At 36.9% G+C, this 72089-nt stretch overlaps 2 protein-coding genes across 5 annotated transcripts; one reads left to right on the forward strand and one right to left on the reverse strand.

The window, feature by feature from the left end:
• The first annotated feature begins 31456 nt into the window (after positions 1-31456).
• Positions 31457-36077, forward strand: LOC133528095 (uncharacterized). Of its 2 annotated transcripts, XM_061865315.1 has the most exons (3): positions 31457-32312; positions 33136-33497; positions 34156-36077. In XM_061865315.1, exons 2-3 carry the CDS (start codon positions 33153-33155, stop codon positions 35125-35127), a joined length of 1317 nt encoding a protein of 438 aa, XP_061721299.1. In that variant the 5' UTR covers positions 31457-32312; positions 33136-33152; the 3' UTR covers positions 35128-36077. The 2 variants fall into 2 exon arrangements, with proteins under 2 accessions (XP_061721299.1, XP_061721298.1); XM_061865314.1 differs by lacking the exon at positions 31457-32312 and having other exon boundaries at positions 32651-33497.
• LOC133528094 (uncharacterized) lies at positions 36069-39590 on the reverse strand. 3 transcript variants are annotated; one of them, XM_061865311.1, is made up of 3 exons: positions 37840-39590; positions 37550-37735; positions 36069-37308 (listed from the first exon to the last, which is right to left on the reverse strand). In XM_061865311.1, exons 1-3 carry the CDS (start codon positions 38477-38479, stop codon positions 36110-36112), a joined length of 2025 nt encoding a protein of 674 aa, XP_061721295.1. In that variant the 5' UTR covers positions 38480-39590; the 3' UTR covers positions 36069-36109. The 3 variants fall into 3 exon arrangements, with proteins under 3 accessions (XP_061721295.1, XP_061721296.1, XP_061721297.1); XM_061865312.1 differs by having other exon boundaries at positions 37550-39590; XM_061865313.1 differs by lacking the exon at positions 36069-37308 and having other exon boundaries at positions 37315-37735.
• Positions 39591-72089: the final 32499 nt, after the last annotated feature.

The following is a 72089-nucleotide window of genomic DNA, read 5'->3' on the forward strand; positions in this document are numbered from 1 at the left end:
GAATGTTAAGACCTAATAATCGTGTGTACAAATATAATTTGTAATTAAAATGGAAGCAATGCATCAGAGCTGGAGTTTTTTTGGAGATTATTTCACGCTGTGCGTGCAGTTCCGGACCCATTATGGGTTGAAAAAGAAATGGGAGAAAAAATTTATTGAATAAAAAGCTAAAATTAAACGCGCGGTTGAGTGCGCTTGTCAGTTTAATACGTAGGTAGTTTTTATTTTGTTCTTTTTGCCTACAAATATAATCTATCCATTATGTTTCACTTAAGAGTCAGCAGAAAGCTCGGCCGAATATCACCTTCCCTCACAAACTGAAGCTACATAAACTGATTACAGTCATAGATATGTATACACTATCCTACTGTAAGTACAAAGTCTCAGAGCAATCTAGCTAGTCGTTTTAAAATGAGAGCGTATATAATATATATCATTCGACACGAAAAGGTACACACTTCTGTCACTTAAGAGGCTGTCGACACCCAATGTCCTTGAAATTGATGTTACTTAAACAGTTTTTTAAGAAAGACTATTTGTTTTAGTCTAGTAAGAAAAATATATGTTCATATTAATTATATTTCAAAGACCGTGGTTGTACTCGATACATGATTGAACGAAATCGGCTCGATAGAAAATAATTGCAAAGATTGGTCTTAAAATCACAATTAAACGGTTTTATGTCTTTACTGTTTTGACTTATGGGTCTGCAATTAAAATCACAATTTTAAAACATTTATATCTAAACCGCTATTGAGTAAAATATTACACTAATAATCCACTTTTTTTTATTTCAATATTTTTCTTATTGCCCTTGCCCAGGCCCAGTAACATGCGACAGTGCTATCTCATTTACTCCGATACAAATAGACAGTGTGCGCGCTTTAGGTATTGACAGCCTCTTAAAGTGCCGGAGGTCTTTGAAGAATCGTACCGCCGTTGCCAATAAAATAATTTGCACTCTTGAGGATCCAGTGATATCGATTCGAATCCTGATTTTATGACTATGAATTTTGTAACGATTTATCCACAAAGGCTAAATGTATTTTTTTGAGGCAACTCAGTGATTAGGTAGATATATTCTTTTTTTTTTAACTTACAACACATAAAAATTTAAAAACATTATATCCGCGGTCCTGAGCAGGCACATCCATTTCGCTCACGAATTCACGATTACGCTCAGTGAGAATGAGAGAAGAATACGAAGCTTAAACCGTTTTTAAACGGAACAGTATTATATTGTCGACACTGATGACTGACCTTTCTTAAACCTTGTTGCGAGAGAATAAGGTGTATTATTGGTCAATGTGGCTATTTTTATTGTTTGAACAAGTCCTAAAAGTCTTATGTCAATATAAGTTACAAGTGACTTAAGCCTTTTTGGAATTGGAAGAGTGCTTCTTTGTGTTAGTCCTTGTCTAACGGTCGACGTTACGGCGAAATGTCTTTGAAGTTTTTAACAGTGTCTGTTTAAATAAAAGGCTAAGTATTTTCGTAAAATGTTATTTTTATTGGTTTGCGACTTTTGGCTTTCTGTAGCAAAATTATTAGCTTAGTACATTTGCATAGGTACAGTATACATATTTGTGTGGTAAGTTGATCGTTTTCTTTATAATGAATTTACAAGAGTTATGATTGTTATGAATATCGTATAAATAAATTAAATAAATATTATAGGACATTATTACACAAATTGACTAAGTCCCACAGTAAGCTCAATAAGGCTTGTGTTGAGGGTACTTAGACAACGATATATATAATATATAAATATTTATAAATACTTAAATACATAGAAAACACCCATGACTCAGGAACAAATATCCATGCTCATCACACGAATAAATGCCCTTACCAAGATTTGAACCCGGGGACCATCAGCGTCGTATGCAGGGTCACTACCCACTAGGCCAGATCGGTCGTCATAGAAGTTCAACTTCCTTAATGTTAGTACCTATACATATGTTCTGGGGGCACGGCAGTGCCCCCGCCAATACGAGTCAAGCGAAGCACAGGGGCACTACCTGCCTACTTTTGTTTGAAGAGCTTCGTCGTTTTTATGAACGTTCATAACTTGGGTTTGGATTAATACCAGATACCTAAATAAAATTATCGGGATATGATGTCAATAGTGGACTTTTTTTACACATAACTCACAAACTCTACATGTCAGTCAAAATATGTGGCTTGGCCGTTTCGCTACCGTCACATGGCCGTAAAATGAAAAATTTATCGACTATTCATTACTTTTTTGCTATAGGTTCCTACAATAGTTCATGTAACGAAACAGCCAAGTCATATATTTTTACTAAGGTGTAGAGTTTCTTTAGTTAGGGCTTGTAGAGTTAGAATCTTAGCTCTACAAGAGATCTGATAACTTTTTGACAGAGCGTGCCTAATGGTTTCGTCTTGGCAACATTTTACATAAAAATGTTTTTGGTGGGATATAATTATATGAATTTGTTATTTAAACCTACAATATCATGCACACGCAATGCAAAATATAAACTAGCCTATTCGATAGCATGAAGGTTACTTTTTCAGCACGGGTCAAAACATTTAAGGTCATTTTTAGGGTAAGAGAAATAGTATAAGGATTCCCTACAAGTGAATCTCTTATCCCATCCTAACCTTATAAGATTAATAAGTATTTATGGATTCTTGACGCTCAAAGGGTTAAAGAACGAACCGTACTTTGAACTAACTTTCAGCTATTTCAGCCCTTTCACGATATTTTGAATAGAATAATAAGAATAAGAATAAGAAACCATTTATTGCCACACAAAATACAATGTTTCACTTAAAAATAATAATAATAGGCATGCGCGGCAAAAGGAACGGACTCAGCGTACGCTGCGTCAGCCATTTTATTACAAATTGATTGCGCAGCGCTGATTTTCAGTCCGTCCCCTTCACTGAACCACATTGATATGACATGCGGGTTAATGGATTTTTTGTTTTGAATAGTACCATCCGAATAAGTATTTAGATTTAAGTGACGGCCCGATTCGAAGAATGAGATACGATAACGATAAGTTCTGGTTTAGATAAGTTCTCATTTAGATATCCTTTGTATGTCGTATAATTGACAGAAGCAGCTCGATTCAGGCAACGAATGTCACTTTGACGTTAGAAATATCGTAGATAGATCTTATTGGGTTATAGCGGAATCGAAATGTACGTAAATTTTGACATGTCATTTAGTTATCGATCTTTTAAAGATCTTTCCAAGATCTTAAACGTGTCTTAATCATTATTCGAATCGTGCCGTGAGTGTGATTTTACGCTTTTAGAAATGGCTCAGCCGTATACATATCCAACCATCTTCATACTTACATTACTTACTTTAAAGAACTTATGCTTATACAGTTGGCTACGTAGTTCTGACGATCTTAAACCTTATTGCGACACACATAATATCTGATAATGGTCAAAAGATTTCGAATGCACAAAGCAATGTAAAAAGGCCCCTATTGCCAAGAAATTAGGCCCACTGGCAGTCAATATTGTTACATTTCGAATGCACACCGGTACAAAAAGGCCCTTATTGCCAATAAATAAGGCCCACCAGCAGTCAATCTCGTTACATTCTGAATGCAGACCGATGTAAAAAGGCTTTGTAAGCAATTAGCAACAGTAGATCGAGCGGGTCGCTTTGAAGTCGAGCTGGGTGTTCACTACGCTAAACGTTTGCAAAGAATCTTGGCCTCGCGATAACCAGTGTATTTATTCTTCATTCTTATGCCAAAGGATTTAGATTTAGACTAAACTAAGTATCAAAATTGGAGTGGTTTAGCTAAAAATATAATTTAGGCCTTATTTTGGGTTTTTTGACCTAATTTTAAAACTGAGGTTTTAGGTTGTTTGAGACCTGCTCTTTAACATATACACGCATCAGCTCCAAGAGCTGCTAGTGTATCAAATAAAATAATAATAAATAATAATAATAAATAAATATTATTAGATTAATTGGTTAGTACGTTTATAATTTACATTACACTGGGAACCAGTACTTTAACTATCACAGCCTGATGCAACGCAAAAAGTTACCTACTATGTCTAATCTTTTTAAAATCAATGTTGTAGCCAAGTCTGTTGTTTCGATTCATATGATATTTCCGTAAGTTTATAAAAATCGATTATATATAACGACAATACAATAAAATACGACGTGAAAAAGGTTAACTAATAATTAAAACGAAACAATATAAACAAATAATACAAACATGCAGAAATTGGCTGTAAAATCGATTCGAACTACTGAATTCGTTTATAATCGCTAGATTTGACAAACGATACTTCTTAGCCTCATCACTACTAACTTTAGACAACTGAAAAATGAAAATGTATGAACTTAATTTTTTTTTTTTAATATTGTTTATACCATACAATTTATTTGCAATAACAATATGCATAATGGATATATACAGAATATTTACAAATACAAATGACATTAAGTTATCTTATAATTATTATAGACATAGATTTATAACTAGCCTAGATGCCTAGTCTGTACATCCCTAGTGAAGCCATTTCGAGTACGACATTATGTCGCCCTCGTGTCATCGTATCCGAACGGCCCTCGCAGTACTCAAGGTCGAGTTGGTTTGTGTACACCTCCCAGTTATAAATTAAAAAATACAAGAAAGATGGTTGTTTGTGCGGTGAATTGGTGTCACAACACATCAGTGAATAAAAACAAACCGCCTGATATAACATTTCACGCGTAAGTATCCAGTTTAATGTGATATTTTTACGTAATTGTAAATACAAAAATCCAAATTTTCGTCAGCCGCCATTACTTATAAATGTTGCCAGGTGATATGAATCTTTTTTCCTCCAAATGAGGCATGACGATTACATTGATAAAATTAATATGCTTACTTTAAGTTCCTTGTATGACTAGAAAATATTCTTTTTTAGTTTTTCATTCTTTTATTTCAAATTATGTTTTGTCTTTTATAAAATTACAGTTTAAATTCATATTTTTATTTTGTGTGATATTCGTTTTAGATTTCCGACTGATCCGCTTCTGTCTGCGAGATGGACGGAAAAAATTAGATTGAATAGGAACGATGCAATATGGAAACCGACTAAACATAGTCGAGTATGCTCTCGCCATTTTGATGAGCAAGTAAAGTAAATTTGATTTGTGGAACACAGGTGTTACAGTTAAGGTCTGTAAAAACGAAACGCAACTGTCACTGTCGCACTTATATGGAAGACTGATAGAGAGACACAAAGCGTTTCGTTGTTCGAAGCAATAGCGATTGCCACCTTGGCTAGGCCTGCAGGTACAATTACTAGTACTGACGATAAATAGTTATTTGTTTTACAAGTGGAAAAGTTGTTGTTTAACCGCTCGTGCTAATATTGCTACTCGAGCTAAATAAATATCCAAAATGTCGAAAAATGGAATCTTGAGCGTTGCGAGGGTTTCAAGTTACGAGAGTTAAACAAATTTTGCCCCAAGTGAAACAAAACTTTTCACCACACCAACCCGAAGAAAATATTAGTCAAATTAATGTTAATTGTTAGGATATCTTAAGAAAACATGAGTGAAATAGTGATAAAGACGGATTACATACGTAAGTTGTATTAGTCAAATAAAATCAAACCAAATCAAATCCAAATGATCGTCATTAAATATTTATCATTTAAAATCATTATTCCAAAGTCAATTCTACCAGCTATTATCTGTGCACATTTGTAAAATAAAAAAATAAACGTTTTTTTTATTTAAACATTATTTCACAAAGTACAGAAATGCAAAGTCCTTAAAAGAAACCTTGAAAGCTTTTGCTACAAATTTAATATCTACATACACACTCCCAAATAATTGATAGCCAAGTATAAGGATGTGGTTAAAAATGTTAAAATCCATCTACTTTAAGGGGAATAAATGAACTCTGGCAACCCATTTTTGTATATATGTGTGTGTCGCTGAGCGTAAGACACGAGCGTCGCACGCACACATCGATCGAGTTTCGGCTTCACTTTTGGCAGATTAGCCTTATGAGGACAAACTGTCTATGTGTGATAGGTCAGTGATTATAGATATAAAGTTATACAAACACACAAATCTTAACCTAAACTGAACTAAATCCTAAATCTAACCGACACACAAAAACTATCCGCACAACTCGCCCCACGCCCCTCCAGATACAAAGGAGCCCATCACGCTCGCTGCGTTGCCACGTTGAACGGCGATGGACAACCTAATTGTCACAGGGTCTGCTGCCTTTTCGCCGAAGTTTTTTTTACTGAATTTTACTTGCCAGCCAACTTTTCGCAAGTTTATAATTTTCGGCAATGATTTAGAGAACCATCTCACAGACTATGGTCATTCTAAACCGTTTCATGAGGAGCAAGAGTCAAGTAAGGTAGAAGTACTAGTGCTCGACGCTGTACTAGTACTCGACATGGGCACTTTATGTCAAAGTGACAAGGATTCTGTACCCCTAGTGTAAATATTTTCGACAGCGAAACGTGACGTACGCGTTTGCGTTAAGTGTCATTTTGTATGAGATTTTTGACTTTCCAAAACGTCCCGCTTGGCGCGCTGTTCAAAAACCCATAAAAAATGAGACTTAACGCAAACGCGTACGTCACGTTTCGCTATCGACTAAATTTACACTAGGGGTACTGTTTGAATACAGAAAAATCTTCGTTGTTCAAATTTAGCCTATATTTCCATGAAATAAAGTGCCCATGTCGGTGACTAGTGCAGCGTCGAACACTAGTACTTCTACCTTATAGCAGTTTAGAGTGCCGAGCACAGACCTCCTGACTTTTTCTATACTTTGTTGTTGTTGAAATTGTTGTGTGGTCGTTCTGATCTTCCTAAAGTAGTTTTAATGGCTCTGCTTGAAAGTGGAATAGGATCTAAGCACAAATGGCCGCTGGAGGGGGCCGGTTACACACGGTTTGAAGCTTATCGGAGGGTTCCGCCATTGTCACGAGACGCTATTAGGGCTGCACCGGATAGGGCTAGATTACATGTCAGCCTGGGGGCCGATTCGATATTATTTCTCTAAAACTATGAATTTTTACTGAGCATGCTGAGGGGTAAAACTATCATTGGTTTTCTTTGAACTATATTAAATTTCTTTTATCAAATTATTGATCACACAGCTCGATCATTTTCGCCATGAAGTTTGCCATTTGTAATTTTTTTTTTATTGTGCAATAATAGTAGATTGTTAAACAAGGGATGCAAATGAAGGATAGAGAGAAGGGGGGGGGGGGGGGGGTGAGGGATTTTTCATCCGAGTTAAACACTCTACTTTTAATTTCGAATACGAGGAAAGTAAAATACATGTGTGTTAAAACGAAATTACTAAGTAAGTATAAACTTTTATAGTATTTCTTGAGGATACTTTCAGTTAAAATTTTAGGTAAAAGTATCGTGATTTAGGGAATGGGAAGTTAAATATCAGAATGGACATTGTACAGTCAGCATCAATAGTATCGTATGAAACAACGCGCCAAAAGTATCTGATATTCCGGATAACTTTTCCAAATATTAATAAATCTCTAAAATTTATATTCAAAAGTATATCTTTTACCGTCTTAATTGTTCTACATATAGAACCATCACATTTTGATAAGCTGTTACAGAATGGTAGATACTTTTGAAACCTTGTTTGATCCGCTACTTTTGATGCTGACTGTACTACACATCCATTTCATATCAAATTTTTAATATAAAAGAACAAAAAAGTACTGGGTACGTAAAATGCTGTAGTGCAGAAATGTATCATTTTCTGCACACTTTTCAGAAGCACAAGGACCCACTTTCAGAGCATGAGAAACGAAAATAAATAATATACTTTCCTTAAACGTGTCGTTTTTCGAAGTAAGCAGGAGAATTTTGGGAAATGTCAATAAAGTGTATTCTATCTATTAGATGGATCTATCTATGGGTGCTAGGCGACGATATATACACGCATGTAGATAAATACATACTTATATACATAGAAAACACCCATGGCTCAAAAACAAATATCTGTGTTCAACACACAAATAAATGTCCTTACCGGAATTCGAACCCGGGACCATCGGCTTCATAGGCAGCGTCACTGGATATCCACTAGGCTAGACTGGTCGTCATGACAGACAATATTTAATATTTATAGATCTGCGCTGTAAATGTAAACTTATCACGGTCGGACTACTTAGTTTCCTTTCAAACAAAGGTTGCAAACAATTAATTATCAATTAACACAAATCAATTAATCAGCGATTCAACGTTATTTCGACATTACAAGGAAACGTACTGCGCTGCGAATTTTACTGCTTCGATTGCCCCAGTAAGCAAATAAGACCTGTACCCCTAGTGTACATTTATTCGACAGCGAAACGTGACGTACGCGTTTGCGTTAAGTCTCATTTTGTATAGGGTTTTGAGTTTCCAAAACGTCCCTCTAGGCGCGCTGTTTCTAAATCCCATTCAAAATGAGACTTAACACAAACGCGTACGTCACGTTTCGCTATCGAATAAATTTAAACTAGGGGCTCTGGTTAACAAGTAGGCTAATGCCTAATACGCGTGCATCAAGTCTTCCGACTGTATCTAGTTAGTGTTTCTGTACCCCTAGTGTAAATTTAGTCGATAGCGAAACGTGACGTACGCGTTTGCGTTAAGTCTCATTTTGTATGGGTTTTTGAACAGCGCGCCAAGCGGGACGTTTTGGAAAGTCAAAAATCTCATACAAAATGACACTTAACGCAAACGCGTACGTCACGTTTCGCTGTCGAAAATATTTACACTAGGGGTACTGGACATTTTCCGCACATCGACAACCATTGTGCCTATTTTGCGTGAAACGAGGTAGCGCTACTCTAACCACCCCAGCTCCTCCACGAAGCCTAGCAAAGCTTTCAGGTTGCTAACTGCCTCTCTTAGTGTGCATGGAGTCCCTAGATATTTGTTCCTGTATACTTCAACCTGTTTGCAGTCTAGGAGAATGTGTTCTGTTGTTTCCTCTTCGAAATACGACTGCTGGAATACATTTACGAGTTCATACTCAAAAAACTCAAAATAAAACTCGTAAAAGTTGACGGTTATCGGATTAAGTTAAAAGGTATTACTTATAAGCTCGCCTTATCTTATCGGCCACGCCAAAAATGAGTACAATCAGATTTTATGGCCACCAAAATAAATAGTAGCGTTCATAATATTTAGTCTGTGAACTTCAAACCCATACTTGTTATATACGTACGAATATTTTCTAAATGTGTGGAACTAACACATGATACCTAAGCTACCTTTTTTTGAAAACCATAAAATGGGGCATTACACAAAAAGGTTGGGACATGACGCGTATGGCTGTTACTGTATTTTACCGTTTTTAGGGTTCCGTAGGCTTTGCTCCGTCGTCGTAAGTGCTAGAAAGCTGAAATTCGGCATGGATATATAAATCAATAAAGCCGACAAAGTCGTACAATAAAATCTAAAAAATTTTTTTTTTTGAGGGTACCTCCCCTACACGTAAACTGGGGGTGCATTTTTTTTGTGCTTCAACCCTACAGTGTGGGGTATCGTTGGAAAGTTCTTTCAAAACTAATAGGGGTCTTCAACAAACATTTTTTGATAAAGTGAATATATTCGGAGATAATCGCTCCGAAAGAAAAAAAATTGTGTCCCCCCCCCCCCCCCGCCCCTCTAACTTTTGAACCATAGGTCCAAAAAATATGAAAAAAATCGTGGAAGTAGAACTTAAGAAACTCATTAAATGAAAACTATAGCGAACATGATCAGTTTAGCTGTTTTTGAGTTATCCCAAAAAGTTTCCCCTTCATAGTAAAAAGACTTACTTTAATTAGGTACTGATTATGCAAATTTGCTTATTTGTTTAACCCGCGTTATTATACTAAGCTCCAGTTTAGCTTATTGTGACGGAAGAGTAACTACGGAACCCTACACTGAGCGTGGCCCGACATGCTCTTGGCCGGTTTTTATTATAATATATACCGTTGAATTTAAAGCTTAGTTGTCAAACGTTATCATGCCAAATAGCTTCTTGGCTTTATAAGAAGAGTTAAAAAAATTGTTACCAGAAGTGTTAACAAAATAGCCTCACGTACCCGACACTACAGGAATGTACACTACACTAAGTTGGGTAAAAGGAACAGTCTATCTTTATTTTGCTCGAGGCAAGAGAATTCGTATGAGAATTTCCTACGAGTGTTTTTGTTGCGCCAATATGTCTCTTACCCTGTAGGTATCTCATATCATACTCCATTATCAATCAAATTTGGGTAATTGTTATAAGACACGTTTTTTTTAATACCACGACGGTGGCAAACAAGCATACGGCCCGCCTGATGGTAAGCAGTCACCGTTGCCTATGGACGCCTGCAACACTAGAGGCATTACATGCGCGTTGCCGACCCTTTAAAAAACTGTACACTCCTTTTGAAGAACCCCATACTGTAGCCCCTCGGGAAAACCTCGGCAGGAAGCTCATTCCATAGCCGAAGCGTTCGCGGGAGGAAATTCCTCTTAATCCGCACAGTACGCGACCATTTAGGTACTAGGGTGTGAGGATGAACACCCTGCCGACGGCGAGCGGTGCGGTGATAGAAAGCGGCCGTTGGCATCATGTCAAAAAATTCCTCAGAGCACAGCCCATTGTCAAGCGGTAGAACACACACACACAAGGAGGCAAAGTCTCTCCTTAGACTTAAAGGTTCAATACCGCTTGTGAGTTTGGGATCGTCGACGATTCGTACAGCGCGCCTTTGGACTGAGTCGAATGGTCCAAGCTGGCATGCAGGTACGTTATAGCCAAAATGATTTTAAAGTCAGACCAAGATAAGTTGGCAACGATTTTGATAGCTCAGACAGCCAAGTGTTATTTTAAACGTCAAACATTTATGAAATTATGACGTTTACTTAACACTTGAACAGGACTATGAAAATCGTTGCCAACTTATCTTTGTCTGACTCATAGCATTCTAAACTTTGCAAAGTCTATATTTTTTGTTAAAATTTATCCGTGTTTAACTTCGTAGAAATGTGTGCGAAAGCCACAGAAATAAAGTAACCAAACACAATAGTTTTGACAACAATAGTTTATTTTACTCCTGCAGCCGTCACTCAACCTAATCCTTTCCCTTAAACTTCTGATTAGATCCTAACATTTGGGGGTGACGATAAAACCCCAAAAACAGGCAAGCACAAGCTGAATTAATATACAAAATTAATGCCAGTAGGATAAAGAAAGATTAAATAAAAAAGCGGCTGATAAAAAGGGACCCTTTATCGCTGGTTACTTTACATACCAAATGCTGCAAATAAAAACGTGGCTTGAAATAATATTTTCTTTTCTACTTTCGTTTATTGCGATGATAAAATGAGGGTTTTGTAAGCTGAACTAGTCAAGAGTAAAAGTACTCGGTGTATAATTATATCTATTCAAATTGTGCCCGTTTTTAATACTCTTGGGTGTGTTTTAAATGTATGTAGGTATTTAAACGGGTATTGTGTTAAGAATAAGAGCGTTTTTATTTTCACAGTGCCCGATCTGATATCAGATGATTATTCCAGTAAAGTTCACTTACATGGGTGAGGGCTAATTAATAATAATAATATAATAGTGGAAGTGAAACATGCATAAGACGCGAGTTGTCACAGTGGCTGTTATCAGCGACTGGGTGGAAACCGGCGTACACCTCTCGACACCCCTGAGCCGCTCACACCGGTGTTGCTCCTGGTCGTCTTCACGACGGCAGTTTCAGGGGTCCAATCTAGTGGGCGGCAAGTCACCGCCTGCCTCGATAACTAGTAAAAACATTGTTATGGCAGGTGTCAGGACGTCTTTTAAATAACCCAGTATCATAGTTAGCACACCCAAACTTCAATCCATAGACCGGTATACTGTTCACTTTTTTCTACAATGGTCCCAATGCCTGCTGCGAACAGTTCATGGGTGGTTCATGGTTCCAGAAGGCGTTCTACATGACATTAAAGCTCTCCAAGGGGCCTCTACGTGTTGGATCTATATCCCCACGCAAGCCTATCAAAACCGGGATTTACGAGTATTGGCCGTGAAAAGCCTTTTACAAATAGCGAATGTGTACTAGGTATTTTAGTTGCTGATTAGCTCAATTGTGTTTTTCCAGCGAAAAGAATCATTAGTTATATCTGGAGATAAAACATTACTTTCGTTAGGGCGGGTCGTGTGCTTTTTTGCCACCACAAAACCCTCGATATTAGGTCACTAGACCACCCACGCCCCACGCTCCCTCGCGATATCTTATCGATATCGCAACTCCAGATTACTCGCAATAAAACTTTACGACACCTTTTATTTCATTTGTTTGCTTTACGGCCTTTCTCTTGCAGACCCTCCTTAAGTACGACCAGAACAGCTTGAGCTGTAGATTGTATCCAACTCAGAATTATGGTGGGGTCATGCTAAAGTGGATGTGGTGTAAAGTCAACTTTATGAGGGAAAAATCTATTATTTTACGTTGCAAAGGTTATTTCTGAGTCTGTCGGTAGAAGTAAATGAAACTTAATAGTAACTTCATATACCTGACCCAACCCCATGCCTACCTAAATTTTGGGGACGCTACCTAACCATCTTATTAAACAACAGTTGTGGTACTTTCTTTCTAATACGTATTTAAACGTAAGCAGGTACTAAAGAGCGGGTAAACATAATAATTTATTTGAACATTTTTGCATCATAACTGTAAAATGTAACTAGACTTGATAAAATGCGTAATGAATCAGAAGAAGTTTCAAAATAGCGCCTATCACTGAGAAACTCACCCAACAGAGGCTGAGGTGGTATGGACATATTATGAGATGCGACAATGACCATATCGTGAAAAAGGCGCTGGCTCTCCAGGAGACCAAAAGAGGACAAGGGCGCCGGCCTTCTACCTGGTGGTCCACCGTGTCAAAGGATTTAGAACGAGTCCAATTAAAAGACGACCCAGGACAGACGATCGTGGCGCATGAGAGCGAGGAGAGCCGAACCCAAATAAATTGATAATGGCAAAGGCATTTAAGAAGAAGAAGAAGATAATATTGCAGCATAAGTACCATTTAGTTACTATATTTACAACCTACAACTGTATTATATATTAGCCGAAATTTCTAAAATTTGTCTAGATTTAGCTAAAGAGATTAGCGAAAGAAGTTACTAAGGTATCTACTATCTACATATATTACCTAAAAGCCACGATTACGTGTACTTGTACATACAAGCGCATTGTAATATACAGATCCTTATGAGAGATGGCACACCGCTTGCGTGACGTGTGCGTGCACGACTCCAACATTTTAGCGCACGTGCACGGGCACGGCTAAAAACAGGATTTCCATGGTCAATCGCCTCCCGGGCGATGACTCGTATAATGGTTAACGGCTATGTATGATGAACCCTCGTGGCCGTTAGCTGCCACTCCGTTGGCGGGTTGAGGAACGGCACCCACCGAAACACGTAAAATAAAGCATCGCCTCAAATTACTTAGTTTATCTTTGACTTTGATACTTTGTCAGATACAGTATATATATATATATATATATATATGTATATTTGTGTGTTAGTATAGTATAGTATTCGTATTAGTAGATTTATTTATTTCATACTATGAAATTACAATAGGTATATATTATATTAAACTAATCTATATGAATTTATATTAGGATCGTCAAAGAAAAATGATTATATACAATTATAAAATGTCTAGAAATATAAACATGTAAGTCATAGTTAAAAATCAATACTTAATAAATTCTTCACAACGTCAAATAGATAATGAATGAAATAATAACAAATATTAGTGTAGTATTTATTAGTGTAGTAGTAGTACTAGTATTAGATTAGTATATTATATAGATTAATAATACTAACACTATAGGTAACGTCATCACGCTCTAGGTACTTACTTGCATTCACTAAGTTGACATTTTTATTACCCGTCCATAAAAATTCAGTAATAAAACCAATATACTCGAGACCTTAGTGGGTAATAATGTAATAAACTTAATACTTATTTTACTTTTAGGCGTTTTTTATGGCAAAGGAACCGTTACGAAAAGTAACATTAGTCAAAAAACACAAATCATGATTTTAAAAGGGAAATATGATACAATAAAGAAACGTTACCGTTTTTAATAAAAGCGTTATCAAATGGATTTTGCCATATTTAGCGTTTCAAAGTAAAAACAGAAAAAATATCCAATTAAAAGCATAATGTCTTCAATCGACGTGAACATTCACACGATTTTAGCAGTAAATTTCCTTATAATTGGAAGTATAATCGCTTGTCAATATTATTATCGACTTGAGTCTTTCTGCCTTTTGAAACACAATTTTAGAATGTTTGTCCCGTGCAGAATCCCTCAGAAATTTATTTTGTATCATTAATCTAAAGGGAAAGGGCGTGACATCGCCTTTCAAAGGAAATTCCATATCAGAAAGGTAGTAGAAAGGCGTATTGTATAGAAACTTATGTCCTTTTGTGTCTGGATGTTTCTGTAGGGAGCGCTTACAATTTAACACGGTTTTTTGAAGACATTCAGAAGTTCTTGTTAGGCAAGTTGAAAGGCAGTTGCTGGAAATAGAATAAAGAAGACCTACGTTGTATCTTGCTGGTAATTACATAGTTTTATTTAGACAAATAAGTACCTAATTCCATGCCTGATAGGTAGGTAGACATTGCCCACTTTGGAATTCCACGAAGTTTCAAATTAAAGATAATTTCCATAACATTGAGGTTAGGACATTCAAGGAATGTCTTTTCAGAAGGGCAAAGAAGCATTATTATATTCGTTAACTTTCACATTATATTAGTAGTTGTGCTGCTAGTAATAAGTACAGTCGCGGACTTTAATTCTTTAACCATTTAGGGTTCAAGCTAATAAGTTTTTTTACAATACTAACGGTATACTTACTTACTCCGTTGGCTCAGCGACCCAAAATGAGACTTGGCCTCCGACACAAGACAGCGCCACTTTTCTCGGTCCTGTGCGACCTCTCGCCAATTGTCGACTCGAAGCTCGCGCAGATCCGCCTCCACCATGTCGCTCCAGCGATACCTAAGGCGTCCGATAGGACGTCCTTCTGCTAGGCGACCCAGGTACGCTCTTTTTACGTTCCGATCTTCGTCCATTCTCTCAAGGTGGTCCAACCAACGGAGTCTGTGGGCTTTACTTTCTCCCATGATGTTAGGTTCAGCCACTAGATCTTCAATCTCACAGTTCTTAAGGACTGTCCAGCTTCCATCCGTTCTTCGGTCTCCGGTCTAACGGTATGAAATTTCTAATATAAAGTGAACCCTAACTGGCTTAACTATTAAAGTCCATGACTGTACCTACTTTATTTCGTTACGGCAATTACCTGGGATCTTCAACACACAAACAATATTTGCCTTTTATTGAAATTGCTTTACGCCGATAGCTTCGACGATAATCCATACAATTCCTTTAAAATCGTGTCCACGACAATATAAAACATAAAAGAACTTATGTTTTTAGAAGTTGTATGGCTTTTACGACGTTTTAAGTCAAATTGTAAATAGCAAGAGATTTAGAGATGAGCTTTCATACAAGTTGAAAGACGAGTTTTCAATGTTTTGAAGATTGCCATCGCTTTAGGGTATTGCTGATGGGAAAACCTGATGTTAAAGACTTAGAATATGCCTTAATGCCATTGGAATATTCGTAGTTGGTTCATTCAATGGGTCATTCAAAAGACTGTTGAAGTAACCGGAAAAGTAGGGATTGCGATGAAAGCAAACCTGATCTAAATCCGTTGAGGGTTTTACTAGGAATGATAATATTTCAATTACCTGTTGTGTCAAAAACTGTTGTTGGGATGACAAGAAATTAAATATAGCACATAAATACATTTTTGTTTGGATAACAAAATATTAAATATGTACAAGACATAACATATTCTTGTGGCACCAACCACCATATTAAATTAATAATAAAGCAAAAAATAAATAAAGAAATTACTCTTAAAATTTATAACAAGTAGAACTAATTTGCTTGGTACTTAAAGATGATTAGTTAATTAAGCTACATTTTTTCATTTGCTTCATCATACTCAAAGAACGTCTAAAATTCAGACAAGAACCATAATTTCCATATATCTGGGAAGTGCTTAAGATTCCTGCCCCGCCTACTAACTAGATTCGAACATGGGACTTCGAGCAAAAAAGCAACATCGCAGGTAGTTCCGGGAACGCCCGGGTTCGAACCCACGAACGATGCTTTCTAGGAAGCGGTAATTAGTCCACACGATACACTGCACGTGGACTACAGAAGGAATGAAACATAGGATGTAAATAATGACGATTTTTAATAAACAAAAATTCACGTCTAACTCATAAAATACACAGATAAAATAATACGTCCAAGTTCGTGGTAGAATGTTCTTGATTCCAGGACGCCTCTGATGCTGGAGACCGGAGGTAGCCATAGGAACTCTGTGATAAAACAACAATTAGTGTTTGGAGTTTTTAGAATTGTCTCGATGACTATAGGTGCCTGTGGAAAGAAAAGTAGCGAACAGTCAGCGTCAAAAGCTTGTACCAAAATGATTTACTGCTATATGATTTATGATTTAGTACATATAAGTAGGTAATTAGGTACCTCATAAGTACTAACATTATGCGCCCTACCCGGGTGTCATATACTGACTACATTCAACTAACATCTTCTGTAGTGCACATGACTTTTAATGTTGAATACATGAAATTAAATGAAATTTTCTTGCAAAAATCAATTCCACTGTTGCAAAGGACCCACCATTGGTTTGGATTGGATTGTACAGTCAGCGTCAAATACTTTGTAGCATCCAAGGTAGCCAAATAATTCGGTACACCATATATTTAGTATGGTGTACCGAACTATTTGGGCACTTTGACTGCTACGAAGTATTTGACGCTGACTGTACCAATAAATCCATATCTAGCCTGCTGTATTTCTCTCCACTGTCGCCGGGTTATGGCCGCTAGGGAGTGGAATAGATTGCTTTTCGATGTAAGCCGGGCTTGATAAATAGTGCCACGGGCCGGCCGGATAGATATAAACGGGCGTGGTTTTTGTACGGATAGCGCTGTCGCTTCGAAAAATCTCCGCCATGCCGATTTACGTTACATATCTCTGGGCGGTTTAACCTAATGTAAAATATAGGTTTTAGTTTTGTTTTCGTTTTAACCATTTACCGAAATTACCAGTACCCCTAGTGTAAATAAATTCGATTTCGAAACGTGACGTACGCGTTTACGTTTAGTCTCATTTTGTATTGGATTTAGAAAGAGCGCGCCAAGCGGGACGTTTTGGAAACTCAAAATCCTATACAAAATGAGACTAAACGCAAACGCGTACGTCACGTTTCAAAATCGAATTTATTTACACTAGGGGTACTGATTTCAAAACGGTATGGTGGTAAAACGCCTGAATCCCAGAATGCCAAATTTTTTCCTTAAAATACCACATTATAAACTGAAATAAATGTCATATACTAAGAAAAAGTGACCAAGGCCACTTTTTTTTCTTAGTATATGACATTAATTTCAGTTTATAATTTGTATAGCAGTATTTCTATTTGAAATAAAAAACAAATTAAAATATTTTCTGAAAATAATTTAATTTGTTCTAATACTTCTTTATTAGAAGTATGCCACGTTCTTAATTTTCAAATAGATGTGGTGTAATAATACTAATAATATTGTTTTATCGCGGCATATTCTTGATAATAGTTGTGTTTGTATTTCAATGAACGCTCAAGGACACTATTCTGAAGACGTTTGGTTTAAGATGAAAGAATATATTTGCGATCCTAACGAAATAACGGTACCTTCTCTATGAAATTCCAATTCGGGTGAAAACACGGTTTCCTCTAACTAAATCTTAACAAGTTAGTTTGATTTTGATGTCTATCGCTTCAGCATAATATATTCTAGGTTTATAGGTTTCGCTTCTTTGAAAAAAAAAACATTTCTCTTTTTATACGTGCTATACTTCTCTCTTAAGTTAAATGATTGTAGTTTTCATTTTTCTATATCGTTGTCTGAGTTACGACAACAACTGAGAAACACAAGCCTTCTTGGGCTTACCGTGGGACTTAGTCAATTTTTGTACGTCCCTATATATATTTCTGTGATCTCGGAAACGGCTCTAACGATTTCGCTAAAATTTGGTATATGGGGGTTTTTGGGGGTATACAATCGATCTAGATTAGTCCTATGTTTGGGAAAACGCGTGTTTTCGAGTTTTCATGCGTTTTTCTTTCTACGCATAATATGGTCGCTAATTTCGTGTTGCCGGCCACTGTCCGTCTGGTTCAGCGGGTTATGACGCGGACGGCTAGAAACGAGTGTTACGGGTTCGAATCTCGCCCGGTGACTAACTTTTGTTTTTTTTATATGTTCAAGTTTATATATAATTTTTTAATTTTTATTGTTTTAAACAAGTTTAATTTAGTAAAAAAATGTAATTAAGATTATCACCTATACACCACCATATTACAATAAATAGTTATAACCGAGCAAAGCTCGGTCGCCCAGGTACTTTATGATAAAAGGCGTGTAAGTAAGATAAACAATCCTATTTATACATACATTGCAAACGTACACATTTTTAGGCCACTGTGTATCTTTTAACAGTAGTTTGATTCGTCTGACGGAACCTCTTCTTCTTCCTCGCGTTGTCCCGGCATTTTGCCATGGCTCATGGGAGCCTGGGGTCCGCTTGACAACTAATCCCAAGATTTGCAGTAGGCACTAGTTTTTACGAAAGCGACTGCCATCTGACCTTCCAACCTAGAGGGTAAACTAGGCCTTATTAGGATTAGTCCGGTTTCCTCACGATGTTTTTCTTCACCGAAGAGCGTCTGGTAAATATCAAATGATATTTCGTAAATAAGTTCCGAAAAACTCATTGGTACGAGCCGGGGTTTGAACCCGCGACCTCCGGATTGCAAGTCCGCTACCTTAGGCTACCAGCGCTTCGTCTGACTGAACCATTGTAAATAAATTGTGATACACAAGTATCACCGCTCTTTATGATTCCCTATTTTTGCTGCAGTTTATTGTTTAGGCATGCAAAATCTAGCCATTTGGAATATTTTTTGCAAAAAATTTACAGAATACAACTCTTCCTCATAGATTCTCATCGCGGTATATTATTTACTGTTCTACGGCCCGATTCGAAGAATAAGATACGATAATGATAAGTTCTGGTTTAGATAAGTTATCATTTAGATATCATTTGTATGTCGTATAATTGACAGAAGCAGCTGGATTCGGGCAACCAATGTCACTTTGACGTTATGAATATTACGATATTTATAACGTCTAAGTGACATTGGTATTACGGATAGATCTTACTGGGATCACAGCGGAATCGAAATAAACGTCAATTTTGACATGTCGTTTAGTTATCGATCTTTTAAAGATCTTAAACGTGTCTTAATCATTCTTCGAATCGGGAAGCTAGAACTCGATTCTAATTCAAAAGCTTGAAGTTGAACTTGACCTTGTTAAGTACTGGACATACGCACGGGAGGAGACGCGCGGGCGGCGGACAGAGCGCGACGTCATCGCGGCAAGCCGCAAGCGCCGCGCCGCACACATTCGGCTTCACATAGGCTTAGCACGCACTGCGGTTTTTAAAAAGCGGTTCCGCTACCGCAAAAAATGTAACGTACATTGTAACGTACGTTTATGTATCGCATACTTCATGTACGGCAGCGCCCCCACTGCGGTTCGTAAAAAGCGGTTTTTTCGTCAGTTCGGCTCAGAGAGCGGAGCAGTGAGGTGTGTGTTGTGCGCTGCATTATGTCGTCGGAGTCCGAAAGTTCGTTGCCGGTCGAAAGTGAAGCGTTGCCGGTATGCCTTCAAATATCTTTGATCTGTTAGAGGATGCACCCAGTACTTATGTTGGCGAAGACGTTTTCTATTTTTTTTATTTCTTAAACCTAAGGCCACAACACATACTGCTCTGAGGAAATCCATTGTCATACTGAACGTGAAAACCGCGGAAACGCAACCGCAGTGCGAGTTCCTCCGTGGTTCGGCGTTTTCGGCCAGACCGCAACCGCAAGAAAAAAACCGCAGTGCGTGCTAAGCCATACTCCACCGGCAACGGACGAATACCGCATTAGTTTTTTATAATTGTCTTGGCCGGGATTTATTTGTAATTAAGGCGGAATAAACCAGCCTATTTTTATACAGTCCGCGTTATTATTTTTACGTCCAGTAGGACCCTAACATTGGTCCTTTAGGATTCTCACCGTCTTAATTCGCGAAAATAACGGTCAACCGACTTCAAAAATCTCGGGGCGCTTCAGACGTGGTCTTCAGCTGTAGAAGATACCTGGTGAAGACTTCATTATCATCGTCACATCGGGTACTCCGCCTAGCAACCGCGCACGCCAGAAAAAAAGAAGCTATTCGGAAATTAGCATTGCAAGATCACTCTTGCTGATTTATGAAATGAAATGAAAGTCGCGTGTGAGATGCACGCTAGTCACCAAAACCAAGAATCACGAAATGGCGGAGCGTGGCCTGAATCCGGACCGCCAACCTATTTTATTTTTCTGCTTAATTAATAAACTCAAGCAGAAACAGACCGCGATGATCATATTATCTTAGGAACCGAACCCCTGAAAAAACTAATAAACAGCGAGTCAGGAACAGATTTCCATCACCAATAACCCTCGTAGACGTCAGCTGCCGTTCCGTTGGTGGGTTGAGGAATGCCAGCCACCGAAAAACGTAAAAAAAATCTATCATGATAGTCAGCCGGTTGTATCGCGGTGTTAAGAGCGTCAGCTGGTCGCATGGACATGTAAAAAAACTGACTGACGATATGATACGTAACTCCTGACCAAGACAATCGTTAACGTCGTATCAAAACTATAAAGATTTTTTAAATCTGAATTAGTCTCATGGAACTTAGTAAATTACATCACGTCTGACGATATTCGAGCGTTTTATTATTACCAGGACCCCCTGCGCGTTCGGTTTCACGCACTCTGTGATTATAACAATATATAGAATTTATTATTTAAGTTTGAGCATTCAAGGTCCATTTTATATGAAGCCAGCATGGGGTGGGACTAGAGAGAATGCTTTATTCTTGACGACTGTGATCATTACGATTCGCCCTGCCTCATTCTGTCTCCATTAGGATCAGCTACTTAGAGTGAGACCAAGATAAGCTGGCAGCGATTTTAATAGCCAAGACGGTGCAAGTGTCAAGTTAACGTCAAATTGCATAGAAGTTTGACGTTTAAAATAACCCGTGCACTGTCTGGGCTATCAAAATCGCTGATAACTTATCTTGGTTTGACTCTAGAAGTTAAGGTGAATGCGGCCAATTCCGTCATAGGGACTATTCTGTCCACGAGTGTATGTTTGTTTTATTTTCAACCGTAGGAAACACAGCCATCTTTTGATTGCCGAAACTAAAAGAAATCCCTGTCCCTGCTTTGTTGATTAAATTATCAAAAAGTTGGGAAATGAAATTCGCCCAAATGAAACTTCTGCGAAAAGTTGGTTGGTAAGTGAAATTCGGCAATACAATTTTCGGCGAAAAGGCAGAGAACCTTTGCCACCATATGCAGTAGCAACACCGAACGCCGAAGCGCATTTCCAATGTGTCTATACTATACATTATGTATGGCAGAAGCGATGGAGTCTGTCCGGAGCCGTCCGCGTCCGCGAGGAGCCGACCGGCTTGCGCCGAAATGTGAAATGCTCTTCTAGTGGTTAGCTGAAAGAGCACGCGACCCGAAACCCGATGGTCAGACGGCCTGATTCGAACTTTAAGATATGTCAAATACTCAACTACGATAAAATATGGATCGGATATGTTAATGTCAAAAGTGACGTTTCTTAAAACATAAACGTCACTTTTAACAATTTGATGCATTTTAAAGTTTGAATCGGGCTGAGACTTGATAAAAACAATCACCGGCTTCCTGATACCAGAAACACTTGGAAGGGCATTGTACTTACATCACGCAGGAAACTTTTCAAGCTGGACACAACATTCAGCACTGAATAAATGTTTATAAATACTTAAATACATAGAAAACACCCATTTCCCAGGAACAAATACCTGTGCTCATCACACAAATAAATGCCCTTACCAGGATTTTAACCCGGGACCATAGGCTTCATAGCCAGGGTCCCTACCCACTAGGCCAGACAGGTCGACTTTACTTTTTCATGTAGGTAATCTCCTTCCAAAGTAGCTTACAATAGCTACCCAAGCTACAATTTAGAACGCCTCACTACCTGTCAACTTGATACATTAAAGCAAAAACCTCAAAGCACCTTACAAAGCTGCAGCGACTTGTAAAACACCTTCCTTTTAAAAACGACGAAATTCCCATTAAAATCTTATGAACTTAAGCCCTTTTAGAGCGCAAGGGGCACTACATTATACTTGAGAACAACGACGTATCTACCTTTAAAGACCTACACACTTAAGTCCTTTTGAAATGAAAGGGCAATGTTTAGTTAGGAAAGAAGGACAATATGTGTAGCTCAATTGTATGGAGTTACGTCATTTTGGAGTGAGGTAGAAATGGCGCCCGTTGAAAGCGGCCGACGTCAATCTCAGATGAACGAGCTTTTTGTTTTGTGGGACTTTGGGGTTCCGTTGGAAAAATCTGTTGAATTGAATAGAATATCTGGTTTCAGATTTAAATAACTTTTTTTTGACAATCTTTGGGAAGTTATTGACCTGTATTTGTAACTAGGACAGGCAGAAAGTGTAGTGTAAGGTATTTTAATATATTATTATTTCAAAATATGATGAAGGTAGTACATATGTATGTACATATACCAATTTTATGTTTTCAGACATAGACGTAATAGTTATTTTTTTGCAATGGGCCAAAGTTGTTGTTTAACCAATCGTGCTATATTGATATTGATACCCGAGCAAACGAAAGATTGCAAAATTGAACCACAAGCGTAGCGAGTGGTTCAAAAAGTTGAATTTTGAGCGTTGCTAGGGCTCAAGTCACGAGGGTTAAACAAAGTATGCCACCGAGTGAGACACAAAAAATTTCACCACACCAACGCAAGGAAAATACTAACTGTAAATTATCAAACAAAATCAAACCAAATCAATTCAAAATATTTATTTATCATTCAAAATTATCACTTAAAAGTCAATTCTACAAGCCAACACAAGGAAATAACTCAAAATTTGCGTTTGATTACTTTGCCACACGTGTAGATAAAATTCAATTTTCTCATCCGTTTTTGAATCTATGTGGTGAAAACAAACATAATTGATTGGTAGGTAATGAAACTCACAACTTACAACAATTATTGAAATTATTCGTTTATTTATTTATTTTATTCTTCAATTATTGTATATCTTTATTTTCAATAAATTCGTTATCATTTAACTATAAATACATTTTTCTATAAGCTGTTTTGTTTTTTAATTTATATGAAAAGCTTGAAAGGCTTACGCTTAGCGGTCTCTTTGAGTTTGTGAGGTAAAATCTGGATGCATGTTTCGCTTTTTAGAGCAGTTATTTTGATTTAGGGTAGATAGATAGATAGATAGATAGAATACTCTTTATTGGCACACCTCAGTAAAAATATACAAGAAAAATAAACAATTGATTAAATTTAGAGGCAGACAACAGGCGGTCAGGGATAGTTATGTTAGCTTAAAAATATGCCAGAAGCGGTAACAAAAAAACAATAGCAATGAAACATACTAATGTACGGAACCCTTTTGTAATTATTGGTAGCGTACTTGGTCGACGACTTTATCAGTTGCCTGTATCCACAGACCGTTTGTGAAAGAATCCAATTTGTAAATACCCACAGGCTATTAAGAAACTCAGATATCTTTAACTTCGCTCGGTTTTCAGATGTGTCTCCTAAAGGTGCTGTGAACGAGACTTTTCTGAGCTTATATGATGTCTGACGTGACACGACGCGACACGACGTGTTAGAAAACCATTTCAACCAACGGCCCTATTCGAAGAATGAAATACGGAAAAGATAAGATAACGATAATTTCTGGTTTAGAAAAGTTCTCAATTAGATATTTTGTATGTCGTATAATTGACAGAAGCAGCACGATTCGGGCAACCAATGTCACTTTGACGTTAGAAATATCGTAAATAGATCTTATTGAGTTCACGGCAGAATCGAAATAAACGTCAATTTTGAAATATCGTTTAGTTATCGATCTTTTCAATCTCTTTCCAAGATCTTAAGCATCTGTTAATCATTCTTCGAATCGGGCCCCAAGACCACCAAAGCGGCATTCAACGAGAATGTCGCTTACGAAATGATTTTGACAATGACATGTATGGTTTTAATATGTGTGCCTATTTCAAGAATAAAACAATAGGTAGTTACTGTTCTATTTTTCAAATTAATGTCTATTACTACTATATATGTAATACATAATGTATGTTGTTCCTTTGTGACATTCTGGAAATTAAACACACGAAGTAATAGGGTTGTTTCCAATTTTTTGAAACGCTTGTATTACGTTCTATATTAACTAAAAAATGCCCTAAAATTCAACTTTTATACTAAAAACAAAAACGGCTTTAAATATGTTAAATTAACAAAATATATTTTGACAGATGCTTTCGCGCCCAAAACGCTCTTTGAAAATTGTGTGACGTCACAGTTCACGGTTTGACACATAACTACATACACACGTAGAAGACACGAACTGTCAACTGACATTTGTCATTTGTTGTTTATCGCCTAACTGTCAACAGTGTCAATCCGAGAGTTGTGACGTCATCAGAATCTTCAATGACGTTTCGAGTTTGGTCACGTGACGTGTGCCAAAAGATATTTTAAATTCAATATTTACAAAAATATGGTCATTACATGTCCACTAAAAGTAGTTTAACATGTTGTTATAATTCAAAAGAATTTATTGGGATTCAATTCTGCTCTAAGATTTGTAGATGGAAACAACCCTATTGAGTTTCGTGTATGTATTAAGGATTCTCGCACAGTATCTCATTTATTATTATTAATCATTTATTTCAAATAACAAGGATTCATAATACATGGTTAGTAACATAATAGCTCATTATCTTATTATCTACGTTAGTATTCTTATATCTAAGGTTTTTATATTACTATGGCTATGTTCACAAATAAATAAATACTCCATTGCAACAGTGTGCACATCACCCCACTACTTGAGCATTGTTAGGGATGTGCACACTGCAGCAATGTCGTATATAAGGACAATCAATCCTATCCGCTATCATACAGCCCTAACCCAATCCTGCGCTCGATTGCCGAGAGGTTTGACTGCCCATATTTGAGGCATTGTGATGACATGCATGTTTCTAGAAGTACCTATTATGTCTGACCACTAAGTAGGTGCTTCTAGAAACATAGCTGTCTTAGTTATTATTTAGAGATAAGTTTGTACATATTAACATAGCTGTAAGTGCATACTAACATACTTATGAGTCTAAAGTTACTTGAAATAAATGATTAAAAAAATAAAATATACTGTCAATTCGCATGCAAGTTACGTTTTATGCGGAATGTGCGGAACCCTCAACACGCCAATCCGACTGGCACTTGTCCGCTTTGTTCATATTTGAACGGCCAGCGGCCTGTTGTGAAAGTATCCCATTCCTATGAAAAATGTCGAGGGTGCGCTCCAAAATGTATTTTTACAATAAATAATAGTGTGCGAAGCTAAGAGGGCCTCCCGTGAACATCGAAATGTTATCTGCCTCTCTATCACTCTTTATTCGAGTGGTAGAGACAGATAACGAAGTTCATATTTTCGATGTTAGTGACATACTTTCTGTTTATTTTAATAATATTTTATTGCGGTTGTTATTACAGCTGTTGATATTATATTAGATTGGATAATATTGCGTAACGACTGTACCTACTTATTTATCTATGCCTTCATATAATGCGGCGGCAGCATAGTTCCATTTTTGTTGCCTGTCACTGTAAGTTACTTTCGCACTTGCATACTTGTTAGAACGAGACAGGCATGGTGGCAGGCGATAACAACGCGACTGTGCTACGGTCGCAATGATATTCAGTGACAAATGTGACAGTACATGTTAAAGAGATAGGTATGGAAGGTCTCCTTAGGCAGAACTGTTGCAAAAATTTCCAGCTGTCAGCTATAAATAATAGTTCCAAATGTCTCCAGAGTAGCGCTAGAATAGCTAAGAACCTAGGCGTTATTGACGGAGTGAAGTGCGCTGTCTATGATTAGATTTTTTTCTCAAGTATTCTTGGTTTTTTTCTCAAGTATTCTAGGTGTCCACCGAACACTGTCTATGACCGTAATATGATAAGATTCATATACTAGCCGTGTCTTATCCAACCTCGACATTGGCAGAATCATCAACGCCTTGATGGAGCCATAACACAAAAAATTGAAGTATTCTAGGTATTGTAGCGCCACCTATTTATGGTTTTTTGTCGGAAACTTTTTGGTATATGGAGATTCTGTTCCATGCCTCTACCTACCATAGAGATAGGAAAAAGCGCGACAAGGTGGGAGGGGGGAGGGTTCAAAAACTCGAAATGTTGTGACGTAATTAATGGATGACGCCATAGGTATACGAATATTTTAGGTAATTGGTTTGAAATGTTAACAGCCCAACGACCAATTATGTTATCATAAATGGCAGCCAAACGATAAGGAATAGCTTAATTGAATTACAAACTATTATTTACGTTTAATTGAAGACGGCAGTCAGGTGTGTGTGATGACTCACCGGGCCGGGCCGGGCCCGGGCCAAGGCGTCTGACGTGTCATCTTTTATGACGGCTGACGGCTGACGGTGATCACATGGTGCTATTGCTATACATAGAAAACGTAGCCCCGGCCCGGTTTATCGTAGTCATGTCACCCTTTACTGTATGAAATTATTAAATTGATTGATTGATGAAGGAAAACATCAGGTCATAAGACCTAGTTTACCCTCTGAGTTGGAGGGTCAGATAGCAGTCACTTTCATAAAAAGCGGCCAAGTGCGAGTCGGACTCGCCCATGAAGGGTTCCGTACCATTAATGACGTATTAAAAAATACCATTTAAGACGTATTAAAAAAAAACTACTTACTAGATCTTGTTCTACATTTTACCACTTTGGACACACATTTTACCACTTTGGAAGTGTCTCTCGCGCAAACCATTCAGTTTAGAAAAAAATGATATTAGGAACCTAATATCATTTTTGAAGACCTATCCATAGACACCCCACACGTATGGGTTTGATGGAATTTTTTTTTTATATTTTATGACGTATTAAAAAAAACTACTTACTAGATCTCGTTCAAACCAATTTTCGGTGGAAGTTTGCATGGTAATGTATATCATATATATTTTTTAGATTATTCATTCTGTTATTTAAGAAGTTACAGGGGGGGGGGACACACATTTTTTCACTTTGGAAGTGTCTCTCGCGCAAACTATTCAGTTACCTTTATAATATTTCGGTTTATAATAAACTTAAATAGGTAGCAAATAAAAGGTTTAAGGTATTATCAATGTCCTTCATGATTCTCTACAAACTCTTTGTACCATAACCTAGATAATACAATTTCTTTTACCAACGAATTCAGTGTCAAATAACTCGGCCCTCAGACATGACCTCAAACATTGTCGCCGACTGAGGTCAAATAAAAAACATTCAATAGTTCAAATAATACATTCAATAGCTTTCTATTTAAGTACATTCTTCCGGAAATTCGTGTCCTTTTTTGTTGTGAAGGCGATAATAGATGGTCAAAATTAAACAATGGATTTTTTACTGCATTTTGTTACCTACATTTGAAAGAAAAAGTACTCGTAAGGCGTTTTGTTCATACACATTTTTTAGCAAACTCATTTGCGTCTTTGTCGACATCGCAAAATTAAGATAATCTAAAGCTTATTTTTACGCGGCATCTTTACAGGCAGGATACTATTTTTCAGTACTTGAGACTTAAATAAGAAAAACGGGACATGTTATTAGAGTTGTTTACTTTGATTGTGTTGTCACCAGTGACCTTTTTCTAAAATGTTTTTGTCCCGTCTGCGAGGAAACTTAGAACCCCTCCTCGCTCAGCGCAGCTCTAGTGGACAACATTAAATTGGTTCTTGTCAAACATCCTCTGTCAATTATACGTCATACATACGATATCTAAATGAGAACTTATCTAAACCAGTACTTATCGTTATCGTATCTCATTCTTCGAATAGGGCCGTTAGGATAAGTTAGTGATGAACATAATGGAAACCTTCAGTTCTAGAGTCTCAAACTAAGCTATTTTCTCCGAAATTCGCTTTGGGCAAATTCGAAATAAACTGAAATTGTGTGTTTTATAACTCGGACATATAACGCCACTAACAAGTTGGATTTACGACTTGTACGTTTTACGATAGTTATATCATAACTTCGTTCATTTCGGTATTCGTCTTCAAACTATGTTATCTATAAAATGAGACGATATAATCTGGGAGGCAATATACCGAGAACTGTGTATAATATAAACACATCTTCAAGACAAAGTTTGGTTCTGCGAGCCACATTAGGGCATTTCATAATCCGGATAAATATTGCTGTTGGAGTCGAGCCGCCATTGCCGGATACGGCAAGGAAGATTGATAAGCACATTTAGACGAAGAAGTCGATTCAAAATTACATTAGAGATTAACATCATATTGTGATAATAAAATGATTATAATGAAATAAAAGTGAAAGACTTCAAAGGACTTAATATTCAGATTTTGTTAGAAGAATATAAATTAATATCAGTAGAGAGAGCACCCGTTTTTAAAAGAAGATGAAAATATTTTGAATGTCTTCATTTAAGGTAAACTTTCGAGTGCTGAGATGGCAGCATGGTTGTATTTTTATCACTTGCCACTTTCGCACTTACATACTTTTTAGAACGTGACATGGATAATGACATGCGATAAATATGCGACTGTGCTACAGCTGCTGGTATTGTCCATGTACATGTCATCTTAAAATTAAAGTCATTGTCAATAGAGGTGACGATGACGGAAGGGTGTCATCTATTGGGTAATATATAATTATTCAGTGTTCACCGTAGACCACCTGCTTAGAAATAAAGGACAAGAGGAATAACTCAGTTTCGGGCGAGACTTTCGCGACACCACCGGGATACAATTATATCTGGTGTAGTGTACACATTAAGTTAAGTGCGTGGAATTGGGAGCGTGCACGACTGTCACGCAACCTAGTGTCCGCAAGTCTAGGGGAAAACGTCAATTCACTACATCTTATAAAACTACTCCAAAACTAAAAGCTACTGAACGGATTTTCATACGACTTTCATCTATCAATAGAGTGATTCATGAGGAAGGCTTAAGTATATAACTTGTTAAGGTTTTGTGTAAATTGTTTGAAATATAACGTTGTTGTCGGAAAAAATCACGCTGGCTAGGAGCTTTAATCGAAAACGCTGCCTAATCCGTTTGAACTATAACAACACAATGTATGGTGGGGTTGTTTCTCATTCATAGGTCTACAAAAAAGTCCGCGATGTGAAATGTCTATCTTTTAAGGATAACTTACTATATCCATTCTTAACTTCTAGAAAAAGATCACGTAATATGTGGCATTTGCAAAGCTATTTACATGGATACAGTATTAACAATTATCAAAATAAATACGTTAGTTATATTAAGCATTTCATACAGATTACAATGGTCCCTTACACCATACAATTTAAATGAATATTTTAGGAGTAATCGTAAATCAAAGTTTCATTTCGAGCCATATAATTGTACGAAATGTTAAAGACGCTATCCGCAGTTAGTTCAAATTTTTACCACCTTATGCGCTGGGATCGCTTTACTTACCCCCACCACGCACTTCGCACGGTCCCACAAGTGCTGTTTTCGGAAATGTTCTTACATTTATGATTTATTGTGTTCGGATTTTGTTTTGTAGTATCTTTAGTTCTTTATTTATTTCTTTTTTGTAAGGAGAGGGAATACTATTCTATGTCTATGTCTATGTCTACTGTAGTGTACACATGAAGTTAGGTGCAGTCAGTATTGCCTTGCCCGCACTGAGCGATGTACGTCTGTGCTAAACAATAAAGCTGTGACCATATTTACAGTGTATTTATTGGCTATCAAGATCCTATTACAAGCTCACCACACTGGGAACTGTAAAATGTAATGACTTATTCAGATTCAGATAATTATATTAACTATTGTGGCGCAGTGATCCAAAGAGGGTCTTGGCCTCCAAAACGAGAGAACGCCACCTGTCCCGATCCTGTGCCACTTCCTGCCAGTTATCGGCTTTGAGTTGGCACAGATCCGCCTGTACACTGTCGCTCCAGCGGTATCTGGGTTATATTATAGAATTATATTTTATTTATACTTAGTACCTACCACATGTTACCTAAGGAAGAGCGGAGGCCCCCAACACAAGTTGCTTTTTACTTACAGGAAGCTTCCATCCCTTAGCTTATATTTATAGTGTAACTTAAAGAATTTTGTATATATTGTATTTGTCCACACCTTAGACCAGATTCAACTAAACTTAATACTTTCAACAGGCCTTTGAATTGTGTATCTCTCGGTCGATAAAAGTACTTCTCGTCCTCTTGGAGATGTTTGTGTCTGTGTCGTGTCTGTTCACGGTCCGTGAACTTAGCACAGGATAAATTAAACATGGGATAAGATAAACACAGTTTAGGACCAGTAATAGCAGTAATGAGTTTTAAATACAGTAGAACCGCCCAACCAGCAAAAAGTGGTTCTTCAACTATCCTAGAACCATGATTTCTTGAGGATTATATGAGACTTATATCTGCATATAAACCCGGAAAAGGGCCCATTTTATAAGTCTATCTTTGCTTACAGCGCGATTATATCAGGCCCCAGTCATCCCACTTTTGATTATATGGCTCGTATATCGGGATTACGCAAGTGTACTATTACCTGGGAATGCCAATATAAATGCACTATAGTAAAAAGTGAGATTAACTCGGGCCTAGCTAGGCCTCTACTAAGTACGCAGCTAGTGTTTCAGTGAAATGTCAAACTGTGATGTGTGGTTTTGTGCAGTGTAGAAAAATATTAAATAGTTTGTGCAAAGGTAAGTGGTATTTATTAATATGATAACTAGAAAATATTGTCAACCATAGTAGAAAAATATATCCTATTGTTCTTAGTATTTGTGATGACTGTTTGCTGGGGAATGTGAATTTTCTGTGAACCTTATCTTGGTTTCGATTGAAATTTTAAAGCGCCATTTTAAAATGGCTTATTAACACTTTGTGTATTCATTTATTTATCAACAAAATGTTAGGAAACGTCGCCATTTTTGGGTGACATTATCCAAGTATGCTATAGAACTGATAAAAGTTAATTTAGTTCTACAATGGTAAGTGTCAAAACCAAAACAAATTCGCCATGTTGTTACCAATTAGGGTTCCACAATTAGGGTTCTGCAATTCTTACCTACATACTGTCGTATCAGGGGACTGAAAATCGTAGATTCTGTTATGATAAATATTTAGTAGGTAGTGAGGATGTAGTGAGGATATTTTCATAGCTAAAAATTATGAATAGGCGGTCCAATTTACCTTATACTATTAAGCAAAGTTGTTCAGTTTTACGGGTACAGCGGACCAAGGCGTTAGCTGACCCGCCTTAACCGCGCGTTTTTAGAGAAACAAGCGGTTTAGGTGGCTCAGCTAACGCCTTGGCCAACTGTACAAAAATTAGAAAATTATTATCAACAAACGGGTACTTACAATAATATTTAGATTAAAGATTAGATTAGGAAAGTTTTCAAAGAAAAATCATATCAGTTTACTGTGGGTACTGTATTAATAAGTTAAGCATTAGTTTGAAAATGATTTTGTTGGACGAATAGTGTGTAAGTAATTTAATTTTTTTATTCAGGTTACCAGAATTCCAAGCAAAGCAGAATTCCAGCATTCCAAATAATAGTATGGTGATGTTCCTGGATATAGATCGATTTTTAACAAAAAATGATTTCCGAAGTCTAAGGGACTTGCAATGGCCTTGGAGTATTACACATTTCTTACTATCAGAAACATGTCCCGGGTGTCACACCATTGTGTCACTTAACAATAGAGATTTACATTTTATTAAGATTTACGAAGACATCAGATCATTGCTATATCAAGATTGGTTTTGGTGTGAGAATTGTAACTACGCAGTTTATGATCACTTTCCAAGAGACGAGTGTGAAATTTGTAGCTAGTACTAGTATGTAACTAAATACATACCTACTTACTACTTAAGTACCTAGCACCACACAATATTTATTAACATAGTTTCATGTGAGTAAAATGAGGTCTTACCTAATATACACGCATACGACTATGTAACGTAATTTATTGAATAAGTACCCTGGCATATGTTTACTAAATTTTATTTATTTACTTAGGTATAATAAAACTTTATTATTAGGTAGGTATCGGATATAAAGGGACTTAGATTTACAACTTGAATGAATGAGAAATTATTTGTTTGACTCAAAGCGTTATACCAACACCACACGCGCAAGTTCATTTACTTTCAAAGAAATTCAGTAGAACTGTGTATTTTTGTTTACTAATCTAACTAAGAATAATTATGTTATACTAATATTAACATTGTCATACTTTGTGAGTAGATGTTTGTTACTCTTTCACGCAAAAGCTACTGAACTGAACCGATTACAATGAAATTTGGTATGTAGGTAGCTACTTTTTATCCCGTAATTCCCGCGGGATCTGTTTCTACGCAGACGAAGTCGCAGGTGGCCTCTAGTTACTCATATATAAGCGGCGGCGTCAGCGTTTCGGCACTTCGCTCCCGTCGTACCTACTCCGTGTCCGGCGCTCCCCCGCGCGTCTCTTCAGGCCCCGACTGGACTCGCGCGATAGCACAAGCGAGCGAACAGTTCGAATGAATTAGTTGTACACGGATAACGTTATCTCGCGCTTAGTTGAATTATATTATTAGTTTTTCAATGTGAAAGTTTCAAGGTATACATATATAGATTTTAGGCTGAGAGTTTAGTAGTAGAATATTTGTATCGTATGTTTGAGTAATTTTGAATAATCTTAAGTCAAAGCGTACCTACTAGACTAGACTAACACTATCTTAACCTACTTGCAGGTTTATGAACAAACACGATGCCATTCAAAGTGATTCAAACTATGGAACGAGGCTGTCTGCGATTGACGACTGTCCCAGAGCAGTGGGAAAAAAATGGTACTTTGTTCTGGCCCAAAACTAACGCGGAAAAACTTAGAAGGCGCGAGAATTGTTATCCAGATCCTACTTGGAGAACTTTTAATTGTATTTTGAAAAGAAGCCATTTACCAACATTTAAAGACGCAGAAAATCAAATAGATGCAATGAGTGATAGGTCCGATACCGAGACGGAGAATGAGTATCGGAACAATTCGCTATCTGTAACCACCCAAAGAGAACCGTTGGCTCATTCTTTTAATAAAATGGCGCAGGAGTTGGTAGAGGTAAGTTTAATGGAAGAAAATTATTTACAGTTTGTTTAGATATTAGATTCCGTATCACAGGTTCGCCCGCACACAAAGGAAGCAACTTTCCAGCTTAATAAAAATTAGTTGTTCCATATTCATTGATCCTGTAGGTACCTATTGAAAATTACTATGGATCAGCTGTTTCTTTTATTTGCTCCAATAGATGATTTTTACCAACTTTTTAAAGTTATTTTAGATAGGTACTACTTATGCGAGAGTAATGCACAAAATATTGTAGTTTTTAGTGGTGCAGCCTATTTTTTTTAAAGTCTTATAAATAGTATGTTTATTTACTTACATATTGTTATAGAAGTAGGTATATATACAAGCCGGTCATCGCATAATAATAATAACATATTCTTCAATACAACAAAATTTATATTCTGTGCATATATCATTAGAAATCGGTTATTGTAAAATATCGTACTAGGTAATTACAATTTTATCTTACGACGAAAAAAGCCGATTTAAATTGAGTATTTTTGATTTGTCAACATAACTTTTCATCAAATTAAACCTTATAATGTGTTTGTTGTAATGGACACAATGAAAGGAATATGCGTATTTGTGATGACGTGCACCTGAGTTGTATCTTGGGTTTCTGAAATTTTTAATAAAGAGTTAACTTTTACAGAATGATCAAGAAAATATTGCTGCTGCTATGCTAGAAAAGGAAAACATACCACCGGGTGAAAACTATGATGCTGCCGTTAATATTGTTCAAACTCTGGAACCAAACTCTTTACCAGAAACAATTGACCTAGGCTGTGAAAACACAGACAACCAAAGTCAAAACATTTTGATATTAAATCAAGATGTACCACTACAGCAAATTCAAGAGGATATACAGGCTCTTAAACATGATCTCAAAACAATTCTTACTAATCAAAATGCTTTGTTTGAACTTCAAAACAAATTACTTTTAAAACATTCAGAATTTCAGACCCAATTCGAGGAATACATAAAGCTGTCTTCTAAGCTACCAGCTCAGGATCGGGATGATGGTATAAATACCATAAAAACTTCAAATGATTTTGATGACTTTGAAAGAAACCTGTTAGATGCAGTATTTAAAGAAGATCATAAAAAAAAATTACGTGGGTTATGTAGCAGAGGATCTGGAAAGGGTACTTCAAATGCATACTACCTCATTGATCATTTATTTGACAGAGAGTTTTTGAAAAGTTGTACATGGACTGGTTCATCAAAGAAAGACCCGGTAAAGATTTGTTTCAAAGCCCGAGAAAGAACAATTAATTTTTTCCATGATATTGTGAAGGAATCAGACGAAACATTCAGCAAAGCAGATTGCGAAAAATTTTTCAAAATTATACTCAAAAATGCTCACCAGCGCTGTGAGAGCAATAAGAGAGCATCTTCAGCAAGACAACGTACTAAGGGGAAAAAAACTAAAAATGATACTGCTACAACATCTTCTGTGTGCGCTATAGAACAGCCAGCTCAAGAAGATAATGTTCGTCCTCCACCCGAACCTTTGCTAGATCAGCCAGTTCCAGCAATACCTGAATCCTCAGAACAAAATCAACTTGAGAATGTAGAGGTGATAAACCTGCCCAGTGCTGCTGCAGTCCTGCCGGAAAATTAATTACTTAAGTAACAAAAAAATGTGTTAACTTTCTAGAGTTGCTGTACCTATGAAACTGAAATAGTTCTCCAGTTAAAAAAGAAAAAACAGTTAGGTATTCTACATAAAAATTTCTACTACACTCTAGAAACTTCAGAAATTTAATGTCAACAGCTACTGAAAGTTCATGCAATAATTTTATTTGCTGTTTGGATAACATATCTTTGTAGTCCTTTTTTATTTATCTAGTGTTTATTTTTTTATTTGAATTTTTGGCTCTTACGAAGCCCTAAAAATTATGTTCTTGAAGAAGAAGAAATTATGTTGAAATTATTATTCGTTTTTTCAAGTACGCACGAGTATTGATTATCTACGTTGTGGTTTATTTGACAACAAGTTTTAAATCTAGGTACCTACCTACTATAGGTAAGTATATAAGTTGATTTGTTTTTAGAGTAAGGCTCATGCTACACTGGATCAGGAATGGGGACCGCTCCGGACTCACACACAGTCCGTGTGGTAACTGTCTATGTCTCGCCCCGGAACGGACCTACATCGTAACTATCCTGCATTCCCGCTCCTGTGTATCATAGGCTTTAGGCTACAAATACCTGAATAAGTTAAGTATGTTATTGTGCCGCAATTTTTTTGACCTTAATATTACCTACATAAAAATGTTTATGTATTTTTTAAGTATTATTCCGAGTGAAGATGCATGTGAATTTAAAGATTGGTTAAATAGTATGTAGCTAAAGAGTTTATTATGTCTCTAACAATAGTTTTATATAAAGTTTTTACTTTTAGTGTTAGATAAAGATAATAAATACCTCATAAACCCAGACTGATTAAAGTAACTATTCTGTTAATGTAATTTAAAGTACAAATTAGTTACTCCCGTTTTTTGAATGTTATTGTACTAAACTTTGATAAGTTGTTGATTGAATGATAAATAAAAATACCTGTTAAATTTTTGTAAATTTGTCTTATTTATTAAAACCATAAACTACAGAGTATGAAGTAATGGCACTAAATATATAAAATTATTGAATAACACACTTACAAACTTACACTTTATGTCTGCAACTTTATACACAGTTTTTATTTTAATCATTTCTCTGCAATCACATTTACAAATGTTGAAAAACGATGAGCTTAAGGGTTCTTCAAAGGCATTTTGGGTGTTTATTATATGATAGCCATGTATTTCTATTTCCTGCTCTTGATTCCCATTATTTTTAAAATTAACCGATACAAACTCCACCACGTGGTTTGATTTAGTTAGAAACCATTTATCTTGTTTCTTTGCTGACAATATAAACGTCCCTAATTCTAATATTAAGCCAGATTTTCTGCATTTTCCTTTCTTTAGTGCCGGATATTTCTTGTTTTCATTTAGCTTTTCTATATCCATTAACGACATTTCATTAATTCTGTTTGCGACTTGTTGAAGTGCTTTATTTCCTTGCCTTACCATTTTTTTTATGGAGTAAAGTTTATTTTCAAAGCAATATGCATTGAAATTTTGGAGAATCCCAAATTTTTTTACTTCATCAACCAAATGTAAGAGATTATGTATGTTGCTTGTTATATAGTCTTTCCCATAAATGGTTTTGAATTGTTCAACAAAGTGTTTTAACATTTCCTCAGCGATACGAAGTAAATGGAAATAACTATCATTGGAGCAAATAGTGATTGCACAAAATAAATGCATGAAATGATTATAAGGTTCCGCTCTTTGGACTTCTTGAAGTATTATAAAACTGAGATAGTAAAAAAAACAACGGTACTCAGACCCTTTCCAGTGAGCTAAAACATCGACGGTTCTTACTGACCGGTGTATCTCTTTAGGCATAATACAACTTTTTAAAAAGCTGTTAACCTTCTCAATATTTTGCGCATTCCATTTTGTTAAATATTTCCCGAAATTTCCATCCCTCCAACCTATCAGAAGCCTCTTCATCAACCCAAGATCTATCAAGTGCAGCGAGTCCGATACTGGAAAATCTTCAATCATGTCGATGTTTAAGCTAAGTAGCGGTGAGTCTTTCTTGTGATGTTGTCCATACTTCTTCGCACGAAAGTCACCGTTGTTTCTTTTAGAACTGTGACACTCAATAAATGTCACAGTATTCGATTTATGGGAATATTCTCCGACGACTGTACATTTTAGACAGCCATGTTTGCTGTTGAAATTTGAAACACCTGTAAAAAAATAGTATAAATTGGTTAAATACCTTCATATTGTGGTGTTCATCTTAGTAAGCAGAAGTAAGTAACTCGTACGAAAAAGAAGACGGTACTTAAAGATTTTTCTGAATTAATGTGTAAGTACCTTTACTGATAGCTTGGCCTGATAATTCTAAAATCCTTTTAGTACATAGAGTTTGATGGGAGGTGAAGCAATATAATAATATTGTCTGTAAACTAAAAAAAATTATCCTACCTTTTATCATTGCTCTAGCTGGTGAATCACAGATAAAAGCTCTCAGTTTTACGTGGATAATTTTTTCTTCGTTTGAGTCATGAGCAGCGTTAAGTATTAATCCTTCTTCAAGTTGCTTCATTTCTGTCACGAAAGGCTTCAAAAATGAGTCTAGGTCCGATGGTTTTCCATCTCCGGCATAGATACCTGTTAAAAATAAATAGGTAAGTATAAGTAAGTATCATAAGAAAAACACTACTACTACTTTTTAAGTACCTACTTTAAGTTAATAAAGATGTTTTGTTACTTACCAACAACAAACGGAGCCAAATTTGGTATCTCGAAGACGGTACACAATATGGGCCAAAATTGGTATCGCGAACTATTGAAAACTGGTAGTCCATCAATATTTATGTTTAGAGAAATTTCATTTGGTAGACACGAAACATTTTCGAAAATTCTTTTCAAACATTTGATCAGGCCATTGTGCCAGTAGTGTCCTGGGGCTGAAATGGTAATTTGTAGGTTTTCTCTGTTTGTGCCTAGAAGTGTTCGCGCATCTCGAGGTAAAACGTCGTTTAATCTGATATTTACAATTTGAAGTAAAGAGTTCAAAGCAGCATGAGAAATATTGTAATTTAAAGCCCAGTTTTTCATAGAATAACGCAATTCGAAATTTTTGTTGTAATCAGAAAGATTTTCCTCCTTTTCATCGCTTTCATAATCGCTTGATGATTTTTCATTATTGCTTTCATAGTCCGAACCCCTTCCATCCGAAGTACTACTAAAGTTATTTTGTCCGGAACCCTCACCTGAATTTGCGATGCAGTCTTTACCCGATAAATTTAAAAAGTCAGTGCTCACTCCGGTTAACATTTCCTGGTAGGTTTTCTTAACCTTTCGTTTATAAGAACCACTCTTTTTAAACCGCTTCCACTGATCTAAATCCATTTTTATATCATTCAGAACAACAAAGAACAAATCGTGAATTATGAGTGATCAATAATGGCTGGCCACAAATCCTACAGTAAGATTTGGAAAACCATTCAAATCGTGTTTTCGACTATATCGGTTGTTTCCAGAAAAAGTGGCATTTGAAGAGTTCTAGCCAGGATTGATTTAAGGTTTCTAAGACGATAGCACTACTATGAAATACCCATTTAAATCTACCCAGGCTTATATCGGCATATGACAAACCCCTATTAAGTGCATTTTTGCCTAACGAGTCCTGATATAAGCTTTTCTGGATTCGTAAAACCGTTTAAAGCTCATTTTTTCTTATATTGGTGATTTAAAGCAAAATTGGCCTTATTAGGGTTCTAACCAGGATTATTCTGGATTTTTTAGATTATAATGCTACTGTGGAATGCCTCTGTAAATCGACCTTGGCTTATATCGGCATATGATAAACCCATATAAAGTGTGTTTTTGCCTACAGAGTCGTGATATAAGTTTTTCCGGATTTGTGAAACCGTCATAAGCTCGCTTTTGCTTATATAGGTTATTTCGATCAAAAGTAGCCTTTAAAGATTTCCGACGAGGGTTTTTTAGATTTATTCGATTATATCTTTTCTATGGAATAAAATCCATTTGATGTTAATATGAATTACAAACTTTAAACCTAAGTGCTCTTTAGTAGTCTAAATTGAATTGACTTATATTGGTCACAGAAAAAATGCTTATATGAGACTATAAGTAAGACTAAAAAGAGTGATTGTTCCTCAGTGCATATTTTCCTCGAATATGCTCATATAGGAGCCTGGAGATTAAAATGCGCTTAAAGCGATATCCTATATGCGCATATAAGTCTGGGTTGTCGGAGTAGTTCCTCTTGAGAGTAATTAATCTTAATACATGCTCTTATAGGAGGTTAAGTCCAGTAGTAGCCATGAATTGTGATCCTATATACCGATATAAGTCCAAATTGTAAGAGTAAGCGTACTTGAGTAAAAACAAGATTAATATATGCTGATATAAGTGCGGTGGCATATTCTGAAACCATTATAGTAGCCATATAAGTCCAAACAGGACTATAAAATCACATGCCAGGATTATTTTGCTTGTTGGGCGTTTAATATGGTTACATTTAAACTTTTAATATTTTCATTCAGGGTTGTATTATGAATTAACAACCAAGTGAAATTAAGTTATGGGAAGAAACAACTTACTACAGGAAATCCCGCTTAAACATATTCTGAAATGACCAAGCCAATAATGCGTTATTAAGAAGGAAAACGTTTTAACCGTGAATAAATGTTTAAAAAACTAGTTGTAAGATTATTCTTCCTTCTTAATAACGCATTATTGGCTTGGTCATTTCAGAATATGTTTAAGCGGGATTTCCTGTAGTAAGTTGTTTCTTCCCATAACTTAATTTCACTTGGTTGTTCATTCATAACACAACCCTGAATAAAAATATTAAAATAATAAATTATCGACGAGTTAATGCGAAAACACCCACATAGATGAAGTTTACCTTGTAAAAACCATCCCATTCATATAGTAGACAGTCTGTACCGAGATAAAAGTAAAAGCAAAAAAACCAATTGTCATTTGACAACAATAAATAGCATTTTGCAAATGATTTTATGGGTATTCTTGTTTCCCAGTTTCACTACCGTCACTCTAAAAATAATCTCTCAAAAGTATATACAAAAGAGTAAATATCCTGAAAGTATTTAACCACGTGGTAACCCTGGCTGAATATTAAGTAAATTGAAAAGAAAGTAACTACCTATTCAAGATCTGAGGAAACCTCGACCCCAACTTCGCCAGGATTTAATTAGTCTGGACAATTTTATTTTTTTGATAAAGAGTGATATTTTAAACCAGCTTATTTTATTCAAAATTCAAATTAATATTTCGTTTACCAACCATAATGGTATATTTAAAAACCAGCCGTACCGATTTTTGTATCAGTTTTTTGGTACAAAATGTCAACTCATGCTCCATGGTGTAACGAACACCAATTCAGACTTGTATTCAAAGGTAAATATAATACAAATCCATATACAGGCATAAAATAATCAATTCTGCAGCTGAACCATACACCGCACCCTTTCGTTGAAACCTGTCAAACCAAATTCAAAAACATTCCATAAATGTATGAAACCTCAATACGAAAACCGATAAATCAAGGTAATTTAAACTTAAACTCCATTGCATAATGACTTATTTTAATGCATATTTAAAGTGGTTTTCTGAATGCAATGGACAGAATGAATCACTATGTGGATAATCTGGTGTGTGACAGACAGATATACAAAAACTGAGCCGTGGGATATTATGAAAGCACGTCTGGATTATATTACTTGTCGTCGGCTAAAATAAAGCTTGTAACTCCATTTGAAGGACATTAGGGATTTTCAACCTTAGCAAAAGTCACATAAAGTTACAAACGTCTTAACTCATCTAGAGAAGATGCGAGATTTGCGAATTTAGACGTTGTAGAATCGTGACACCATGGATTTATCAACTTACATTGATAAGGTACCGTCGAGGAAATTGATTCTTTAGCAGTTAACGTGTCACGTTACAATGGACAGATCTTACCATAAGTATGTACAGCCAAATTTACTTGAACCGCAAGTTGCTAAAGAATCAATTTCCGCGACCGTACCATTGTATAGATTTAATAACTCGAGTCTTACAAGCCGAAAGGATGAATGATGTGAAACTTATTCATGGGGTGCTTGAATCATCTCATAAAAATAATAGTACCTGGGCGACCGAGCTTTGCTCGGTTATAACAACTATTTATTGTAATATGGTGGTGTATAGGTGATAATCTTAACTACATTTTTTACTAAATTAAACTTGTTATAACAATAAAAATTAAAAAATTATATATAAATTTGAACATATAAAAAAAAAAACAAAAGTTAGCCACCGGTCGAGATTCGAACCCGTAACACTCGTTTCTAGCCGTCCGCGTTTTAACCCGCTGGACCAGACGGACAGTGGCCGGCAACACGAAATTAGCGACCATATTCTGCGTCGAAAGAAAAACGCATGAAAACTCGAAAACACGCGTTTTCCCAAACATAAGACTAATCTAGATCGATTGTATACCCCCAAAAATCCCCATATACCAAATTTCAGCGAAATCGTTAGAGCCGTTTTCGAGATCACAGAAATATATATACAAGAATTGCTCCTTTAAAGGTATAAGATAGACTTTTTAAATTATTGATAAAATTAACAATATGAGCTTAATGCAACAACCAAGTATTTAATAATTGGATAATCTTTGTGCACAGCAAAACGGCATTCTGCTGTGTAAATCCAAATTCTTTGAAGGATTGTTTTTAGAGGCGAAAAAAAGCATTTCTTAATAAAATACTGAATTAAACTTGCGTTTAAATGCATATTAATATTATTACTGAATCTTGTTTGTTATTTTTAATTTGACTGAATAGTTTTTCAAAATTGTATCTAAATAAATCTGCTTTGTTTTCAAGTTGATTGATAGAAAATAAGTAATTGAAAAATGTTCACTGGCGCGGTTTTTTTATGTATACCTAATTACCAAATCAGTAATTGAAAATTGAACCAAATAAATGCCATACATACGGTGTGTCCATAGACATTGGACACAGCCATCCTCATAGAATAGTACCTATGAAACCTTTTTCGACCTTTATATTATCTTTTTTATTTATGACACATATGAATTCTGACTTTTGACAACTGACATCAATGCCGAACATTATCGAAAAAATTGTTAAAAGTAAAAAACTGCCAATAATTAATACAGTGTGTTTCTTTTTCTTGTCGATTATAGGAAAATATTTAATTTTAAAATTATTATTTTTATCTTTTTTTTAAATTAAAAAATACATAATAACTTTAGAGCATTTCTGAGAAGTAACCCTACGTGGGATTTTAGGGTTTGTCTATTTGTCCAATGGCCAACGACACACTGGTAGTAAGAATACACGCAATACATACAGTGTGTAGTTTTTATATAACCACAAACGTAAACTACAAACACTCCTGATTTTTTACGGTTCCGTACCCAAAGGGTCAAACGGGACCCTATTACTGAGACTCCGCTGTCCGTCAGTCCGTCAGTCCGTCAGTCCGTCAGTCCGTCAGTCCGTCCGTCAGTCAGTCAGTCAGTCCGTCAGTCCGTCAGTCCGTCCGTCAGTCAGTCAGTCCGTCAGTCAGTCCGTCCGTCCGTCCGTCTGTCCGTCCGTCTGTCACCAGGCTATATCTCATGAACCGTGATAGTTAGCCAGTTGAAATTTCTACAGATTATGTATTTCTGTTGCCGCTATAACAGCAAATACTAAAAGCAGAATAAAATAAATAAATTTCCAATCTTGAGGTTCTCATCCAATCAGCGAAGTTAAGCAACGTCGGGCGGGGTCAGTACTTGGATGGGTGACCGTTTTTATAGATAATAGTACGGAACCCTTCCTGTGCGTGTCCGACTCGCACTTGGCCGGTTTTTTTTATTGAGTCTACCAGAACCAGAGCATGATTCATTTTTGATTTTTTTCGAGCGGCAATGTATGTCGTACGTCATGGTCACTTGTGACGGTTGTGACGTCGTGACATTAAATGCGACGTTTTGAGTTATTACAACGTAGTTATACATTCAATCAATCAATATCTTTATTGCTTACTTTTACTTAGGAACATAGCTTAGGTACATAAATTGCTATACATATGGATCTATTTTGCTTGCTAAATTATTTTACATGAAAACTAACTACATTTATTGTAGTCTGTTTATTATACCTATAAAAGCGTGTTCATTAAAGTCTAAACTAACTAATCTTTGGTCATGCGATCATATATTATATCTAAAATACACGCTGTATATTCATTCCTCGTAAGGATTGCATCCTTGCGTCTTAGCTTTTCTCAAAATTTCAAATTAGGTCCAGAATTCCAAATACATACATGATTCTAAAAACTAAAATAAAATATCGACATGTACCATAATATATATTTATTAGACGACCGGTTTGGCCTAGTGGGTAGTGACCCTGCCTACGAAGCTGATGGTCCCGGGTTCAAATCCTGGTAAGGGCATTTACTCGTGTGATGAGCATGGATATTTGTTCCTGAGTCATGGGTGTTTTCTATGTATTTAAGTATTTATAAATATTTATATATTATATATATCGTTGTCTAAGTACCCTCAACACAAGCCTTATTAAGCTTACTGTGGGACTTAGTCAATTTGTGTAATAATGTCCTATAATATTTATTTATTTATCATTTATACTTATTACTCGTAAGAATTGCATCCTTGCGTCTTAACTTTTCTCAAAATTTCAAATTACGTCCAGAATTCCAAATACATAGATGCTTCTAAAAACTAAAATAAAATATCGACATGCACCATAACGTACTAGCAACATGGCGGACAGCACTTTTAAACCGATTATAGTAAAAGGCACTCGGACGTCAACGCCACGTTGCCGTCGCCATGATGGATCAGAATGGATGGATATTGGGGAGAGGGGGGGGGGAGCAATGACCTCCGTGATGGAGACTGATCGCTTCCCGGTTTAGGAATCATTTGCATGACCTAGGCTCAACGGGGACATTTGACACATCGTATACATGGTGTTTTGTATTCCACTACATACTACTGTTTTTTTCTCTAAATTCGGCTTTGATCTAGGAGCATAGAGTAGATATGTACATTGGTTTTCTTAATCAATAATAATAAATTGTGTGATTTGTGTGGAAAGTATGGTAAAACTTATTATTGATAAGTAATTATTTATTTATTTAAACTTTATTGCAAACATAAAGAAAAATGTACAAATGGAGAACTTAATGCCAAAAGGCATTCTCTACCAGACTCAGGAACAAATATCCATGCTCACCACACGAATAAATGCCCTTACCAGGATTTGAACCCGGGACCATCGGCTTCGTAGGCAGGGTAACTACCCACTAGGCCAGACTAGTCGTTAAAGCTTAATAGCATCGTTCGCAGGCGTTTCAGCGCGTAAAAGGTAACAGACAAACAGCTACACAGGTGCTTTCGCATTTATGAATACATATTAGTTGTGATTGTTTGGTAAAAAAGAGATGTGTCCCAATTTTTTTGTGTTTATATCGAAACTGAAAACATTAATCATGATAATCAGACGGATCAGCTAATATTTTCGCTGGCATGTGCTTGCTTGCTACAATTTTGCTGAATGTTTTTTTATGTAGCTCACACAATCCCACGTCGCCAGCCCAACTGTCAGTTGCAGCACGGAAGTCGGTTCGATTCCCGAGGGCATAAATCAAACGTCCCGGGGGACATCCTTTATTATCCGTGCTCGTACCACTTCTAAATATTGACCTATCCTGACCCTTATACCGAAGAGATAAGGTCTATCTATGTTTAACATGGCTACTACGCACAGTTGCTCAGAGGGCTTACCGCAAACACAGGACATTCGCAAATTGCAGGCATCTTTCTCAGTCACTCTAACTACGCCTTAATTGGAGTAAAAGAGAAAAATGCCCGCAGTTTGGTGATCGCAGTAGGCCTTCTGTGCATTTGACTAATCGTAGCCTTTAATGCAAGGCCGTAAGGTCTATCTATGGGAAACTAGGACTGTTATGACGTCTGCTCTGAGCAACAGAATAAATTGATCATTGGAAGACCTTATTGTTTCAGCATTAAGATTCACGTAAGACCAATGGTATAACTAGCAGTGTTTTGCTATGGTTGAACCTGAAGTGCAGTATTGATAATTGATGAGTAAGCGGCTTGGCTTATGTGCCATCTGCTAGAGATGAAATTATGTAGGTATTCACACGAACCCGCTCCAAAAACGCCGCTCCCATAGGTACAATCTAACGTGCTTAAATAAGATAAAACTTGGCATGAACAATCACGCTCGCCACGTCATGCTCGGCATCAAACTTTAAAGGCCGAGTGAGGAATGTCGAGATCCGACGTCGCACCAAGGTGCAAGCCGTCGGACACGTCATTACCAAATTAAAATGGAGCTGGGCAGGACATGTTGCCAGGCAGAGTGATGGCAGGTGGGCCAAAATGTTAACGGAATGGTGAAAGGTACTAACATTAACACTCATTAATAAGTAGTCATGAATTGGAACAGGTGGAAAAGTAAAAAGCACTAGTTCGCGAAATCCAACTTTCCGCACGTTAAACAGCTACGTAAAGTAGCACTTTTTGAGCAACTGTATTAAAATAGTACATTACGATACAAGTGCGAAAAATAGTAAATCCGAAACGAGTGGGGATAAATTAAAACACGACCGAAGGGAGTGTTTTAAATCGACACGAGTTGCGAATTACCTATTCGCACATGTATCGTACAACGTTTTACAGTACATATGGCCTTTTAAATTTTCGACATAGTTACGTAATGTGCTAATTATCGCACTAGTGCGGTAAAGTAGCGCCATATGTACTGTAAATGTATTTTCTTTGTTTCTTTAGGAAGTGATCGAGGAAAGACTTGTTTGACACCAATTTTCGTCTTTACTCTTTACTCCAAACCTTTGATCAAAGCATAACCTGCTTCAGCATTTCACTGGGCACGTCACAGCCTAGTTTTTTTGCTTGTAAATGTTTACTTATCTGATTGTTCGCAAACAGCGCGCAGCACGTATGTTTACTCGCCAATCTCGTTGACATTACTGATTCAACGCCCAAAAACGTGCCGGCTAATAGCGAGGCCTTTTTTACACGTTGGTGGTGAATTGTAAGGCCCGATTGAAGATAAGCGGTTACCATAGCCTACGAATTCATGGAACTTAAAACATAAGCTGTTAATAGTAAATTGAAGTTACCACCATAAGCAATAAAATGTAGTTAACAAGTAACAAGTAACTAGCCATTTAGCTAAGTCTACCCATCTATGTTTTAAGGGAGTCCCTCTGCCAACAAACTGTCCTGCAGTTTGGCAGAAGAGTTGTTTTGTAAAATGGGTTATATTTAATTTTATTCTGAATAAATGATTTTTTTTTATTGTCTGATGAACGCGAATTTCGTTTTTCTTCTCTAAAGGGTTGCCTCGTTTTAGTTATTTTTTTAAGATGTCGCTTGAAAGAGCAATTAGGTAACATTCGGACTCCTAAAAACGTTTCAACTGTCGTAAATATGGCAAAAACGGAGGAGATAGGTACTTAGGATATGAACCCGGCGCCTGTCTGCCCATCTGTCATGTTTTTCTCTGTAATCTTCTAATACGTAACGCGATATCATATCATTCATATTATTGACATGCCAGTGAATGACCACATGCCGAGATGTTATCATTTCGGAGAAAACTGCGTTTTGTGTCAGACAATGCCATATTGTTGCCATATTGTTTGGCATCCCGTGTTTGTTTCTTGTGTTGATGACTGGTTCTCGTGATGAAGAATGAAATATTGATATTATTTACAAAAAGGTGCGTTCAGTACCCCTAGTGTTTTATTCGATAGCGTGAAGTGACGTACGCGTTTGCGTTGTCTCTTTTTGTATAGGATTTAGAGTTTCCAAAACGTCCCGCTTGGCGCGCTGTTTCTAAATCCCATACAAAATGAGACTTAAGTTAAGTCACTTAACGCAAACGCGTAGGTACGTTATGTCACGCTATCGAATAAATTTAATCTAGGGGCTCCGATCAGGAAAACGCGTAGTAAGGAATTCGCGTAATTTGCACTGCACACACATTGCTCGTGTACGTGTATTGTAATCTATGCGTGCAATTAGCGAGCATTTCTATGTACGTATTAAGCCTCTAGTCCATACGAAGCCATATATGGTGTTCACCATAACCAATTGGTAGTTAGTTTAGACTTTAATGAACACATTTCCATAGGTTTTATGAAAAACAGACGACTTTTATTTTTCCATATAAAATAATTCAGCAATCAATGGTATATATTTTAACTCAAAACTTCGCATTTAATGACGCGACGCATCGATTTGAAATACCTGTAGTTATTTTTTTTTTAAATCGATGACGCGACGTCACAACTGTCACAAGTGCCTATGATGTACGAAATGTAGTTTTTTTTAATCTGTTTGTGTTTTTTTGTTATTATTATTTTAGTTTTTTTTTGTAATTCGACATTTAGAGACTTTATACATTTCTAAGTAAGAATAATATTTTTGTTTGCATTAATATTTTCAGTTAATTGTATTTCATAATTGTTGATGTGCTTGTTTATGCTTGTATGTAAATTCCGTGTTGACGTGTAAAAGTGCCCTTGTGGCCTATTTGCTGAATAAATGTTGAAGTTGAAGTTGAAATATAGGTAAACAATCTTTCACTCACAATTCCTTCCAATACGACGCGCAAATACAAGAAATTCTTTACTGTCCATTGCCGTTAAGTTATGGAACGAGATTCCGGTGTCCGTGAGGCAATCCCAATCTGTAGCATCACTCAAGGAGAAGCTAAAAAAAATGTGGCTTTCCGATACTTTGGTTACGACTTCCTAGTTCCATTGAGTACTTCTACTTTTTTTAATTTCCTTTACTTTTCTGGTTCGAATTCATATCTATTTATATTATAATATTGAATTTTTTTTTTATATATATATACATTATATATGTATGCATTATTTTATGGTTATTTTTCTATCTATGTATATTTGTATCAATGCGTATTTAAAACATACATTTCATTAATTTCAGTGATTGTACACTTTTGTTTGTTTGTCATTCATTCACCGTTACTTCTGTTTTACTAATTTCCTCAAAGGTTAACTGGAAGAGATCCCATACAGGGATAAGTTCGCCTTTGTTGTATTTAATTTACTCTGTAACTGTGTTTTTCGTGTTTTTATTTCTATGTACAATAAAGTATATAGATACATAAACATATACATTGCCGCTCGAAAAAACAACAAAAATAAATTATGCTCAGGTAATAAATAAAAACAAGTAAAAAAAAAGATTAAATTAAAAAATCTTTGAGAATCGTTTTAAAGCACTAAGACTTACGTCGAAAGATTACAGCGTATTAACATATTGAGATGATGTATTATTCTTTGTAGGTTTTTCTATTAAGTATTTTGTTTCCTTTGTGTTTACGAGTAAAAATATTTCTAAGCACATCTATTTCTATTACGTTGTATCAGTAACATGACGACACGACGTGGGCTGACGACTGACGTCAGCGATATTGCAGAGGTAGCTGCGTTTGACAGCTGATGTAGATTGTAGGCTGGAATAATCCAGCCATATCTGCCAGCCGAGATCAGCATGTGGAGGTGACAGCTCGAAATAAATGGGTTTTAGTTTTGTTATTTCCGTTCGCTTCTATTTCCATCTATTGATTGCGGCTCAATAGTATCATATGAATGGGTATCCAACTAGAGAGTTAGGGTGCATATAAATATTAAATAAATATGATTAGACAATCTTACTTGAGTGATCTGTCGATACCCCCCGTTAGGGGGGTATGAGGGGCCGCTACCGCACAATGGCTGCGGCGGCTGTCGCGGGTCGCTTCCCCACCGACTGGTGGGGTGGTCTGTTGGCCGTCATTTTGGGGACGGTGTGGGTAGCTGGTGTAGGCCAGCTCTTCGCTACCGATCGTTATCCAACCCTACGGCCCCTAACCTGGTGATACCGTTTGAGCGGGGCCAGGTTATGGAGCCGCGGTGAAGGCGACCGGCAGCTTAGCTGGCGTGTGTGGCGTGTTGAATCCGAATGTAGTGTGGTGAGCAGTGCTTGTCAGCTACTGCTGGTGGACAATCTTACACAAACCGTCCTAGCTCCATAGTAAGCTCATATAGTTTCGTATTGTGGATATTAGACGACGATACTCGTATATGTTAACGGCACCAATCATGTGAGATTTAAGAGAAAATTAGAAGTAAGTATTTTTGATATTTCACCGATATCTGTAAAATGTCTACCGCTTTATGCTTTAACAGTTGAAGGTCCAATTCGTCCTTTATGTTTTCAATGTATTTAATGAAAGCTACTTCAATTGGTTTCAATATTGTTAACCAATTAAAACTATGGTTTTTTGCTCCAGTCATGGGATGTACGGCGCAATCAATTTTCAAACTAACAAATATCAATGGAAATTAAACTTAACGCAGGTCTTTGGATCTTGTTTATGGTAAAATGTTGCCAGCGATTAAAAACTGATGGTAAATACTTGTTTTACAGGATTTGTCTATACCATCCCATTACTGGTGCCTGTTCCATTATAGGGGTTTTTACTATATATAACAAAATGAACGTTTCTATAAAAAAGTGCCACTTTCATTTATTTTGTAGTTTTTCATTTTAATATAAAAATGTCGCAGGGTTTTTTTTCATATTATTTTATCATTTTTCCATATACTTTGTATGGCGGTAACAAAAAGAAAAGTTTAAAAAATGAATAGATTTTTTTCTGCTATAAGGGTGAATAGGGCCTCGCGATCCTGACTAATCACAAAAAAAGTGGCAAAAAAGGAAACGCTCAGCTAGATATACTTAATTAAATACCTACATAAAAAACAATATTTTTCTCAGCTGAGCACGGACAAAAAACCTGTCGTGAATAGATAACGCAGCGGCTTACGTGAACGAATAACTCGCGAACGCGAAGCGGTGCGGGTGAATCAATTCTTTGATAACTATGAAAGTGTCCTACGTGAATGCCGTGGGCCGCCGCGCCGCGTCGCTACGCGTTCGCGAGTTATTCGCTCACTTAAGCCGCTGCGTAAGATCGCGTAGCCAACGTGCAATCGCTTACGCCTTACGCTCTGTATCGATCGAATTGCAACTATCACTGTCGCACTAATATGAAAGAGTGATAGAGAGACACAAAGCGTTTCGTTGTCGAAGCGATAGCCATTGTCACCTTTTTTTTAAGAGGGGAAATGCTTTCCGCATACCACCCAGGCGCGGGGACGGGCCTGGGATGGTTATGTGGGACTCCCATATAGGCTGATGAGACCCATGGTTTACTCACTAAAACCCCTCTGTTGCCGCTGCTATAGGGCGAGGTCCCAGGAACGCCGAAGTACTCTTCCGCAACCTCGCCAGCGACCGTCCGGACTCGAACTCGACTCGTGGGGAATAGATCACCCCTTCATCTCAAGCCATTGTCACTGGCTAGGTCGGCAGTAACATAAATATGAACGTCCAAATTTGGCCGTCGACCTTTTTGATATTCGTGCCGACCACAGATGTAGGCCATGTCTGGCCTTTCCCGATTTAGACACGATACAACCTTTTTGTACGAGTATTAGCAGTGTTATATATACTTATGACTTTTTTGGTAGTCACGTTGAAGCGATTCGTGACACTGATATTATTACATTAACGGATATTTAACATCAATTATAATACTTATGTCTATTTTTCAAAGGACTATGCGTAATGGTCCAAAAACCAACGGACGGCCCGATTCGAAAAATACAATAACGATAAGTTCTCATTTAGATATCGTTTTTTATATCGTATAATTGACAGAAGCAGCTCGATTCGGGCAACCAGTCACTTTGAAGTTAGAAATATCGTAGATAGATCTTATTGGGATCACAGCGGAATCGACATAAATATCAATTTTGACATGTCGTTTAGTTATCGAAATTTTAAAGATCTTTCCAAGATTTTAAACGTGTCTTCATCATTCTTCGAATCGGGCGGGGAGTTGAGATTTAGTTCATTTCGTTCTACGGGCACCAAGACCGTTCAAGCGTAACTCGTCATTATTATTAATTTCCATACAGCAGACGATACAAAGCAATTCCCATAAAATAGATAAACGTTTACCTATAAAAACGAATAAATCTACAGATTAATATATAAAAGTGCGCCATAAAAATATCCAAAAAACGGCACAAATAAAACACTTACTGTTTATCATCCATACTTATAAAGCCGTATCGACACAATAGCAGATAAATTACGATGAATTACGGAACGGTCTTCCGAATGGTTTCGTCTTTTATGCGGCGAACAATGATGTAGCGTTGTGGACACACGTGGTGTAAATCATGGTATTTGTAGAAGTAGTAAGTAAGTAAGTAAATATTCTTTATTGTGCACCATACATTTAAAAATAGACAGGAAATGAAAAAACACGTAAAAGTTAGGTAACAACAGGCGGTCTTATCGCTAAGAAGCGATCTCTTCCAGACAACCTTAGTAGCAGTATGGTTCAGACTTAAAGTACTTTGCCAGGTCGATAAAGCAAATATACCTACGTAGTTTTGCACCTCCTAAATAGTTAAATGAATATTATCATTCCGCCACTATTTAAAGGTTGTCTGGAAGAGATCACTCTTTAGCGATAAGAGCGCCTGTTTTCACCTTTGTCTTCATGTATTATGTATATCTGTACTGTTATTTTGAGGTTGTGCCATAAAGAGGATAACATAGTTTTGAGATTATTTGATTTTACTTACGGTACTAAAACTTAAAATAAATTACAGATGTAGTGAATAATCCTTTCCCATCGTATCACGGAAACGCACGAACGTCATTTCAGTCAGTATCGATACAAAAGTACACTAAAGATTGATTGAAGTAACAAATACGAACGATTCCGAGAAAATACGATGGGAAAGGATTATTCACTACATCGGTAGAATTGTAAGCATTTACAATGTTAACTAATTCGTATTTGTGGCGTACGTGGACTCGACTGAAATGAATTACTAAATGCTTCAAATACATCTACTTAAATGTATGGCTCGCATCGCTCAATAACACAACGGGAACGGGACCGATAAGCCCCATAAACAAAGCCGTATCAGTCTGCAGAACGTCTGAGAGGGTAGTACGATTGTAAAGTACAAGTGGTTCCCATAAAACCCTTGATGGTCTGCGGGTGCAACGGCAGGGGTCCGTTTTAATTGTTATAATGGGGCACAATTATATGTATTTTTTAGGTTTAGGGGTAGGATTTTTTTTAGGATTAATCAGAAAGTGAGCTTCAGTCGGACCACGTTAAGTGTTCATGCAAAGTGCTATATCAAGAATGAAGCTAATACGGATATATGCATTCTTAATGTCAACTTTGTGCAAAGTTGGTATGGTCAGATTGGTGGTTTACTAATTAGAAAACAAAACCTGGTAACCTCTTGTCGACGTTTCTTTTGACGATGTTAAGCAAAATAACATTTATATTTGAAAAAAAAAATAGGTTTATCAAAAGTATCCCAAACAAATATTCAATTAACCTTGATTAGGTATTAATCGTTTGTTTTAATCTGTCCATGTGAAATACGTAAGGAATAAAACATATTAACAAGTTACGAATAGTGCCATATATAGATATAAAGTTCTGTAAAATAGAAGGAAAGAAGAAAATAATGTGGTGTTAGCAGAGAACTGATATTGTATATCTTACGTATTATTTACCTGCAGAGTATTATTGCAGATAATTGCAGATATATCCTTAATAACAGCCTTAATTCCCGATAAATATCCACTCAATCAACATTTCCCGCTGTCTAATCAGAAACCACAGCTGGATCGTCCCACGGAACCCCAGGGTTATATTTGAGATATTTTGAAGGCGGTAACGATATGGCCCTTATATACGCTGGTGATATTAAATTGCCGAGCGGCTGCACACTTCCGTTCCTTTACCGAAATGTGTACTCTGTAAATATTCAAACCACGAAAAAAAACTAGATCTACCTGATTGGAATTGTGTTTTTTTTTTAAGATCTTAAAAAAGTAAAATATGTTCCGTTCTATTCTATGTTATTTTGCCTCTCTACGTATGAGGTATTTCCATAAAGTTTCTTTCTATCCCTTGATTCTTAATCGTGAAAAGATCACAAACAGATAGAATTTCTTTCTCATTTATATTTAGGTAAGTAAATCATTAAATTATGTAAATTTTGAATGTTTGTTACAATTATAATGGTAGATACCAATGGGTATCTATATGCATGTAAGACATCAACAAAGTAATACAGAAATTAGTGTAGACAGCCCAACTGTCAGTTGCAGTTCGGAAGCCTAAATCAAACGTCCCGGGGGACATCCTTTATTATCTGTGCTCGTACCACTTTTAGACATGACCAATCTTGACCCTTATACCGAAGATATAAGGTTTATCTATGGTTAACTTTGGTAAATGCAGTTGCTCTGTAGATTTGACTAATCGTAGTCTTTATTGCAAGGCGTTAAGCTATGTTTATGGTAAACAAAGGCTGTTGTTACGCCTGCTATGAGTGTTTTTGCTATGGTTGAAGTGCAATAGTGATTATTAATGTTTAAGTGGTTTGGCTTGTGTGCCATCTGCTAGAGATGAAATTATCTCTCACGAGATCCCCGTATAGTTTTGTAAAACTGTATTTACTTTTAACCATGAACGTTGCCGACTTGCCGCTATTCCAGACGGCCAGTCATATCCCCAGCTGTCATTAAAACATCCGACTATCCCCTATAGGACCTGAACCAATTTACTCGTGCGCTTCCTTTGTCCCTCGCTTTGGGCCATTACGGCGTTTTTTTCGAGTGCGCCGTCTGCATTCTATCCTGCGCAATAAATCGACGGTTCAAGTGAAAATGAGATAATAAATTATATTTTAGGAGGATGAATGGTTAGTTTTTTGCTACAATAATGTAATAAATTACATTATTATCACTATCGTTTGCATTGCATGGATGTTTTCAAAAACTATTTTCTGACGTTTCTGTAATTCTGTAACATTAAGCTAAGTTATTATATAGCTAAGCCATTTCAAAAGCGCGCGGCGCGACTGGTCGTCTTTGACTAGAGTCAGACCAGGCTAAGTTGGCAGCGATTTTGATAGCCTGTGAAAGTGTTAAGTAAACGTCACAATTTCATAAAAGTTCGACGTTTAAAATAACACCTGCACTGTCTAGGCTGTCAAAATTGCTGCCAACTTATATTGGTCTGATTCTAGCTTCGTCAGCGAGGGATAATGATATGAAAACTATCATATGTTCTTCCTCGGGCCCCTATTTCTAGACCTAATGTTAATTAAACCGGTTCAGCCAAAAAAAAAATACAACATTGTTACACAGGGTCCATATGTTACGAAAACAAAAAAAAATACAAATACTAAAAATATAACCTAAGCCTATACTTATAAAATATATGGCATCTTTGGCTCCTTCCCTGCCCGCCTCTTCGCTTAAGCGTGAAAAGGTAAGACAGACAGGCAGACAGACAAACAGAGTTAGTTCTTACTTTCGCTTTTATAATACACACACACTACTCACACAAACACACGCTCATACTCAAACTTGAATAATATGTTTAGATATTTTATTTAGTTATTCTGTTTTTTTATAGCTTGTATTGTAGTAATTACTTTTAGTAATAAGCACTGTATCTTTTAATGTGAAAATAGTTGTCCATCACTCTCGCAGATTTCCAAGATACAGGCTCAGCCTAGTTTGGAGTCTGATGGATACATCTCTCTCATGTATACAACATAATCATAATCATAACCTTTATGATAATAAATTATTTGTATTTGTATAATAAAATTATTATAGATGGTCTATGGAAATATTGGAGATATTGGGACTCAATGGAGGACATACGAGTAAGATAATTTTGCCACGGAAATACAGTCCTACGCAGATGAAGTTGCGAGCAAAAGCTAGTAAATCTTATATTGCTGTCTGTACCACAAACAACAATGTTAACAGCTTCAAACACCGTTAGTACGCAACGATCCAGTTTCTACGTACATCTGATTAAAAATAATGACTAATTAGAACTATAACCAGGCAGTAATACATAAATGCAACAATTTCGCTGAACAAGTAATGGCGAAGAAGAAGGAAGCTACATTGTTGCTACTCGTAACGTCTCGTACGGACCATTTAATTATTAAATAGGTATACCGGGTGGGGTCTGTAACACGAGCAAATAATTAAAATATACATGGATTGTACCTACTCCTCAAACAACACTTTTGTTCAATAACTTTTAAAAAATATGTCTGAAGACTTTCTATTTTTCACAGAAAACCGAAAGACGACGGCCAAATCTTGCGTGCCAAATTTCGTTTCCTTTTAATGTATTGGCTTTACGCTGTCTTTTAACCGTCTTTCAAAATGGAGGCGGTTTATATCGGTGATCAAACGTCATCAAAGTATTGAAGATTAACTTTTAGTGGTTCAATCGTTTCTGATTAAATCGATAACACTTGCCTGCACTATCAATCGATACCACTTGCCCACATTATAGCAAGCGGTAGTTTTTACCCATATTCCAACATATTCAGTGCGTAGTTTTTCCGAGGCGCGGCTGCGTGGTTTTTGCTCGGCAGCTGCGGCAGAAAAACGGTAGCGGGATCAATACAAGCCTCCTGTCGGTCTAGCTGCTCTTTTCACAACTAGAACTATGTAATCTACCTACGTAGACATGTGCGCCGATGGTAAAATTATCGGCGGGGTCTTCTGATAGATTTTAGGACGGCGGCGGCGTGATCTTCGTGAAATCGGCGTGGTAGATATTTTGGTACGACTCGTATTCGGAAATATGGCAATAGAAGTTTTAAATTCAAGCCTTCCGAATAATTACAAAGAACCTACAAACCTAATTATCAAGCCAATGAAAATACGCCAAAAGGTAGACCTATAGAAACTAGGTATGTACATTATGAAAAATACTAATAACTTACCGCACTCATTTTAAAACAACATACTGAAATAATGAGATAGACATGAACATTCAAGTAACATAAATCCTGTCTGGTACAGTCGCCATCAGATATATCAGAGCGGCCAAGGCGCTCACATATATCTGAACACGCCTCTATTGTCAAGCAAGGCGCTAGAGTGTTTGTTCAGATAATTTTGAGCAACTCGGCCGCTTCGTTATATCTGATGGTGATACAAACGTGAACTTATCCCTTTAAAGGATCTCTTCCAGTACATTTGAGTAGATGAAAGGAGAAAGTGAGAAGAGGGTGACAAATGCAGCAAAATGCAAGGTACCAGAAAGACAAAGGATATAAATACATACATAATTTATGGGATAAACGTGTATTATACAAAAGTATTTATTGGCTTTAAAAATAACGTACCCTAGACAACAGGGCGGCTTCTCCCAACATCAAAGGGGACACCATAGGTACCTACTGACACTGTTATCTATAGAATTAGTAAAAAAACAAGGCGGCGCCGCTTCCCAATAGGCCCATTGTTATTTTACGCCGCCGTTCCGATTGCGTTACAAATGCTATCGGGGCCGGCGAGCTGACGGCTCACATCACGCGGGACTCTTCTTGTTTGTGAAATAATAGTTATTCGTCTCAAATTTCAGTGATTTCAAATTCAGCTCGCTTTATATTTACACTGAGAAAAAACCATTTAAACAAATAGAAATTGCATGAACTTTTAAACAAAACGGTACATTTTTCTGCCGAGAGGACAGCAAATTTTACTGCTTTGAGTAACTGAAATTTAGGGAATGTTTGTTTGTTTTTATCGTTTTTTAAATACTTAGAAATGTTCAAACAGTTAACGTAAATGATTTGTACTTTTTCTGTTTTTTGATATTGTATTAACCAATTAATCTTAATGAAAACCACTTTAATGTGTGCTCGATAGATCAGTGGTTCCTAACCTATTCAGTCCTGTCACCCCTAAGACTAAGTAGGGATGTTGATTTTACCCCTCCTCCCAATAACCATCAATAGTCTTTCTTATAGGTTATATGTCTTTGTTCTTTAATCTTTAATTAAGCTTATTAACCCCGTGAAATATCAGTTTTTCCCCCATGGGGGTAATTACCTCCAGGTTAGCCACTGCGATAGATCATATTTTTATCAGTGTATGTATGAGTCAAACACATTTTATAAAATGGTCACGTCTGTAGACAATACAAAAAAAAAGATGGAAAAAAAGATGTAATCATCGTTCGGTAGATGTCGCTTTACGCCACCCCACAGGCGTGTATATATAAGGGAAGGAATGGAAAGATTTGCGAGGTCCTGGTAGGGTAGTAGTTTAATGTATAATGGCTTAATAAAGAAAATACTGTAGCCGCCGTGCAGGTCAGGATCACGACAACTCAAATAAAAAGCTTCAATTTTGTAATGGACTGATATAATCCAAAATACTGGTTTACAAGGGTTTAATTGCTAAAACGGTTAAATGTAGAAAGCGGTGTTGATAGTATGAAGGATGATGAAAGAGTGATTTGCAATATTTGATCAGTACAAAAGGTGGTTTAAAAGGTGCTTCTAATTGGCCGCGATACAGAATATGTGGAGCGCTCCTATTGGTGCTTTTGAAAACGCCTCCGAATACTAGCCGAGCCCGACGGCTGCGTTTAACTCCTGCATTGGGAATATTTTTATACAATAATAAGTTGCATTCGCAACAATAGAAACATGTCTGCATTGCCGGTCGAGGCCCATTTTCGCTGGTCGTCCACACACGCGTGCTAGCTTAGCAAAAGGAACCCACGTTGCGATAATAGGAGCCGGCATGGCGTTTTAATTACGAACCATTGTAATGGCCACTTCCATGAAGCACCCTCGATTTTAATGAGATTTTCGATTTGGACGAGAGTTTGCAGTAGACTCGATGTGGCGAATATTGTAAGGGGTCGTACAGTTGATTGCAAAGGGTTATTTAACACTTATTAGAAGAGGGAGCTGGAAGGGGTAGACCTCGGTGAACTTTTTCTAATCATATCGGGGAAATCCTGAAGAAAGGCCAGGTCAAGAACACACTAAACCAACGAGTGTGTATGAGGAATGTTATGAAAGTGAATGAAGCGAAAGAGGTATGTCAGTATCGTAGCAAGTGGATATCCGTGGTATCTGCCTACACCTCCAGGAAATAGGCGTGATTATATGTATGTCATATATGTGTTTTATACTCCGTCCGCGACATTGTCCGTGTGAAAGTAGTAAAAAATCCTACTTTCATCCCTTTAGAAGTCGTTTTTAAGTTTTTTAACCGACCATGGTTTATAAACAGAAAACTTCTTTGTTGATTTTATTCAATACAGGAATAGCTTTCAAACAGTTGGTGGTCCCAAGCGAAAATAAATTTTGTCGAGTGATCCCTTATTCCTGCAAGATTTGGAACCTCTTAGGGGTTGAAATTCTAGAAAATTATTTCTTAGTTCGTACGTAGAGGGCTTGAAAAGAGAGAGACAAAAGGAAGAAATCACAGTAACAAAACACACACACATACAAAGAAAATACAATGGCTAAATACAAAATGACGATGACATTTTTATTTCTATACTTACATATAAATAATATATAATGAAGTAATTGTGTTTGTGGCCTCTTGGCAATTATTTTCCGAAAAAATGTATATGAATGGATATTATTGATAAGTTGATGTCTATCCATCCATGGGCGTAGGCAGGTACAGGTAGGCAAAGGGGGCAGCTGAGACTCTAGAGCTCAAGTTTTACATACAATGTATGCCCCTCTGCGGCGTCCTACCCCCTTAGGCGATATCAACTTGCCCCCCTTCACCCACTAGTTCACTGGCTGGCTACGCCCTTGTATCCATCACGGAACAAATGGTGCTCCGAACATTTGGGAGCATGCGTCGAGCTGATACCAACACACTGAAAAAAATAGATAGCCGAACTGGTTTTGTAACTTTACTAAATAACTAAACTACGGTTATAAGAAAATAAACTTTGCATAAATTTACAAACTTATTTTGTAGTGTATACCCAGTACCTGAACACTGATAGCCAAACACGGTTTTGTAACACACATAGTTCGCAAGTCCCAATTTTTGTGTAAACAGTAACCAAAATTTTGTTACAGTTATGCAAACATTTCTTTCAGTGCACGTAGAGACTATAGAGCCCCTTTTGACACTTCTGAAATGTAAAGGGTACACCGAGCAGATGCTGCCCTTGCCTGAATCTAAGTAGGTATTATTATTTCGAAGTGAGTCGCCGAACGTTGGCTTTTTTCGCATCCGACTGTACAGACGAGTTTGTCTCTAGAGATTGTATTGTGCAACAATACCATACAAATTAACCGGTTTGTGATTTTGTTGTGGTTTATGGCAATTATTCGTGCTGTTCACATTCATTGTGCTACATGCATATGTCGGCGGCAGATCGTAAAGTTCCTCTGTAATGTTTTGACGGTACGACATAGTACGATAAGTAGGATAGGATCGTCAGGTTGTTTCAGCCCGAAGGACAAACTAACTCAAGGAACAAGACAATGATTGTCACGATTCACGATATGCCTGGTAATTTTATAATCTGCCTGATTTTACGAACGGCCACCGACACATACATTTACATGCATCAACGCCGCGATGAAGGTGGAGGACCCGCCCGAAATCGCTTTTTCATGGATTTTAACATTATTGAAAATATTTTGACACAATTTCTTGTATATTAACCACAGATATGGCCCAATGTTTGATTTTTTAAAACTATTATACGATTTAGGAGCATTTAATTTTTTTTTATGAAATCTGTCTTTCGCTCCTAATTTTTACACTAATCAAAACATCGGATAAAGTCAAACGCAGGGGCATAGCTATGATTAATACAGGGTGATTTATGAGACGTGAGCAGGACTAAGCCTACACAATCAGTAAATGTTAATGAACCGTTCAACATCATATTTAAGTAAAACAATCTCGCTTTATTTCCGTTATTTAACTTTTTGGGAAGGACAAATTTGATAATCTACAATCATGGACACCCTACAACACTTAATTAAGAAAGATAAAACCTCTTTAACCGTTATGACAGCAGTTTGATTATGAAGAAAACAAAATGTCACACTTGAGTGAGATACGATTTTTCAAAAGTAACTAGACTCCGATGACATTCAATTTGTCACTTGTTATGGATAAAACAAAGAGGGTGACCATACATGGCGTAAATAAATTAAATCATTTTTTTTAACAGTAAAAAATAAAAGAACGTTAATCTCACAAATACTGACGAAACAGTTGCTTATAACTTACTGAATGCTCAAGCTTGATCCTGCTCACGTCTCCTGAATCACCCTGTATACATCAAATTATTTAAAAATATTTTGCATAATGTCAATATACAGAGAGTCAAATGGGGACTACGTTTGTATGGAGAAGCGGCTGCCCTTTTCCTCTTAATTTCCTTCATAATCGCGGCAGTACTGCGGCGGCCTACGCCACTCATTTGAAACAACATGAAAGTTGGCATGAACATTAAAGTAACACGTATACGTATGTATAGTATTAATTATTTTTTCTGCCCTCCGGACCGAAAGCGTCAACTTTGCTCCCGCTGCGCTAAACGAAGTTGTCGCATTCCGCCTCCGTCGAGCAGAAAAATAGTAAGTATGCGCACCACGGCAGGAAACGTAGGACAATCCATCCCGCGTGTTTGCCACCCTCGCCTTCGGCTTTGATAACAATTTTACACGCGGCACGCAATTTCCTACTTTACCTCCCTTGGGACACAAATAACTATTAGAAATACATTAGAGCATGCAGAAGTTTTGTATGTAAAAAAGTTTACTTGCTTTACTTTCTTTGCACCTATTATTACAATTCATAGCAACGAAAACTCTTAGGTAGACAGACTTGTTAATCCATCTAAGGTTCAAGCTAATATGGATGTCATTATTTATCAGTACTATATCCAATATAAAGTAAATCCTAAATGTACCGTCCGTGAATGTACCACACATAGATATATGTTACTTGAATGTCCATGCCATGTTTCATGTCATTTTAGCGTCGTTTAAAATGCAAACGTGATTTGAATTGTATGGAGGCGGGCTGCATGGTTTGTGTGACTCTTTTGGCTCTACAACCTGCCTATGAAGCTGATGGTTCTGGGTCCCGGTAAGGTATTTATTTGTGTGATGAGCACAGATATTTGTTTCTGAGTCATGGATGTTTTCTATGTAATTAAGTATTTGTATATTATATATATCGTTGTCTGAGTACCCATAACACAAGCCTTGTTGAGCTTACCGTGAAACTTACGGCCCGATTCGAAGAACGAAATACGATAACGATAAATTCTGGTTTAGATAAGTTCTCATTTAGATATCATTTGTATGTCGTATAATTGACAGAAGCAGCACGATTCGGGCAACCAATGTCACTTTGACGTTAGAAATATCGTAGATAGATCTTACCGGGATCACAGCGGAATCGAAATAAACGTCAATTTTGACATGTCGTTTAGTTATCGATCTTTTAAAGATCTTAAACATGTCTTAATCATTTTTCGAATCGGGCCATTACCGTTAGTCAATTTGTGTAATAATGTGCCTATAATATTTATTTATTTAAAATAATGAGCCGGACATTTTCTACGCTTCCTTGTTACTGCGGCGGACTGTACACATTCACTGTCATTTGAGACTTAGCGTATTCATAACAAAAAGCAATTGTAGTGGAAACACGTTCTCACATCGTATCAACCTGACAATGCATTGTCATACCGACCCACTTCGCAACTTCTCGACACAACAACGTCTTAACTAGACACAAGTTCCTTTAACATATGACGTTTTCGTGTCGAGTTGTCGAAGGAAATGGACTTGCAAACAAATCGATATAGAAATAACAATAACAAGTTTCAGATTCCCTTGACGTTCGCATTTCATGTTCGATCGTGTTTTGTTTCATAATAATAAAAGACGGAACGTGGAAAAGGAGAACTTGAATTGTCTGTGATAGGAACTTTACTGGGGGGGGGGGGGCTAGCCAATAAGACAATGTCAAACGCCAAATGAAAAGAAAATATGTATTGGGATAACAGACGCTACGAAATCGCTACGCGATCCAACCCGAACGCATGTCAATTTTTGATGATATTTCCATTACCATTTATATTCTAGGTTTATAGGTTTCGCTTTTAAAAAATACGTAGTTTTTATAAAACAAACGACTTAATTCGACCGTGTTTTAATCACACGTTTGTTTTATATAAACTATGTATTTTTTAAAACGAACCGAATTGATAAAATTACAAATTTTACATGTCAAAAGGTGTCAATTAGGTCGATGTCAATTTAAGTACAATTAAGATAATAAATAATAATAATCAAATTCAATTACAGTCAAATAAAACAGTATAAAAATAAACAAAACAATTCAAATATCCAATAAATTAAATTAAATCATTATTATAATATTCTGACATGTCATAATTATCAAATTAAATAATATTAAATATAACAATATAAAATAGTAATAATCAACACAATTCATACATCCAATATAATAATATAAACCTAGAATACACCTCCACCTTACAGAAAACAGCAGCCAAATAACACTAGACCCTACTCATAGTGTTGTGTTCCTGCCGGTGAGTAAGGTTGCCAGAGCTCAACGAGGGGGGGGGGGGCGGGTTTAGGGTCGGCAACGCGCATGTAACTCCTCTGGAGTTGCAGGCGTATACATAGGCTACGGACACTGCTTACCATCAGGCGGGCCGTATGCTTGATTGCCACCGACGTAGTATAAAAAAAAAAAAATATATTATGTTGAAGCGATCGCCATCAATATTAAAGTGATTCGTTAAGACTTAGTGGAAACCCGGAATGTAAATTTCATCAAAAATACGTACGTTCGGTTAGGATCGCAAAGCTATTCCCTCTAAGTTTTGCTAATCGGTTTCGTGCTGATTTTACCCGTTTTTGAATGCGTTTCAACTATAAAATGCCAAAATACCTACGTCCAGTACTCGGCATACTTGCTGGCAGGTGGTACCCGTCTCAGGACCATCTCTATTGAACGAGAGATGAATGATAACTCGATAAAGTGAATGGCTCAATGGGCATAAAAGATTTATTCAACGTCTGCGAGAATTGGAACTAAGTCTCAGACTGGTTTATGAGATTCAAATTGAATGAAACTAAACTTCAGAGGGGCAGCGGATTTAAACGGGGGACATACAAAGATATGCCTTGGCCTCAAAACAACCTAGTCTTGTTTATTATTCATATTCATATCCATACACATGCTATACAGAACGATATAACTTATAGACATATTTCAAAGTCATTTCAAAGGAACATGAAAACGGGTATTTTTTATGACACAGGAGGCGCCTGATGATAAGCAATTGCCGTCGCCCATGGACACCTTCACCTCCAGAGGGGTTGCAAGTGCGTTACCGGATTTAAGATGGGAGTACGCTATACTCTTGAAGGTTTGAAGGTCTTACCGGTCCGAGTATACCGCGGGCGACAATTCATTCCATGTTCCAGTATCCACTCTGTTGCCAAAAGTCAATGCAAAGTTAGGTTGGTTTGACTCTAAGTAATCAATCAAAGATTACAGATTTCGGTTTCATAAATACGAGTACTTTCTTTCTTCGAATTATTTATATATAGTTGGAATTTTCTGAGGGGATTTTTTGGTTTTAAGCCCTATAGATTGTGCCATTCACGTAGACGCCTGCCTTGATGCGTATTGTCATGTTATAAAGGTTAGATTTGTAAATCTGCGCGTCATCGTGGATGACGGTCTATACTCGTAATCTGTTAAAACAAAATGTATTGCTTATTCTATGCAGCTACTGCAACTGACTGCGTCATAAGTGAATGGTAACAAGCCCCTATAAAAAGCAATTTTACCATACTATTTATATGGTTTAAATTCATGTAACAGCTCATTCGGAGATAATCATCATCTTCATCATCATCTCAGCCATAAGACGTCCACTGTCTTACGGCGACCTTAATAAGGAGATAATATTATTTTTGGAAAATGTAGGAGGTCATTGTTGTTCTAAAAAGTGTGCAGAACGTTTCTTCACTAAAGCATTTTACTTTCCAAGTACGATTTTTTTATTGTTTTTAAGATAAGGAAGTGAATTTTGTTTTTAAATCGATTTGTTATACAATTTCCATTCTGATATTTAAGTCTCATTCCATAAATAACTATACTTTTACCTAAATGGTTAATTGAATGTACGAGAAATGCTCGGACTAATAGCGCTCTCACTGCGCTCGAGCGCTAAACTATCTCAGGAGAAATGAGTGCCTTTCATCCCTTGGTTAAAAATCTACTATTTTAATATATTAGGGGTTAAAGCGCAAATATCATCTCGGAAAATTCCAACTATTATAGATATTTTGCATGAAATCACATATTTTATCCCAAAGATCTTTTAGTAGCGCAACTTGAGGCTATTCTTCACCGCTTTAACTATATTTAAATGTCCATTTAATTGATGTTTCTTCTATCTTCTACAGAAACTAATAAATTACAATTCCTTTTCAACCATCTTTTGGAATATTAAACTTTTGTAAGGTAGCTAAATCCCCCAGGAACGTAGGTATCATCCAAACTGTCAATTTTGTTGAACTATAAACCTTATTCCAAAGATATAAAGACGAATAATGGTCAGTTAAAAGTATTCCTTCCATCGTCACTGGAAACTGATTATTCGTAAATCTTATTTCAAAGGTTATAAAGTCCAAAATTGATCAGTAAGTTGCTGTGAGAATGCAATGTTCTGAAATTTGCAGCGCACAATGAAATGTCTTTGTGTTGTGTGACATTTCGCCGACTTTGTCCTGCGACGGACACAATGGAGACAGTATTCTAGTTTATCAATAGATAGTGGTGTATATAGGTGACACATTTAAAGAAAGTACTGCTAATAAATGGGAAACTGTGACGGCTTAACGGCTTTTATTTTGTGGTTGAAAAGAAAACCCGTACTGTCAGGTGATGTTATAGGGTAGCCAATAAGGAACTTGTCTGTCTATTTATCTGTGTGTTTAGTCTACAAGTATCTTTCTAGAGTAACCATAAGTATTATAGTAAGTACCTACACGTCTAACATAAATATGCCAACAAAGTAGTTACATCTACACGAGAAGGGGATTGATTTTTTCTTCGACTTCAAGATGTGGGATGTTGTCGGATTAGTCCTTGGACTTTGAAAAATAATTATCCTTATTGGATAAAATTACACAAAATAAGTATATTTTAAAGTGACGTGAGGCTAAAATGTGTTTTATTCGATTAATTTCTCTACCGCTACCCAAAGGTTGTCTGGAAGAGATCGCTCTTTAGCGATAAGACCGCCTGCTGTCTGCCTCTGTCCTTAAACAAATGTTTTTCTTGAATCTATACCTTTTACTGAGGTATGCAATAAAAGTATTCTACTTATCTATCTGTCTAACTGTGGCATCATACTGATCGTGTTCCGTCATACTAATTTTAAATTATTTTACAGTACATATGGTGCTACTTTACCACACTAGTGCGAAAATTAGCATATTACGTTACTGTGTCGAACATTTAAAGGGTCATATGTACTGTAAAACGTCGTACGATACATGTGCGAATAGGTAATTCGCAACTCGTGTCGATTTAAAACACTCCTTTCGGTCGTGTTTTAATTTATCGCCACTCGTTCCGAATTTCCTATTTTTCGCACTTGTATCGTAATGTATTATTTTAACAAGCAGAAACATCTGCGACCGATGCTATTAAGGTTAGAATAAACTTTAACATGGAAATAAGTGGAAAGTGGAAGTCCAGAGGCCGTGAGTTCAAGTCTCACCCAAGGCAGTAATTTCTCTACTTTTAAATTTACTAATTTTAAGCATGTTAACATATAATCTCAGCGCAATACCACATGATTACTGTTATTTAGCCTAAATGGAGTTGGTTGTTATCCAACAAAAACCTAAATAGGCTAATGAAAGCCACATGCCAGCCAAGTGGGCAAGTGCTCCGAATTGTTACAAAGTAGGCTTCAGGCTCCAGGCCGCAGCACTCGGCCCAGTTCCTAGGTGGCCTAGATCTAGGCACAAAGGTTGAGACAGCTAGTAGGACTAGTGTTTCGGGCGGGTTTGAAATGCCTACGATGCTACAGAAAGGCAACTACGAAAATACGTACTTTACACCTGGTTTCCACTAGCCAAACGACTGAAAGAGATTGCTCTGTAGTAATAATAAATAAATAAATATTATACGACATTATTACATAAATTGACTAAGTCCCACAGTAAGCTCAATAAGGCTTGTGTTGAGGGTACTTAGACAACGATATATATAATATATAAATACTTAAATACATAGAAAACAAGCATGACTCAGGAACAAATATCCATGCTCATCACACGAATAAAAGGTAGGTATCCAATATCTATATTTATGCTCGTAGTTAGTCAGTAAAGTCGCGATTTCGCGGTTCGTCAAATGATTTAAAAACACCTTGTTGATCGACCGTTAGAAGCTTGCCGTTTCCGCTTGGGCAAAAATACTTTCAAATTTAATATCTGGATGCCTCTGCAGGTTTACATGTCTCAAACTATTCTCGTGAAATTTTGTGAGCAGGTTCAGTAGTTAGATATTTTTTTGCCGTTTCGCTTTTTTGGAAAGCGTTCAAAATTGGCATAATAGACTTAAGCGCCAGTACAGTCTATGGGACTCAAGACCATTGTATATTCGCTGTGATAATTGCTGAACGAAGTATTTTCAATGTTTACATTTTTAAGCGTATCGCGAGGTTTAATCAAACATACAATAAGATTGCCGTTTTTACTTAGATAATAGCGCAATAAATTGACCTGGCTGTAGTCAAACAGGCGTCAGATAATCGCAATCTTTTGTCATAAAGGAACAACTACAGAAAGACATTAATCTCAACACAATAACTGAGTATCCGACTCGTCCTTACAAGAATACCCCACTGCGTATAAAACTATTGGAAAACTCATTCAATTTTCTACCATATTTCTATGGAATAAAATCCAAATGCAAACTAATTTTCTAATGGTTGTTACGCCTCTTACGCGTGTTGGGGTAGAATAGTACAAAATGTTTCATTGTCTGTGCGTCAACCTAGACGTTGTGACGTCACGGCCGAAATACCGACAAAACGAACAAAGACACTACGCCTTAGGGATCTAAACAAAGGCTAGAATAGTAGAACACTTTACTGAATAATAAAAGCATTCAGTCAGAACTAGAAGCGAGTAATGGTTCCTCTATACGATGGGCTGGATACTGGCTTACTAAGATGGGCCAGCGTGTAGAGAGGGTAGTGGTGTCAGATGGCTTATGGAGCGGCGGGATTGCGAATGGATGGCCACGGCGGCGGTTTTTCGTCGGCACATCAAAGGGCCAGAGATGGTACGTACGCATCTGTGGCCCATTTCATAGTGCGTGCTCTCGACCATCACATGGCCAACTCGCTGGTCCAGCGCTGGGCCATCGTGTAGAGAAGCCATAACCATCGCATGGCCATCTCGCTGGTCTAGCGCTGGACCATCGTGTAGAGAAGCCATAACCATCACATGGCCATCTCGCTGGTCTAGCGCTGGACCATCGTGTAGAGAAGCCATAACCATCGCATGGCCATCTCGCTGGTCTAGCGCTGGACCATCGTGTAGAGAAGCCATAACCATCGCATGGCCATCTCGCTGGTCCAGCGGTGGACCATCGTGTAGAGAAGCCATAACCATCGCATGGCCATCTCGCTGGTCCAGCGCTGGACCATCGTGTAGAGGAGCCATAAGACATGTTGTTCGTTCTTAGTTCATAAAGGATGACTGACGCTATTATAGAATGGTACGAGTCTGAATTACTGAAGTTGTATATTTATACAATTATAGGTCATCATCATTACCATTTATAAACATCATAATTATTCTTCATTCATTGTATATATATTTTTATTTTATTTTAGGCTGATGTGGGGCTGGGCGGGTTACGTCTGCCGCATGCATCCGATATCCGGATAGGTGGGCTAGTTTAACCACCAAGTGGATGCCGCAAGTTAAGCACGGACGTGGCTAGGATTGCCAACCTAAATGCACAGTTTTGCGGTACATTTGCGATCAATTTGCGGGACTGGGAAATGGTATACCTATTTGCCGTCACCGTATTGAAAGGCATGAAATTCTAAACATTTATAGCATACAAGCATATACTATACATTTTATGACATAAACATTAAAAAAAATTGGTTAATATAGATCGGTTCAATCCCTGAAGACCTCAAATTAAAGTCACGCGCTGATGCAACCTCCGTTTTATTGCTTATAATCTAGTCTAGCCAGAAAACGGGACAATCGGCGTCCCGCACGGACCTTTTGCGGGACGCATACTTTAGGGCTTCAGAAACGGGACGGTTGGCAACCCTAGACGTGGCAGGCCTAGACGGAAATTTTTAGGGTTCCGTACAGACGGAGATTTTTAGGGGAGATGGCGGACATGAAAATGGGCTAAATTAATTAGTTTCATTAATTTTGGAATATAAGATTTAAACGACATCTACGCGGATGAAGGCTAGTAATAATATTATACTTTCTTCGCAACCTAAATCTTTTTGCGTCCTACATCCGGCAACACTTTTCAAAGAGCACTTTATTCTACAATTTCCAAAAACTTTATCTTTATTCTTTAGTGCAAGCTTCCAAGCATTACCACACGTCACAATACATCTACTTAGATCCTAAACCCATGATTATTTACGGCACATTTTGTTTAAGTCGGCTCGCCGCCATTTGCTATACAATGTGGCATTGTGGTCCGCGCCTTTGTGCTCAGACAGACAAAGAATCACTCGGAAACTTGGATGCAACATAAGAGTACTAAGAATACATATATACTTTAGAGTTTTAAGTATTTCATATGTTTTTAAGAGATAAGTACATACTCGTCCGTACAAAAAGAAAACAGGTTTTTCCACTTCTAAATATTTTCCATTCTCCATGATTTTTAGGGTTCCGTATCAAAAAGGTACACAAGGAACCCTTATGGTGCGACTCTGTCCGTCCGTCCGTCCGTCCGTCCGTCTGTCACATTGCTAAATATCTCGAGAAGTACTTAAGCTATCGATTTGAAATTTGAAATAGTAATGAATAACGCTAACCCAAACATATTGAATGTGTAGTTTTGTTATTTTATTTGTATTCATTATGGAAAATTCCCAATATAAAGAGGGGGCAAAATTTCAAAGTCTAGTTACTAGGTCAAGCGGGTTATCATTTGAAAGAGCTCAAATTGAACATTACAAAAATATTTTTTTTTTCATAGTGAAAAAAATTTAATTATGAAAAGAATACCATTCCCTCCTCCTTATCTCCGAAGTTTACGAATGAAAAATTATGAAATTTGTACATAATAATAACATTGCCATAAAGGTTACAGGAAAATTAAAATTATACCTCTATATTAATAACTTTTTTTTAATTAACAAAAAACATTTTGTAATTTAATTTGCAATTTAATCCCGTTTGCGGATGTTTATTATAGTTGAATCTGAAATCTGAAATCTTTCAAATAAAATAAAAATTATTGAAATCGGTTCACATGATAAAGAATTATCCCTGAAAAACCAACATACATACAGATCGCACAAATTAGTTAACCAATTCACCCATAGATGGCGCTGTACACAATTATACTAATAGTATACTTCTGCTCAAGTCTTTCATGAGAAAATTGAAAGTTTGTACGGAACCCTCGGTGCGCGAGGTAAACGAACTCGCACTTGACCGGTTTTTTAGTATGTCATTGATACAATGAACAACTAGGTTTATAGGTTTCCGTTTTTTTCGAAATTTGCAATACAATTTATTTTTGAAAGCGAAACCTATAAACCTAGAATATATTATGCTGAAGCGATCGACATCAAAATCAAAGTGATTTGTTAAGATTTAGTTAGTGGAAACCGTTTTCTCCCGAAATGGAAATTTAATAAAATAAGTACCGTTATTTTGTTAGGCAGTGTCTTACCTGAGCGAATAACTCGCGAACGCGAAACGGCGCGGCGCGGCGCGGCGCGGGTGAATTCAATCCTTTGATACCTATGGAAGTGTCCTACGTGGTCGATCTCCGAATGCCGTTGGGCCGCCGCGCCGCGCCGCGTCGCATTCGCGAGTCATCGCCCACGTAAGCCGCGCTGTTAGAATCGCAAAGCTATTCTTCCCTCTTAAGGGAATAGTGAACGACCACTTCTCCGTAAAAACACCCCATTTTCCAAAAAAAAAGTCTATATAAATTGTTGGAAGCTCCTAACTCTTATAATAATATGTTCCTAATGAAAAAATACCTTACGAATTTAATACAAGCGTTCGGTTTGTCAGCTAGAACACTTGTATCGTGTGCGTATGCGTGGGGTCAACATACTTGTTATAATACTTGTATTGTGTGCGCAGGCGCATGCGGGTTAACATGCTGACAATAACTTCATTCAAGTTATCGACGACAGGCCACCTGGACCACCATGAGGTGGTTACATTTACTGTGTACTTATACACGAGGTGTGGCCCAACGTCTGGCACTTTAGTTATGTTTAGTAATAGTATAGTATGTATGTATACACTTTATTGTACATAGAAATAAAAACACGAAAAGCACAATTACAGAGTAAATTAAATACAATAAAGGCGAACTTATCCCTGTATGGGATCTCTTCCAGTTAACCTTTGAGGAAATGAGTAGAACAGAGGTAACGGTGAATGAATGACAAACACAAACAAAAGTGTACAATCCATACAATCACTGAAATTAATGAAATGCACGTGTTGAATACGCATTGATACAAGTATAAAATAATGCATACATATATAAATATAACATAAATAAAACATTAAAAAAATTCAATATAAAAAGATATTAATTCGAACCAGAAAAGTACAGGAAATGAAAAAGTTAAGTACTCGTAATAATAAGATGCATGTTGTTCGATAAAACTTGTCAATACCTAGGCTAAGTTTCTGTTTTTTGTTGGATCATTAATCATCCACCAAAAATACAGATAATGTTTTGCATGCTTGTTTATACTTAAACGTGTTTTTTAATGCACATGTATTTTACTTTCCTCGTATTCGAAATGAAAAGTAGAGTTTTTAACTCGGGTGAATTTCAGTCTCGGACTATTAGCACTCTCACTGCGTTCGACTAAGATACTGGGATTCTTTGAAAGTAACGACGTCTAGTCAAGTCTATGGCTTCTTTTCGACGCAGCGTTGGCGCTACTACGCAGCGACGCCATTTTCCATAGCGCTAACTAGACGCCGACGCTCAAAAAACGCTAGTGTGGGTAGCCGTAAACATTCTAGTCACGTCATCACTAATTTTTACATCCATCTTCGAAACATAGCTTTCTCAGCTTCACTCTTGAAAGCCGGCTAAAGCTAGAGTGCCCTGTGGCTCCTCTAGGACGCCCAGGTAAGTGGGGTCGCTACACCCAAACGCCACACCACGAACTGACCTACTGAAAATATTATAACTTACAAGTTTTTCTTTAACTTGCCCTGTTAGTAATAGTATATGTATGTGTGCGTCAAATTATGGAACCTAAATTTGACCCACTTTTGATGGATGAGAAATCACTCTATTATAGGGATTTTGATGTCCCATAGTAATGTACTAGTAATTTGGCATCCATACAATTAATATTAGCTTGCCTATTTTTAGGGTTCCGTAGCCAAATGGCAAAAAACGGTTCTTTATAGATTCGTCATGTCCGTCTCACTGTCCGATTATGTCACAGCCACTTTTTTCCGAAACTATAAGAGCTATACTGTTCAAACTTGGTAAGTAGATGTATTCTATGAACTGCATTAAGATTTTTACACAAAAATAGAAAAAAAAAACAATAAGTTTTGGGGGTTCCTCATACTTAGAACTGAAACTCAAAAAATCTTTTTTCATCAAACCCATACGTGTGGGGTATCTATGGATAGGTCT

This window comes from Cydia pomonella, chromosome 19 (genome assembly GCF_033807575.1).
Source record: "Cydia pomonella isolate Wapato2018A chromosome 19, ilCydPomo1, whole genome shotgun sequence".
Lineage (NCBI taxonomy): Eukaryota > Metazoa > Arthropoda > Insecta > Lepidoptera > Tortricidae > Cydia > Cydia pomonella.

Excerpts from the sequence above, each read along its gene's own strand:
- LOC133528095 (XM_061865315.1), top strand. The coding sequence starts at position 33,153 with ATGCCATTCAAAGTGATTCAAACTATGGAACGAGGCTGTCTGCGATTG. Across the intron at positions 33,498-34,155 it reads TGGCGCAGGAGTTGGTAGAG|AATGATCAAGAAAATATTGC; the intron begins GTAAGTTTAATG and ends TAACTTTTACAG.
- LOC133528094 (XM_061865311.1), bottom strand. The coding sequence starts at position 38,479 with ATGGATTTAGATCAGTGGAAGCGGTTTAAAAAGAGTGGTTCTTATAAA. Across the intron at positions 37,736-37,839 it reads TTTGGCTCCGTTTGTTGTTG|GTATCTATGCCGGAGATGGA; the intron begins GTAAGTAACAAA and ends TATTTTTAACAG. Across the intron at positions 37,309-37,549 it reads AGCTAGAGCAATGATAAAAG|GTGTTTCAAATTTCAACAGC; the intron begins GTAGGATAATTT and ends ATTTTTTTACAG.